Here is a 72089-nt window from a genome sequence, read left to right on the forward strand (position 1 = left end):
ATCCATCTATGTTTCCAAACACTCTCCTCGGGCTGAATCGTCCAGTGGATAGACTGTACCTTGACAACACCTACAACAGTCCCAATAATGACTTTCCAGGGGAAGATGATTGCAAGGTAAAGATCATGGAAGTTTTAGCTGAGTACCCCTACACAAATGTTGTACTTGGTATGCACCAGCTTGGAAAAGAAGACCTCTTGGTCGATATTGCAGAGTTCTATGGGGAGAAGATTCAAGTGACCCCTGAACGAATGTCAGTTATTAAACTACTGGACTGCAAAGATGTGTTCACAACATGTGAGGAAAGGATCAGGGTGGTACCAGTACACACTATAACCATTAGTAGGGTAGAGCAGTGGAATAATGAGTTTCCAACTATAGTTATCATTCCATCAGCTATCTTTAGAACTCAACGGAAAAGTTGCATTGCAAATCATCCCAGTGTATTCATCATTCCATATTCTAGCCATTCTTCATACAATGAGCTTATCCAGTTTGTGAGATGTGTGAGACCCAAGAAGGTAATTCCCATTGTACAACCACCACCATCTAAAGCATCTGAAGCAGTTATTGCTAACATGGGTAACTTCAATCAATATCTAGATCTAAACCCACCCACTCCAGTCAGTATCCCATCATCTGTACAAACATACATGAACTCCCACCTTTCAGAAGTGGGAAGACCCATTCTTAGAAAAAGACGGTCAGTAACTGACATGAAGTGTGCTTCAAAGATTGCCAAAGGTGTTGTCTTTGAAGATACAAGCGATGATGAGAGTGAATGTAAAGAAAACACAAATGGAAATGGCATACATGAAAGTACTTCTGACAGCGATCTTGTGGAATTAGATTTTGATGAAGCTCCAGAAAACAACGAGGATGACTCCACCGAGTCTATTTGGGATATGAAACCTAATAGTAAAACTGCATATGGATTTGAAAAGCTTGATAGATTGAAGGACAAGCTATCTACATGTACACAGGCTACAGAGGCTTTTCAGAACAAGGATCAGGGATCTGATCAGGACATCCAGGATAATGAACCAAAAGAACCACCTAGAATGTTGCAGGTTTGTACTGGAACATTCTACAGCAAACCTAAGTGGATAAAGCAATCTTCTAGGAAAAAGACTTTACACCATGTTTGCAAACATTCTCAGTCTGGAAAGTCTTGTCTTTGCAAGTATCTAGTTTTCAAAGAATCAAATCAGATCTCCAAAAAGAGCCTGGATAAATCACCCAGCAACAGTAACTCCAAGTGTACGACAAATAGATCAATTTGTGACCCTTGCAAAAGTGCAAGAACTAACTTTGGTATTGTAGCAGATGAACCATGTGCATCCACACATGCAGAAACTGTCAGTCTTCATGAAGATCAGCAAGCACCAAGTATTATGCCAGTCGACCGCAGATCTAGAAAAGATGTAAAATGTTATTCTGCTATTCAAAATTTTTACAAGAGGGTGAAGTCAGGTAGCATTACATCTTCATGTACATCTAGATGATTAGAATAAACAATGTATTTCTTTGTGAAATGGTGACCAGACTTGGCCTGAGAATGCTATTTTTATATTATTTTTAGTTATTCAAAACCCCCCCCAAAAAATAAAAAATAAAAAAAAACTAAAAAAATACACATAATTCTCTTTCCTGTGTTGGAATATGATCCAGAGTGAATAGAGATATTGATGGAACATGTACATGTAATCAGTCATTAAATTTGGTATTCAGAATTTCATAAAGTAAATCATTTGAGAATAGTGCAATACCTTAATGCAAATTTTCTCTTCTAATATGAGGCTTTTTTTGGCAGCAGTCCTTGGGTCTACTTTATCATTTTACATTAGAATTCACATACATGTACATGTAAAGCAGATTCAATAGGTAGGTATTGCTACATGTACATGTAAACTGAGCCCATTTAACAAAATCAAAAAGCCATGGATGTTCCCAACAACATTGAGTTCTGAATCTTGATCAATGATATTGAAAGTTGGTAATATTAGCATGTGATTTTCTTTCTAAGTCAGTAATGTTAGATACATGTATATTCTTTAAAGTACATGTAGCTGGCAGACTGCCATAATATGCTGAAACTACTTCTTTTAATGTGGACTTGTCTACTGTCGATTGTTTCAACTACAGAATGGGGAAACCATAACTGGATTGTGATCGGATTGGACAGATACTGTGTTCCAGAAATTCTGATTCAGGCCTATTAAGAACATTCAAATAACTGATTTATTCAAATGCCTTTTCACTACAAATTTCAGTAGTTGGTATTGGTTACCATGCCAGACTCTACTCCTGTGTAAAGTGTTGTAATTATGGTTGTAGGGATAAGGTTTCATGTTGGTAGAGGTTTTAGGAAGAAGGCTTTTTTTATGTTAAAGGGAAATGAAACCTTTGGAACAAGTAGGCTTGTGTCAAAACAGAAAAATCAAAGAATACAAACAAAGAAAGTTTGAAAAAATCGGACAAATAATGAGAAAGTTATGAGCATATGAATATTGCAATCTCTAATGCTATGGAGATCCTCCCATTGGCAACATGGCAAGGATGTGTGATGTCACACATGAACAACTTTCCCTTTGATGGACTATGAAATACCCTGAAAATGTGTCTTTTTGCTTTTTCATGTTGGTAGAGGTTTTAGGAAGAAGGCTTTTTTTATGTTAAAGGGAAATGAAACCTTTGGAACAAGTAGGCTTGTGTCAAAACAGAAAAATCAAAGAATACAAACAAAGAAAGTTTGAAAAAATCGGACAAATAATGAGAAAGTTATGAGCATATGAATATTGCAATCTCTAATGCTATGGAGATCCTCCCATTGGCAACATGGCAAGGATGTGTGATGTCACACATGAACAACTTTCCCTTTGATGGACTATGAAATACCCTGAAAATGTGTCTTTTTGCTTTTTCGTATGGTGATACAAACACTTTATCCATGAATCCATGATGTATTCTTTAAAAATTTGTATTACATGCCCTCCTATAGAAAGAATACATGTTCTACTGAGAGATGCAATAAAAGAAGCAATTTAAGTGAAATATATACTAAAGCAATGGGGAGAGTTGTTCAAGAGTGACATCACACATCTTTGTCGCATTGCCAATGTGGGGATCTCCATGGCATTAGTGATCGCAATATTCAAAAGCTCATAACTTTCTCATTATTTGTCCGATTTTTCTCAAACTTTCATTGATCTGTTTCTTTGATTTTTCTGTTTTCACACAAGCTATCTTGGTCCAAAGGTTTTATTCTCCTTTAAGCTTTTTAATGTGCACCTTTTTTCCCCTCTCCATGGCAGCTTTTGTTGCCAGAGCAAATTTCATTCTTTTAGGAAAAAAATTATACATTTATGTCAACTTTTTTTTACATTGAAATGCATTTTTAATTGACTGTTTGAAAATCTTGATACATGTACATGCATCAGAGGAACAGCCATTGTATACCTATACCGTCTAAACGGAAACATTGTGGCCTGAATTCACAAAGGTGGTTTTGAAAACTCACGGTTGAGTCCATGATTTATGCAGATTTCCTGTATAAATTACGCTTATTTTACTGTGTATATTAAAGAATGTCCAATGCTGATGCGCGCTTTTGTCACAGTGCGCCAAATTGACGCGTGTTGCCGTGGTTATCCATGCTATTGTATTCATGACTCCACTCTTCAAACAGTGGTAATAGTGTATCCAACCATGGTAAAATGCGCCAATTTGGTGAACTGTGACAAAAGTGCCCATCAGCATTGGACATTTTTTACACATGCGCCAGATACGCGCTCAATTAAGCACAATTTATACAGGAAATCTGCATAAACCATGGATTCAATGTTTTCAAAACCACCTTTATGAATTCGGGCCTTTTAGTCTAACAGCACTAATAGTAAGTCCAGTCACACCTTCCTGATTGTGATGTCAAACGTCAATCCAAGATGTGAATAAAAAGGTGTTGTAACATTAGAGGTTGTAATCAGTATCTATTGCTAACATTTCTGTGTGGCCGGTCCTGAAATATGAGTAGTTTTTGCGTTGTGATGCATGACAGATTCAAGAACAGATTTAATGTATGGCATTGTCCATCAAATGAACAGCTGGGAGCTCTTTGTTAAAATTGGGGAACCAGAGCAGCAGTTTGTTTTTTGGACAGATTCCAGGACAAAACTGCCATTTCTAAAATCAACACAAGACTTCTTGGTGGTGTTTATTGGAATTTATAAAGCTGCACTTGTTTACAGAGACAAGAAAAATAAGAAACATGTCATGTACACAGTCACGGTATATTTATTGCATTGATGATACATTTCTTTAATATATTTTCTCAATAAAATTATCTCCTTAGCATATATTGTCACTGGTAATTTTTGATTTTGTATTTAAAATGCCCCTCATATCAACCCTCTTACTACATGTACCAAGTTATTCCTCTTGCATTTGATATGAACCTTAAAAACCGAGGTTTATTGGAAAGAATTTTATATTGTGTATGATAAAAATAGAACTTTCATGTGGTGATTACTTTACTCTTTAATCTTGGTAATATTTTATGTGACTTATACAAGGTCTTGCCCTCACTCCGATATGACATTAACTGTGTACTATGGTTACGATCAGTGATAAGTGCTTTCTCAGTTAATGAATACTAAAGATTTCACTGGAATTACTAATTTGTACCATGCTAATATCCATCATGAAATGGTGCCCAACAGACCCATTAGGTGAATGAGCTTTGAGCTTTAGTTTCTCCAATTTTCTTTACTAGTAATAGCAACACTTGGAATTTCTTCCTGTCACCATATAAATATTTGTCAAAAAGAACAATACAAATATCTACATGTAGATGTGTAAACTGAATAAGTTTTAGAAGTCAATTATCATACACATTTTGTTTATCAGAATTATTCGAAGCATGTGAACTCTCCTAGATCTCCTTGGTACCTGAATACTTACATATAACATGGTTGTTGGTTTAGGCAAGTATTGTAGTGCTAATTAACATGTACACATAATTATTTCCAACAGTACATGGACATGTCATATTGATCTTGCAACTGAAATGATCGGTCTTTATCATAATTTTGACTTAAATTCAAGCCTAAGGCTGTGCACTAATCTTGCCTCTTGAGTTAGAAATGGACAAACGCCCTTAACCCCCCCCCCCCCCAATGATCTGCGCAAAATTTTTTGAAAAATTGCTCAAAAACATGATTTTGTGTACAAAGTCAATGCAAATTGTGTTTTCAACCAAAATCATACATGTATGATTTTTAGTTATGCTTGTCTAAATGTATTTATTTTATACTTTTTATGATCTCAGAAAAGTCCCCAACAAATTTCAATAAAAAACAAATACATAAGAAATTGCAAAAACAAGAAAATGATTTGATATTCCAATTTCACCTGCTACATATAAGGTCTCCAACATTCTACAATGTATACCAAAACTTGGAACATTTGGAGCTTTATTTAGGGAGTTAGAGGAACAAGTATGATTTCACATGAAATAAATGGGGACATCCCGATGGACCGCGGGCCCGATAGACCGCGGGTCCGATAGTCCGCGGGTCCGATAGACCGCATGCAGTGTGTGTAAAATTATGATCAGATATTTCAAATGTCATCGAGAGGTCCAAAGGTCAAATGATGTGAGACCATGGGGTTCTATCAGGTGCAGATCCATGGGGGGCGAGGGGGAACTGCCTCACCCCCATCTCAAAAAAAGAGGGGGAGAGGGGAAAAGGGAGAGAACAAGAAGAGAGAGGAAGATGGGAAAAGAAGAGAATAGAAAAGAGAGTAAGAGGGAGAAAGCAAGAGAAGGAAAAAAAGAAAAGAAAAAAAGGGAAAGGGAAGAAAAAGAAAAAGGAATAAGAAAAGGGGGAAAGAAGAGAAAAAAGAGAGGAGGGAAAAGGAAGAGAAGAAAAGAAAGGAGAAAGGAAAAACGAGGAAAAGGAAGAAGAAAACAAGGAAGGAAGAGAAAAATATTTAAATAGAGAGGAAGATGGGAAGAAAGATAAGAAAAAAGAGAGATAGAGAGGCAAAAAGAAGAGAAGAAAAAGAGAGGGAGTGGAAGGGGGGAGAGAAGAAGAGAAGAAAAAAAGATTAAAAGAGAAAAAAGGGGGAAGGAGAGAAAAAGAAAAAGGGAAAAGAAAAGGGGGAAAGAGAAAAAAGGGGAAGAGGGAAAAGAAAGAAAGAAAGAAAGAAAGGAGAAAGGAAAAGGAGGAAAAGAAGAAAAAAAGAGGAAGGAAGAGAATAATATTTAAAAAGAGAGGAAGATGGGAAGAAAGATAAGAGAGGAGAGAGAGGGGAAAAGAGAAGAAAGCGAAAGTAAGAAGGGAAAGGAAGAGAAGAAAAACGAGAAATTAGAGAGGAAAAGAGAGAAAGAAAAGACTGGGAAAAAAAGAGAAGAAAAGGGGGAAGAAAAGATGGGAAAAAAAGAAAAGGGGTGAAAGGAAGACAATAAAAAAGAGAAGAAAGTGTAAATATATAGAGAAGAAAAAAAGAGAGAGAGGAGGAAAGAAAAGAAGAGAAGAAGAAAAGGAAAGAGAAAATGGGGGAAAGAAGGAGAGAAAGAAAGAGAAAGGAAGGGGAATTAGACCCGGACGTCGATGTGATGTTCGAATTAGGCGGCGCCAAAATGACGTTCGAACTATGTGGCGCCGAATTGATGTTTGAACTGGAAGGGGCGCCAAATTGATGTTCGAACTATGGGAGCGCCGAATTGATGTTCGAACTAGGGGAGTGCTAATTTGAATTTTGACCATAATGCGACAAATACATTTTTCAGAGGGGGGGGGGGGGCAAAGTTATATTTCACATAGGGGCGCCACGTTTATGTTCAACCGAGGGCGCCAAATTGATCTTGAACTTAGGGGGCTTCATGCAAATTCATTTTCGACAGGAGGCGCAACATTGCTCGTATGGCCTGTTTATAGTGAAATATATGTCCTGCCCAAAAGCTTAAATTAAAGGTCAAGTCCACCCCAGAAAAATGTTGATTTGAATCAATAGAGAAAAATCAAACAAGCACAATGCTGAAAATTTCATCAAAATCGGATGTAAAATAAGAAAGTTATGAAATTTCAAAGTTTCGCTTATTTTCAACAAAATAGTTATATGAACGAGCCAGCTACATCCAAATGAGAGAGTCGATGATGTCACTCACTATTTCTTTTGTTTCTTATTGTTTGAATTATACAATATTTCAATTTTTACAAATTTGACGATTAGGACCTCCTTGCCTGAAGCACAAAATGTTAAAATAATGGAATTCCATGTGTTCAGGGAGGAATGAAACTTCATTCCACATGACAATGACGAGAAAATGAAAATATTTCATATTTCATATAATAAATTACAAAAGAAATAGTGAGTGAGTGATGTCATCAACTCTCTCATTTATATGTAACTGGCTTGTTCATATAACTATTTTGTTGAAAATAAGCGGAACTTTAAAATGCCATAACTTTCTTATTTTACATCCGATTTTGATGAAATTTTCAGTGTTATGCTTGTTGATTTTTTCTCTTTTTATTCAAATCAACTTTTAGTTGGGGTGGACTTGTCCTTTAATGCGGCTGAATTGAAATATTCCGTTTTTACGATAATAGACAAACACAATGTTTTCGAGTTTCAAGTCTGTTTATAGCGAGATAGGTATTCTGTTCAGGGTCACAGAAATGGTTAATAAAAAATTCAGCTCGCGCTAGGCGCTCGCAATATTTGATTAATGAGGTATGCATCCTCTGCATCAATCCCACATGTAAGTGTTTTTCAAGTCAACATACATAGGCTGATCCAAGGGGCAAAGATTTTGCCCTCCCCATGGTGGCGCAAAAAAGGGATAAGAAACAGAAAAAGGGAAGAGAAAAAGGACAAGCAATTAGAATAGGAATTATACCTTAAAATAGTAATTCTTAAGTCAGTATATAAAAAAAATTTAACTCGCGCATCGCGCTGGCATCAATGAATTGTTTAGTTATATTCGCATCATATCCCGACCTCACATTTTTTTTATGCGAACGAGAAGCACAAGCTGAAAATATTTGATATTCTAACCTGACAACTGAAAATTTATTTTTCATTTCATCAATATAAAAGTTTTCAACTAGCGCTTCGTGCTCGCATTCATTTCTCAATAGATATGCATCGTGTTCATCATAACAACTACTAACATAGGCGGAGCAAATAAATTGGGAAAAACGGGGGAGGTAGAAAAGGGGGAAAAAGAAGACGAAACATAAAAGGAGGAAGACGAGTGAATAAAATAAGGTCAGGAGAAGACTTGGAAAACTATTTTTGAAAATAATTAATGTCACTATATTAAAGTTTCGCTCGCGCATCGCGCTCGCATTGCCTGTTCGATGAGATACATATCTTGGTAAATAGGCTGATATTTAATTTAAAATATCAAGTTTTTATATCAATATACAAAACATCATTCAGCTCGGACATCGATCTTTCATTATTGTGTTTGATTTACTAATTTATGTTTTTTTAAGTGCTCTGGAAAATTTCCGTTTTGTGGTGTGTATCAACATTTGCAACATTTTATGCGCTAGCACTATTAGCCAAGTAGGCCTACCTATTGTCTTTTCATATTTCAGATTATGTAAATATCCCTTTTCAGGTGTCTCGATTGTAAAAAAATAATAAAGGCCTATGAGCGCAGCACTGTGCGCTCGCATTTGATTGGTGAGTTATGTATACCTAATTCTCTAACAAACTACTTAAATTCCCCCATTAAAAATTCCGGATCGCGATTTGCGCTCGCATTATTTGCTAAAAATATATCAACCAATGAATCCTATTCATGATTACAAATATACTTAAAATATCCAGTTTTCAGGCCTCGTGCACTGTCAACAAATTTCACACACTCATTAGGCTTAATAGATTAATAAATATGACATAAGATTTGAATGAATTCATAATAACTAAATTGTCCCTTTTTCAAAAAATAAATATCGACAAGTTTTAGGAAAATAAATAGAAGATTGTCATCATTCTTATATGATGACAAAATGTCTTTAGGCCTAAAATGTCTCGATCCTAGGTTAAAATAATAACAAACGTCATCTCGCGCTTCGCGCTCGCATTATTTATATAGTGCTATTAAATTTCCCTATATACACAGTGCTGAAAACAGTGCTTAATTTGTCCCTTTTCATATCGGAATTTCAAATATTATTTTCAGCTCGGGCTCTGCGCTCGCATTATTGATTTTTATGATGAAAAACGAAATGTATACTCAGAATGCCAGGATTCTGTCTAACACTAAAACACGCGCACGCATGTTTTTTTTAGATACAAAGCTTGATCTTATTAAAAACGTGCTAAAATTATCCAGTTTCAGATCAGAATATCAAAAAATTTCTGCTCAAACTTTGCGCTCGCATTATTATTGTAGGAAGATACCAAAATTACCCATTTTTTCATGATTGACAAACATGAATCAGATGTCCCATTGGGGGATTTGAAATCTCATCTTTTTTAGGATGGGATATCAAAAATGTTCAGCTCGCGCTTCGCGCTCGCATTATTTAATCGTTGAAATATGCATCGTCTTAATGGCTAACTGCAAAACATCCTTAACAGGTCCCTTTCGACCAGGTCAGAACGAATATTTTACATTTATGCTCGCGCTTCGCGCTCGTGGTAATTATCTAGTTACATACGCGTCCTCTTCAGGTTCAAAAACATTGCCCATGATGTTAAATTTTCAGGACAAAATACATGAATTTTTTATTTTGGCTTGCATAGGGCTTATGAGATCATTACACATTTATGTTGCTTAAAAGGTAAATCTACGAAATGACTGTCAGGACATGGGCGTTTTGCTCCCCCCCTCCCCCCCCCCAAAAAAAAGGAGAGAATCGAGACTAAGAAAAAATAGAGAGAAAAGCAAAGGAATTAGGATGAAATATAATATTGTTTTCCAAATATTATATCAAAATCTATCACAACCTTGTATTTTTGTAATAAAAATGTCAACATATTTGCTTGCTCGCTTCCCTCACTGCCAACTTCTTATTAATTTTATGCGAGTAGTAGGGCCTACTCTGGTGAGAAGTTGAAACAAATTGAAACCCCCAAAATTGCTCGTGCTTCGCGCTCCCATTAATATTACATTATATATTCATGGATTTTCGTTTTCAAGAACACATTAGAAAGTGGTCTTTATTTGTTTTAAATGTGATTATAAGATAATTCAAAATCCATTTAAGGCACTTTAGTTACCCTGGCCGGGAGGGAGTGGGCGCCATTTTTCGAAAATTACACATGGGCGCCAAACATCAGGTCAAATTTACCCCCCTCCCCCTCCTCCCCACGAAATCCTGGATCCGCGCCTGGGTCTTTTTTGATTTTATTTTATTGTTTACTTCTGCAATTACATCATTCATATATAATACATTCTCCATAACATAACAAACATAGTATATTGAGAACTTTTTTGGCATGAATCATAACTATTTTTTTTTTTCTTTTTTTTTCACCTCATTGATTGGAGTGCACCTTGGAGGTTGCTCATAACACAGCTCTCTGCGAATTGCTGGATTTTACCTGGATTTTTATATATTGTGATTTTTATATTGCAAACATTGTTTTATTAGAACTTCTAGCATCTTGTGGACAAACTTTGAGGAGTTGTTTTGCTGGGTTTGTGCGGGAAATTTGAAAACGAATATGCTGACTATGGATGCTGAAGAACCTGATACAGGTCTACATGCACACCATATTGCCAATACTACATGCAGTCAGTGTCAGGACTTTTCCATGGTGATGGTTTACATATGGTATCTATGGAAAGTTTTCTTTTCAGTAACTTGATGCAAATGACATTAACAGCTGTACTTACATCATGGTATTGAAATGGATCATTGGTGTTTTTCTTTTATTAACCCTGCTTGGATGTGAATGGAATACATTTCACTGTGGTGTCACTAACTCTACATCTGCTAAGTATTCACACTTTACTCAACCCTCATTGATGAAAAGAAAACTGAAGTTGAAATATTTGGGCAACCACATTCAATATTATTCAAACTCAACTGCAACATTCCAGATTTCCCTTACTATTTGTGGAGATATAGAACTCAACCCAGGACCATTTACATGTAACAACAATGAACATCTGGAACGACAAGAACCTCGCAGACTAAATGTCAATAGTTTTGAAGTGTTAAATACAACTGCTTACCCACTGAAAGGAACTTATTACCACTCAGTTGTTATTTACCATTCGAGTCAACCAGTAAATTTGAACTATGATGTTTGGAAGCGAATCCACGAACTTGGTATTTCGCGAAAGCGCAAAACACATCGCGGATCCAAAGGAAGACGGAAAACGATTAATTCAGATATAAATAACATACCTGTCTTGATAAGAGAACGGAAAGAACAGAAAAGGAAATATCATATACAGGCAAATAATCTAAACACTGTTACATTGTTAAAAGAAAATAATTTTGATTTACCCTGTATGCTTTTGAGTAATGTTCGCTCTGTAAATAACAAAACTGATGAAGTGAAGTTTGTTGCTAGGAATGAGAAAGTAGATTTAATCGCATTGACAGAAACATGGACAGATGCGAATGTACCTCCCGATCACTTATCCATAGACGGTTATCAGTTATTTTTACAATCTAGAATCGGAAGAAGGGGAGGAGGAGTAGCTTTGTACGCAAATAATCATTTTCACCCATGTACGTTTCCTTGTAATATACCTGATGAAGTTGAAGCGATTTGGGTCACTTTGAGACCAAGATCACTGCCACGTGAAATCTCATGTATTGTTACTTGTGTCATGTACTTTCCACCTCGCTGTCAATATCAAAATGAATATATCAGACATATTACTTCAACTATTGATATTATACTTCTACAACATCCAAATGCTGGTATATTTATAGTAGGTGATATGAATGACCTAGATGTTCAGAGTATTATCAATCTTGAAAATTTTAATCAAATTGTAAATGTGCCTACGAGAGAGGGTAATATACTAGATAAAATTATTACAAATTGTGAAAAGTTTTTCTTGCCAGTGACAACACTATCACCCCTTGGTAGAAGTGATCATAATTGTATTTTATTATCCCCTTTGCCATCTATAACACGCTCAACAAGGAAAGTTAAAAAGAGAATTGTACGTCCTATTCCTGATAGTAGATTACGATTATTTGGTCAGTGGGTCACACAAAATTCTTGGAGTGATGTGTTACAACCATCAGACCCTTCTGATAAATGTTCTTTGTTTTCCAATTCGGTATTATCTAAATTGAATGAATTTCTACCTACCAAAGAAGTAGAACTAAATGACAATGATAAGGAATGGATGACTCCACAAATAAAAGATATGTTTATTCAAAGGGAAAGGGCTTTTCAAACAAAAAATAAAACGCTATATCGACGTTTACGAAATAAGATAAGTAGAATGATAAGTTATAGAAAAAAATACTATTATAATACTCGTATATCACATCTCAAAACTACAAACCCAGGTGCTTGGTATAAACAAATAAAGATAATAACTAAAGGACAGGTAAACACCCCTGTTATAAGTGTAGAAGGTATTTCAGATAATGACCCTAAATGTTTTCTAAAAATAGCTGATGCTATCAATGAACAATTTATATCGGTAGCCAGTGGCGTACCGTGGGTCACGGCATTGGGGGGGCACCAGCAAAAATTTTGAGTCACTTCGTGAGCGCGCGAAGCGCGCCCGGTTGCCATGTATACTAACTTAACAGAGACATTTTAAGGACAGTGCCATTAAACGGATATGTATCTCACTGGTCAAATAATGCGAGCGCGAAGCGCGAGCTTAAAATTTTTGATATTCAGACCTAAATAGGGACATTATATTCAGTCTTTTGTAATTATGATACGTACCTGTCTCGCTAAATAATGCGAGCGCGAAGCGCGAGCTGAAATTTTGTTAATATTGACTCTCCAAACAGGAAGATTTTAAGGACTATATTTTAGGAATCCATTAAGAGTATACACATCTCACCATAGTCATCTAATGCGAGTGCCCATAAGCGCTTGCTTATTTTGTTAGAATTACATCTAAACATGCACATAAAGCACTTGTAATCATGATTAACACACCCATCTCACTAATCAAATCTTGCGAGCGCGAAGCGCGAGCTGAAAATTTGAGAAATTCAGACCTGAAGGGGGGCATTTTAAGGCATATTTGTAGGAATTCACGAAGACCATACGTAGTTCACTAACCAAATGATGCGAGTGCGAAGCGCGAGCTGAAAATTTTTGATATTCAGATCAGAAAAAGGGACATTTTAAGGACTGATTCTAGGAATTCATGGAGAGCAGACATATTTCACAAAGCCACTACTGCGAAAGTAAGCACGGACAGGAAATGTTTTATATTAAGACCCTAAATGGGGCCATCACTTTTAAGTAGTCATGAAAAAGAAGCATACTATTGTACATAAATCAATAATAACTCGAAGTGCGAGGAAATACATTTGGCAGTTTGGTGTATATTGACTTGAAAACGGGAGGTTTTATAGTATATAACAGGATTATATTTCTCGGTAAACAGACAATGCGAGCACCAGGAACAATGAAGACATAGGCCCTATGCAAATTTATGAAAAAAATGTTTCTTATGTAGTATAACATAACATAATTATGATATAATATAACATTATAATGAACAATAATGTCTTCTTTTCCACTACGTTTCTCTTCCTTTCTTCCTCTTTTTCTCCTTTTCCCCGTTTTTTTTTTTTTTTTTTTGGTCAGCTGATTGGGGGGGGCACGTGCCCCCCATGCCCCCCCGTAGTTACGCCACTGTCGGTAGCTAAGGATCTAGAACCTCTTAACAAGAACAGATTGCCTGCATACTTGCCTTCAAACTATAAATGTCCAGGAGTTCAACAATATGAAGTATATAATGCACTTCGAAAGATAAAGATCAATAAAGCATGTTTGAAGGAAGACCTTCCACCTCGCATTTTACGTGAATTTGCATATGAATTTAGTAAACCTGTTACTGATATCTTAAATGCATCTTTTAATTTAGGTATTGTACCATGGCAGTGGAAGAAGAGTCAGATTGTTCCTCTCCCAAAGTCACAACCCCCTACTATTACTCAACTCCGCCCAATTGCTTTAACAAGCCGTCTATCTAAAATAGCTGAATCCTTTATTGTTAAATGGCTTTTGGAAGATGTTTCTCAATGTATTGATTTAAACCAATATGGCAACATTCCTGGATTATCAACATCGCATTATCTCATCAAATTATTGCACAGTATTTTAGAAAATTGTGAGAAACCCAAATCTATATCAACTATTATTTGTACTGATTTTTCCAAAGCGTTTGACAAGTTGGACCATAATATTTTAATTAGAAAATTAATTGATTTTAGAGTTAGACCATTTATTATTAATTGGATCATTAGTTTTTTAGAACAAAGATCTCAGTGCGTGAAATATCAGAATCATTTTTCAGAATATGTAACCACCCACGCGGGAGTGCCTCAAGGCACAAAATTAGGACCCATTTTATTTTTGATTATGTTTAATGATGCTTGTCAAGAACAATCTTTGCCTTATTTCAAATACGTTGATGATCTTACACTACTAGAAAACAGAAACTTACATAAACTATCAATATTACAAAATATATTAGATGATTTATTAGAATGGACAAACAGTAATCATATGACACTAAATCCTAGTAAGTGCATGGCAATGAACATAACATTTATGAAAAATGCACCCTTTTGTGAGTCTTTGCATATCGGGGAATCAGAACTGCCTTATGTTGATACTTTAAAGATTTTAGGAGTTTATATTCAACATAATTTAAAATGGGATTTCCATATAAATGAAATGTTAAAAAAGTGCAATAAAAAACTTTATATGTTTAGATTAGTGAAAAAATATAAATTACCAATTTCTGACTTAATACAAATATACATCGGATACATCCGCCCTGTTTTAGAATATTGTGTACCTGTCTTTAATGGAAGTTTGACTTTAGACCATGTACAGAAACTAGAAAGAATTCAGAAAAGAGTTTGTAAAATCATCTTAGGTCAAAGTTATTCAACTTATAAAGATGCTTTAAAACGATGCAAACTGGATACACTTAAAGATAGACGTCAACAATTATGCACTGATTTTGCAGTTTCTATAAGCAAAAATCAACATTGTAAAAAATTGTTTCCGGAAAGGAACGTTGTTGGCATGAATTTACGCAATAAACAAAAGTATATGCAATACAAATGCAGGACCTCCCGTTTTAAACAAAGTGCAATACCATATTTCATTAACCTCCTTAATAACTCATAAAGTGTATATTTTCATTGTAATTTCATTGTATACTGTATTTTTTTAATGTACTATTTTATCATTATTACACTATTGTTTTATGCTATACATGTTCAATTGTAATTCCTTTGTAAATACATACATTTCAGCTTTTTTAGCTGCAGTATGTGTATGATTGTTTTACTGGAAATAAACCATGAAATGAATGAATGAATGTGTACTAAAATTATCATTAAAAACAAAACTGATCTCATACCAAATTAGTTAACAATTACAATTTGCAGGAGAAGGATTGTCATAAGCAGATTGCTTGAAAAAAAATGACAACCCCAGGTTAAAACTCATTGATAAATATAATACATTAATACAGCAGAATCGATATACAGTACATTTCATGACATTTCATTGTTCTATAACAATAACCCAATTGGGGCAATCATCCCCTGACATCTACTTCAAGGAAAATATTATCCCCATATTTTTACCACCGGGGACTGTTACCCCCCCCCCCCGGAAATTTACCCTCCAGACAATTACCCCAGATATTTACCCCTCGTAAGGAGCTGTGAAAATGCCATCAACGTGTTGTCTTACCATGTCTGAATTAATCATTGGCGGCGGAAGGCAAAACATTTAGGGGGATCCACCTGAAATTTTGGGATGGACACAGGTAGAAATTTGACGAGCAAATCAACCAAAATGTTAGGAGGGACCACCAAATTTTTTTGACAAGGAAAAAAAAGGTTATGAACTAAAATTAGGGGGGAGGAACAAAAATATTTTAGGGGGGTCTACCTCAATTTAGGGGAGACGTAGAAAACAAATTGACGAGCAAAAAAACAAAGGTTCTCAACTAAAAATTTAGGGAGGACCGTCCCCCCACCTCAAATTTAGGAGGGAAAGGCCCCCCCCCCTCCGCTTCCGCCGCCTAAGTAATTAATAAGTTTATTATTTCGACATAGCGATATATTCTATCTTGTCAAGTCGATATGTCCGCATGGAGAGATATGAAATGTGCGAGTCCCGGCAAGAATTCCGATATATCGCCATGTTGACATGTAACTTATTCAAGTCGACATGGCAAGATAAAGTATCTCGCCATGTCGTCAAGTCGATGGCATTTTCGAGGCCCCGTATGGCGTCTAGAGGGTAAATTTAAGGGGGGGGGGGTTAACAGTCCCCGACGATAAAAATATGGGGATAATATTTTCATTGAAGTAGATGTCAGGGGGCGATTGTCCGGGTCATCTTTATAGAACCCCATGAACTCGTATCATTGACCTTTTGACCTCTTGATGACATTGGATTTCACTATATCCTGATCATAATTTTACACACACCGCGGACTATCGGGCCCGCGGTCTATCGGGCCCGCGGTCTATCGGGCCCGCGGTCTATCGGACCCGCGGTCTAACGGACCCGCGGTCTATCGGGCTGTAACCAAATAAATTACTATACAATTTTGAAGATATCTCCCAGACAACCCGCATGCCAATTTTCGGCGCAATCACACAGGCCAGGCCCCCCCCCTGAACTCCCAAAATACCCTGGCCTAGATAGGGTTAAACAAGGAGTACTTGGATGATTTGTCCATTTTCAAAATAAAGGCACTACATGTATCTAACAAAGCATTGCAAGAAATCAACATCGTGGAAATTAATGACAAAAATGCTTTGCCAAGGATTGTTCAGATTACATGCCTATAATTGTCAGTTTGAGTATTGCTCTTTAAAACAAGGCACATAATATTATGCTAGGTTTTTGTGTACATGTACAGCTGTCTTAAAAAAAAGAATAGGTTTACAAACCATATTGTTTTCTCTGAATGTAATATATTTCATGTATTTCAGCTTGCATTAACACCAACATCAAACCCTCAACTCACTGCAAAATATTTATTTAATCCCAAATTAAGTGGTTTCGAAACTGTCAAGAAGTCACTGTTAAATACCAGGGTATGACTCTCTTGGCACACTACTTTTGATTTTCTGAAAATTATAATTCAAATCAGAATGCACAATGATGCTCCTTGCAGAGGCACGTGAATGCTCTGATCAGACAAGGGATTAGAGTACATCAGAAAGTTCAAGCTTACTCTTTCCTTTCACATCAACAAGCTCAGTATGAATTTGTGAAATTAAATATCCACATTAATACAATACTATCATGGAATAATACCAAGCAATATCAATGGAAGTGATTTAAGCTTTGCCATTTTAGTATTAAACATCCTATCTTTAAAACTACTATATCTGTATCTCTGTAATTCAATCATGTATAAGGAATTGTACCAAAATTGTCAATTTGATGATTTTGTAATCCTTGGTTCCACTTGTTCTTTCAATAGGGGACGCATATTCGCCTTGTGTAAGTTTCACATACATGTAATTTCAATGAATCACTTAACGAAACACCATTTTGTCACTAAACGTACATCACAAATTAAGTTCCTAATAATTTAAACATGTCCAAAGTTATAAGAATTAGCACCATCTTTCAATGTCTAAAAAACAAACCAGCTAGAGAACAAATTTTCAAAGAGTCAAAAACATTCAACTCGACCATTTTGCAGGTTTTGGTTGAATCTTATATCCAGATGGATGGGGGGCAAGCCCCCCAAACAAACATTCCCCCCCCCAAAAAAAAAAAGTTAGTTTCATGACCTTGTAAGAAAAAGGGAAACAGTATTGAAATATACTATTTTATGAATACAATGTCAAAACCAAAGTTATATATTTTGCCTGATTCACATATTTATAAAACTTGCTTTATCCGCCATATCTGGTTCCCTCAGAATTTTGTGTTCATTATGCCACTGTATGGAATGTTACACTTTGCCCCATGATTATGATCAGGGGATGCATGTTGGCATCTAGTCATTAATTTAAGTTACAACTAAAAGTGAAACATCCACTAGAGGGAAATGATATGTCCAATATCTGGGTTTACTACTAACTCTACTTTTAGAATACACATGACCTTGCACAATTGTTTCTGAATCATCAGCTATAAATGCAATATTTACTTAATAAAATTGTAAGGCACATGATTTATATATAAACTTTCTACCTCTCACCAATATACTTCATAGCATCACTTATTTATATATAACGTTACAATATCAATGATAAAATAACAACTCACATGTAATCACATTTAAAATGAATACAGAGAAATCCTGTAATCAAGCAGCAAATTATTAAGTAGAGTACCCTGTTGCACTGAGAGTAAAGGATTCTTCATTCAAAGGCAATTTTATCTCAGGAATTCACAGCAGCTTTCCCATTATCTTGTCTATGATGAAAAAAATGAGGAATGAATAGCTGCTTGCTGGATTCCTGCTCAAAAGACCAGACTCTGGCTATTGACAAAGTGCCTCATAATAAAGCCTTGTTCAGATACATGTATGGCACAACAAAGCTCAGCAACATTTCCATAAAGATATGGTATTTTTTGGCTCCACACAGCTTCAACAAATTATCCAAAGTTGTACAGTTATGACAAAGGAAAATATTGGCATTATTAAGTCATGACAAATTCTAGTGAAGGACTAATTTTGTTTAGCTCTGTACCATGGATTTGTACACAAAAATTTTGCTGAGTTTTGTTGTATAGCTTCTTGTATCATGTCTAACAGAGTGTATGGTCTTATAGATTATTTTGCTCAAGTCTATCCCCCTCTCTCACCCCATAGAACTCAATTCTAACTAATCAATATTAAATGATCAAAATCCTTAAAATAAACAATTGACAAAATGAAAGGCATCATCATCAAGTAATAAATTATGTAAAAGTAAATACTGTAAAAAAATAATCATCTGATGCTGCTATTTCATAATTATCTGAGGACACATCTGCTTCTCTATTGACTTTGTGCATGGATTAAGAGTTGGCCACTCAGTGATGTAACACATTACTATTAAATGTTCTTGAAGTGGCAATCTTACTGGCAATGAGATTCAGCTATATTCCGACCATGTGATCAATCTGATCCAGATACGAGATGTCAAGGGGCAGTGAATGCTTTGATACACCGATGCACTGACAGGATGAAGGGGAAAGAGAGAATAAACAATGGTAAGTGGTACAGTGGAGGTCCAAGGTAATTTTAATTTCTGTTTCTTTCTAAAAATATCTTTCACTACATTGAGGTAACAACTATCACTCCAGAGGAAAAGTGAGAAACTGTCTTCATGGACAAGTTTCCTTTGGAACTTTAATAAGAGCCCTTCTATGAAGTCACTACATTGGCAAGTGTTGACTTATGCAAGTTCGAATATGTCACTTTATCTCAAGTGAGTATTTTTCTACTTCACAACATTCAGTATAGTCTTAAAACTGAATTTTCAATACGGGTCCTACAGTGAACCTTTATTTCATATTTCCTAATTGAAGTGGGGTGAATTGATTGAGAAATTTACAGGTTACAAAATTAATCTTTGTTTCCTTCTCAATCACATTCTACATGCAAAATTACTACTTCCTGAAAATGAGTATACCTGGCATCTATAATCAAACTCTCAAATCAATATCTAATGACAATACTCAAAACTTCTCATATTTGATGATCGGGTATCATGGATCTCAAAACTCAAATATGGAAGCCTTCAGAATCTTACCTCTGTATTATTTTGATCCTTTCCTTTATCACATGACTTGTTGAATAAACAGCTATCAGTGTTATATTGCCACCAATCCTTAGATCTATACTGGCTCTTGATAGGAAGCACATGACCTTCAGTGTTGAATATATACCTAGAAGCTGCTCGGTTGATGTAGTTATCTCTATCAAACAACTAGAGAGAAAGATAAGTGTGATGAGATAAAGTATTATACTTTGGAAACAATAGAAAAGATCACTGATCATACAATGAATTTTTCTATTTCAAATACTCTCCACATAATACTGAGTGATAATCATACTTGCTAATGTAGCATCTCGCACTTACACTAACAAGATGTCATCTGTATAGGGTAATAAATACTAATGCTAGCTTTTTAATTAAAACAACTATTACCCCCTCTTCTTTTCAAACAATAAATTTCTCTTGTTAGATGAATCATGCCCCCTCCATGGAAAATTAGAATCAGAATCTCAACACCACAGGGTTTCCATTGTACAGTCAAATAAATTAGCAGGCATTAATTAAATTCAATGTTAAGATGATTAAAAATACAGGTATTGAGGTTTCAAAAAAATATTTCACAAGAATTTTATATGATTCTCTCATGCACAATATTAACAGTAAACAAATTTAATCATTGATCCATTAGGTAAATAGACATGTGCAGATAAAACATGAGATTCCAAGCTATCAGTCATGCACTGATATGAGAGATGTAATGTACATACCAGGTAAAGGTACTTGCATGTTTCACTAAGGAAGAAACTCTCCATTCTGTCTTCTTTTGTCTTGGTGATAACATTATGAAGAGTTGCATATCCACATCTGAGGAAAAAGAAGCAATGGACTTTGCAAAAATAGTATGTTGAGTATACTGATGATATACCTCCAGTGATGCAGGAGGTCTATGTAGATAATTAATTAGATTGGAACGCCACTGACGTTCCACTATGGCTTGCTCCTCCAATCTACTATCTGCTCAGATCTTTTCTGCACCACTGCTAATCTATCTAATATTAGTGTGATATTTATAATACTTTATGTCTTACAACAAATATTTGGTCATTAAGAAATTAGAAAATTTACAACAAAAGTCATTTTTTCATTGTTGCTTGATTAAATTGTAAATGACTTCAACAGAACTTTCTGATACCGGGGAAAGATTAGATATAATTTCCTTTTAGCTTCATTGTTCTTGAGCAAAACTTTCAACTGAGCTAACACACATGCCTGTGATGGTAAATAACACTGAAATAAAACTCAGCTAAATTACCACCATGACGCATGATACTTACTTGGCCTTTGTGTATGTCTCAATGCTATCCATTATATCGCTCCCAACAAAGAGGTAGAACGGATGGCCAGTTGCCTGAAGAATATGAGGAAAATAGAGTTTTTTGTTTTGTACCATTATTTTCAGTTACTAGTGAGCATAAAATCATTGCCAGTGTGATTATCATGAAGGGTAAGATGAAAACATGTCACTGTGACCTTTACCTTTGGACCTCAAAATTAATGGGCTTCCTGGGATTCATGATAGTATCATAAACACCAAATTATATGAGCCTAGGTTAAGTTAAACTGAAGTTATTGCGTTTACAAAGACTCAGAAGGGCAAAATGAAAACTTATGTCACTGTGACCTTGACCTTATGACCTCAAAATCAATAGGCTTCCTGGGATCCATAATAGCATCATACACACCAAATTATATGAGCTTAGGTTAAGTTAAACTGAACAAGGAAAATATAGCAGACGGACGGACACTAAAGCGCGATACCATAATATGTCCCGTCTTGGATGGACGGGTGTATAAAAACTTAAAAACCACCAACTTACAAAAATCAATATAATTTTCTTCACAACATCACCAACACCAGGACCACATTAAACCAGTTGACTAATTAGTAATTAAAAATTCCAAATTGGAGCTTGATGCCAGCAAACCCAAAACATTGATCGAGGGATTTCGTATCAAACCTGTACAGCACTTTTATTTTGAAATAATCAAAATCAAACAGACCAATGTTTTGGGGAAAAGTACATCTGTTTTTTAATGGAAAAAAAACATTTTGCAACCCTTGCAATACATCAATTTTATATCTTACCTGATATAGAAGATAAGTAGATTCTACAAGCTCTGGACGCAGAGGGTAAAAGAGTACATTAGCATTCTTACGGGACCAATCAAACCTCTCCGGGAGGGCACTAAACTTGCGCCAGATGGCATAGTAGTAAGCATGTGTACATATAGCTTCATCCAAATCGCCAGCCAGTACCTTTGAATACAATGAAGGTCAATAATAACAACAAATTATATTGAGTTTCTTAAAGTAAAATAAAAACATTACCATAAAATTATCCCAAGTATTCAAATTTTCACAAACCCCTAAAAAAGCTTATTGGTTATTAAGCTCGTGTTGTATAGGCTTTAAAATTATATGGGCATCAGCTACAATAGGGATTAGATGATTTGATGACCAAAGACTTTGTAAGAAGCATTAAAAAAGTAATAGACTTCTTAGGGGAAAGCACACCCGATGAACCAGCGAGAAATTCTTTGGCCAAGCTTGGCTTAGCCTTGGGCAACTGTGAGGCCAGGAAAGTGAGATAATGAATTTACCACAAGCCAATTTTAAGTGGTACTACATAATGTCTGCTTGTCATAAATATCTTCCATACTTACTCTGTGTGATTTTAAACAGTTTCAAATTCCATGACTTTATGTTCAAATTTTAAAGCTTGGTATTATGTGCAGCAGGAGCAAATGTCATAGAATCCACACTTCTTTATATTTCAACCAGGTGAAAAATGGGTAGGAAAAAATGCCCATGGGATGGTAGATATTCATACCAATATGGAACTATGGAAACTTTGCAGGAAGAAGACCCAATGTTATAAAAGTAAAATAAAACAGCCTTCAAGTGGACTCCCACAAGGGTCATCAAAGAGGAAATAGCACTTTGAAAACTTCTGTTGCCGCCTTTTGCTTCAAAAGTAACTGGGTGTAACTTTAAGTTCTGTAATGATTATAAGCGAGAAAAAAAAAAGATAAATTATTCATAGCTTACAGTAAAATCCCTCAATATACTGTCTTTCCACAAATCAATTAATAATTGAAATAATATTTACCTGGATTCCAGGAAACGCTGCCTGTAATGAATCGACCCAATTGTTCATAAGGTTTCCTGTGTTCATGTTCACATTCACGTATAAGGGACTATCGCCAACACCAGATCTGCAGAGTTTACGTCTGTACAAGAGATACAAAACAAACAATAAAAAGAAATAATCAAGTAGGTCTCAAAAACTTAAAGCTTAGAGAAGTGATCTTCTGATTGTACAGTTGTAATTCCCCAGAGGCCAAGTCGGTACATCACAAATAGGTAAAATCAACATTGGAAAGACAACTAGATAGATTCCACCTCCACTAGTGCCAAATCAAGAATGTCTTCTAAAAGTGTGAAATAAAGATCTCTGTAATCTATGACTTATGACTTTGAACCAAATGACTTTGAACCAATTCTCATTGGAACATTGTTACTCATACATACAAGATTCCATTCAGTCAAGTTTGAAGTTGAACCCTAAAAAGGGTTCAGTTACAGTCAGCAGTAAAATCAGTTAAATCAGCTATTTAAAATTGATCCCTAAGACTGACTGTATTTATTACGAGAACAAGATATTTTGATGAAAATTACCTCAATGTTGACATTTGATGATCCAAACATCTAATCATACCAATGTCACTCTTACATGAGCTAAGTTTGAAGTTGCACCTTCAAATAGATCTTTAGTTAATGCGATAACAATATTTTAGGTATATAATGAACTATGTCACCTTTGATCCTAGGACCATGTCTGAAGCTAATCCAAAAAGTATTATCAGTCAAATGAAAATGGTACGGACGACAAAAAAACATTATGCCTCCCAGCAGACAGTTTGCACTTAGTTTCAATATCATTCCTCTTAGTAACGGTAATGCCTTCATAAGTTGATTACTAAACCTTGGGATCAATACTAGTATAAGAATTCCTATTACAGCAAAGAACAATGTGGATCACTTTGCCACATTGTCTCTGAACCCACCCAGTGTGCAAATGAGATTATGGAAGTATGTACATCGCCATCTGACCCTATGAAATGGTCCTAGTGCTTTTATAGAGAACCTCTTTATCATTAGTCTAGTTAATAATTGCTTGTTTTATGCCACTTAGCGATATTGATAACCTTAATATCTGTCGATAATACCCGCTATTATGTAGGGACATGACAGTGATTTTCCGCAAGTGTTGAAACAGAAAATCACTGAAATCATATTTTTCCTCAAAAGCCACAAAATTACTCCAAAATCTCAACAAAGACGTTCAAAGATGTACAGCACGATATCAAAATGGAGGATAGGCGAAAGACGTTGACTGCTCAGAACGATGTCCAAAAAGCCTCAAAATTATCGATAAAACTTCATCCAACCCTAAAATAATGCTAATAACGTGAAAGGTGAGGATCATGTATGTATGCTAAATATGTTTGTTAAAAGATGTTATGTAATCGTTTCCGATGAACGTGGATTTTAATGCATTCTTGGTACAGTGGCAGATACAAATTTTGACCAACATGAGTATTGTGACATCATTATAGAGCATACAAAATACGTATTGATTAGGCCTATGTTCTTTTATCGATATCGGTATGATAGTTTTCGCAACATGTCGACAGAGAATTTTCTTACCTATAACAGCACTAAAGGACTCTGACAATTAAATCCAAAATTCCTAAGAATATTTATTCAATAGGAATATGAAACTTGAATAACTTACATATGCACTCTAAATTGGTGGACAGCAATATGCAATCAAAATTGGAACCATTATTGAAATTAAGTTGATCAGCCCCAAAAGCTGTTTTTTAAAGATATTGCTCCAACTTTGAAAGAGAATCCCCCCCTCATAATTATAATTTCTTTTTTTATATCGCTGAGACCTTTGACCTTGGCCATGTGACATGAAACACATGCTCCAAAACTGACCATAAATCATAGTCTAATTAAATTTGTAAATGGAAGAAAACCATGATCAAACAAAAATTTAAAAAAACAACTAGAGCCTATATGTATCTCAACACTGGACTCTTTGACAAAGATCTAATTAGCATAAATTACTTTTGAGTTGAAAACGCAGCCCACTAGCATCACCTATTCATGCCAGCCAAAAAAAAGGCTGACATAAATAGATAATAAACAAGGCCAGTATACAGCATAAAGGTGTGATATATGCAGATGCACTTTGATTATGACGTCATTGTAACCTTGAAGCATGATACCGAAGTAAATGTATGAACCGAAAATCACCGCATAACGCCGTAGTTCTGTTGGTAGTCCTGACGAATGAACTGTAATGTATGATTGAGTTATGAGACATGACACTGGCGACGAGGACGGGATCGTCTAGGATTACGAACTGGCAACGTTAAGGCAATTTTTCAGAGATAAACGACACGACGAACCGTGGATCTTCTGTGAGGGCAATAACGTGTTGTCCCACGTACTTAGTTTTCTGTGGTGTTTTCGAAAACGTCTGTTCAACGCAATCACGGGTACGTCGCCCGCACGGATACGGTGAACTTTCTTTGACTCTACAAGTTAAGTGAAATAACTAGCAATGGCTTCGGCACCATCGCGTTTATTGTTTGAAGAGTTTGACAAGGACGGAGATATTGAAGCATATCTAGACAGGCTTGATCAATATTTTATCGCTTTGGATATCACAACGGAGACCAGACATGAGGGTAAGCGTAAAGCTATTCTTCTCAGTAGTATTGGTAGTGACACGTACAAAACGGTGAAAGATTTGGCATTTCCAAGCAAACCAAGTGAGAAAACGTATGATGAACTCAGTGGAATTTTGAGGGGACATTTCCGTCCTAAGCGCTTGGTTGTATCAGAAAGGTTCAAGTTTCATAATGCTAAGCAATCACCAGGTCAAACAATCTCAGGCTTTGTCTCCTACCTGAAAAAGCTTGCTTCTTCATGTGAATTCACAGGGGGAGCATTAGAGGAAGCTCTACGAGACCGCTTCATTGCAGGCTTGTACTCAAGTTCCATTCAGAAGAAACTTTTGTCCAAGAACTATAGATTCCAGGAAGCTGTGGAATTAGCATTAGCAGAGGAGGCAGCATCATGTAACATCAAGGACATGTCCAATACTAAAGTAGATGATGGGAAGGTGAATAAGGTGTCATATTCACACAACAGACGTAAAGATGCTACCCAGGTCAAGCAGGGTCAATCTAGTACAAGTAAGCGACCTAAATGTTATCGCTGTGGACTGTCAAACCATTCCGCGCAGCAGTGCAAACACAAAGACGCAGTGTGTTTCAAGTGTCAAAAAAAGGGGCATTTGAAGTCGGAATGTAAGTCAGGTGGGAACCAAAGAGGAAAAACAAATTTTCCACGTCAAGATAATGGTCGCAGGTCAGTGAAACAGGTCAAGGAAGATGATGATGATGGAGCGTATGATGGTAAGAACAACGTAGACTTCCTAGACTCTGTTTTTCATGTGAACAACGTGACATCTCAGCCTCCATATATCGTACCAGTAACAATTGAAGGGGTTGAACTGCAGATGGAATTAGACACGGGAGCTGCAGTGTCTATCCTCACCTATGACGATTACTTGAAACATTTCAAGCATGTACAATTGCAAGCGATCAGACGTCCGCTGCGCGTATATGGAGGTGCAAGGCTAGACTTAGCAGGAGAGATTGATGTGGAGGTCAAGTACCAGTACATGAACCAAGCTATGACTCTTACCTTGGTAGTCGTCAAGACTTCTCAACACGCTCCACCTCTCTTTGGACGATCTTGGCTGAGGAAACTGAAGCTAGACTGGAAATCATTGATCTCGGATCCTCAGTATTCAATCAGTGTTGATACAGATGTGGGAACGGTTCTGCAGCAGGAGTTTGCGGATGTATTTAAGGAAGGACTTGGGAAAGCTAAAGGCCCACCAGCGTCATTGCATCTGAAGGAAGGTGCTCGACCAAAGTTCTGCAAGGCACGCAACGTTCCTTTTGCTCTACGTCCTGCTGTTGAGAAGGAACTGGAACGTATGCAGGAAGATGACATCATATACCCTGTAGATTACAGTGAATGGGCAACCCCATTGGTATGCATACCGAAGGCCGATGGACGGGTACGCCTATGTGGAGATTACAAGGTGACTGTGAATCAGCAGATTCATTGTGACCAGTACCCCATTCCTACTACAGAACAAGTCTTTTCAAACTTGGTGGGAGGAAAGAAGTTCTCTAAGATTGATCTTAAATGTGCATACCAACAAATGATGTTGGATGAAGCTTCGCAGGAACTGGTGACGATCAACACCCACCGAGGTCTCTTCCGCTACACCAGGCTGCCATTTGGTATATCATCTAGCCCAGCTATTTGGCAGAAATTCATAGAGCAGGTCATATCTGGACTGGATTGTACTTGCGCCATCATGGACGATGTGCTCGTGACAGGAAACACAGACCAAGAGCACATGAGAAATCTGAAGCAGGTATTCCAGCGTTTCCAGAAGTTCGGACTTAGGGTGAAGAAGGAGAAGTGTTCCTTCATGAAAGACAGTGTGGTCTACTTTGGGCGGAAGCTATCATCCAAGGGAATTCAACCAACGAGTGATAAGGTTGAGGCAGTTCGCCATGCCCCAACCCCAAAGAATGTGTCGGAGTTGCGCTCCTGGTTAGGAATGGTTAACTATCACGCGCAGTTCATTCCTAATCTTTCTACAATGGTCCATTCCTTGAATGAACTACTTGGATCAAAGCCGTGGTCTTGGGACAAGGACTGTGATAATGCCTTCCAAGCTGTAAAGAAGGCGATTTCTACAGAGAGATTGCTTACACACTATGATCCAGAGCAGGAGCTAGAACTGAGTGTAGATGCTTCACCCTATGGAGTGGGTGCAGTTATCTCCCATGTGAATAACAACGGCAACAGGAAGCCAGTAGCATATGCCTCAAGGAGCTTGAATCAGCATGAGAAGGGATATGCACAGTTGGAAAAGGAAGCACTGGCCATTATGTTCGGTCTTCAGCGTTTTCGCACGTACCTGTATGGAAGGAAGTTTGTGATACGTACAGATCACAAGCCCCTGGAACGGATTCTAGGTCCAAAGACTGCAATACCTACCTTGGCTGCCCAGAGGTTGCAACGATGGGCAATCATCCTGTCAGCTTTTGATTATGAGCTGAAGTATATTCCAGGCAACCAGAATCTTGTGGCAGATGCTTTGTCACGACTTCCCTTACCGGAAACTGTGCAAGGAGATGACGACATCTATAACATTGCAGCCTATCACATTGAGAGCCTTCCTATCACTAGCAAAGAAATACAGAACAAGACAAGAACAGATCCTGTGCTTTCTAGGATTCTTCACATGGTGAAAACAGGAACATGGGTGGAGGACAAACAAGATGAAAGACTCAAACCATTCATCAGAAGGAAGGATGAATTAAGCATGGAACAGGATTGCCTCTTGTGGGGTTATCGAGTAATTGTGCCTCCTAGTCTACAAAGAGACATTCTACAAGAGTTGCATACAGCGCATCCTGGCATGGTGCGTATGAAGGAAATTGCTCGCAGTCATGTTTGGTGGCCCAGGATTGACTATGACATAGAGCAGATGATGAAGTCATGCCAGACTTGCCAGCAGACGCGGAACCTTCCAACAGTGGCACCACTTATGCCATGGGTATGGCCACAGTCACCATGGACACGTATACACATAGATTATGCCCAGAAGGACAAGAAGGACTATCTAGTCGTCACAGATGCATATTCCAAGTGGCCAGAGGTCATTATGATGTCAAGTACAACGTCAGCTGCAACTATTTCAGCATTGAGGGACTTGTTCAGCAAGTATGGAATCCCTCTGCAATTGGTTAGCGACAACGGCCCACAATTTGTGAGTGAGGAATTCGAGGATTTTCTCAGGAGAAATGGTGTGAAGCATGTCAAGGTCGCACCATATCATGCCGCAAGTAACGGTGCAGCTGAAAGGATGGTACAATCCTTTAAAAGATCATTGAGTGCCAGCAAGGCTCAAGGTCGCAGTCTTCAGCAGTGCTTAGATAGTTTCCTACTTACATATCGCTCAACTAAGCATGCGACAACTGGACAGACCCCAGCAAGTTTGTTTCTGGGACGGGAGCTTCGCACACGTCTCAGCTTAGTCAGACCTAGTACCGAGGACAAGGTCATTAACAAGCAGAGTGACCAAAAGCTTCATCATGACAAACAACATGGTCTGCGTGAATTCTTCCCTGGAGATCGCGTGTTAGTCAAAGACTTTCGTCAAGATGAAACTTGGTGGTCAGGAACAATCGCTGAGCGACGAGCGCCAAAGTCCTATGTAGTCATCCTGGAGGATGGCAGAGTCTGGAAAAGACATGTGGATCAGTTGCGTTCAGAATGCAAGGTGTCGATGGACGATACCACTCGTACACGGGTGCCAACACCATCAGCGCCTGTGAATCCAACAGAGACTTTAGAAACTGAAAGACATTTGTCTGCCCCAGAAAGTCTGGAGGGTAATCACTCTCCCATTCAGGCGAAATCACAGATCGAAGATGATCCAGAAACTATGCCTTCCAATCTTGGCGAGGCACTCCCTCTTCGACGTTCTAAGCGTGTAAGGAAGACGCCGGATCGACTCATCGAGTCCATGTAACAGATGAAGGATGAAGTTTGTAAATATAGTTTAAGCTTTATAGTGTTAAATTTTGATGATATTTTGATGTTATTTCTTTTCTACAAGATTTGAGTGGTGTTGTTTGCACGATACGACAGTTGAAGCAATTATGTTCTTCTAAACAACTCAAACACTTGAAACCGATTATTTTCATTTAGCATACTATACTGGAAATAGTAAATTTTAAAGAAATTGTTGTTCAAGTACAAAAAAAAAACAGTTTTCAAATGCCATTTATTGGGAAAACCTCACATTAATGTTTGTCATTGATAACATGGCGGTACAACAAACCGGTGCAAAATTTGTACATTTCAAAATCAACAACACAACTCAGATTTTGTTTGTAAATATGTTTCTTCTTTGTTGCTCAAAAAAAAAAAATAAATAAATAAATAAAATTGGGATTTTAGCATGCCAATTTTTGCATGGACATAAATGCCATTGCTGAGACAAAATTGGGCAAAGATCATCATTATTGCTTTCATGACATTTATTTCTTTTCCAAAAGAAGTATTGATCAATGGGATGAAAATTGATATTTTCATGGCTTGATTTTCTTTAAAAAAGAATGGTTCAGAAAAAAAAGGAGGAATTTTTCAGGCTTGTGCCAATTTTTGATGTTGTCTATACTGCAAAAGGAAAGAAAAAAATTATGTTCGTTTTTGCATAGAGAAAAAAAAGCACATTGGATTTTAGTTGAAGTTTTGGAGGAATAAGCTAAGGAGGGAGGAGTGTGATATATGCAGATGCACTTTGATTATGACGTCATTGTAACCTTGAAGCATGATACCGAAGTAAAATGTATGAACCGAAAATCACCGCATAACGCCGTAGTTCTGTTGGTAGTCCTGACGAATGAACTGTAATGTATGATTGAGTTATGAGACATGACAAAAGGTTTAATAGTTGGGGTTATAGTATGTTGTAGAATCTTGTGTTGTTTAGTGTTATGTTAATGTGGTCACATAATCACGTAATGAAAAGTGATGTATTCTGTTACATGTGTCACTGTACACTGGCCTTGCTTGCTCACTGCCTCCAGCTGGTGAGCAAGCAAAACCATTCTTATACCTCAGCAAATGATAGGCAAACTTTTTGATGGTTAGTGAAGAAAGCATCACGCCATGGTTAAACTTCCCAAATCTCATGCATAAAAATGATGTTTGACAAGAGACAATAGTGCTATCATCCAATAGACAGAGAGGAGGCGAGAAACTTTTATCTTTCATGAATACTAATAGGGCAATAAAGGCATTGATCACATAAATCTCTCTTCACATAGGCTTTAGATCATAATGAGTAGTTCACAAAGGTATTCAAATGTAAAGTCTTCAATTGATAAAATATCTCTGGTTCATTGAATTTCAATGGTTGATATTCTTCCTCTACTAAAAGCACAGAGAGAATAATGAATAAGTGCATCACATTCAGGAATTTGCCTAACAATGGTGGAATACCTTGATGCTTATTGAAAGGTCAGACAATGGCCAGTTGATTTGATAATTCCATCCACATGTGATGCATACCTTTGAAACAACTATAAATGCATGGCTCTTGACAGTTGCTAGGCAAATGCTACTACATGTAGGTTTGGTTCAGATATTTATAGACTAGCAATTAATCCCATTGAGCCGAATGTCCAATAAAACTTAAACATGCTTTGGTTCATACATGTAGAAAATGTGTATCATACTCATTGGGGCTACACCACAGGGGCAGCAGGGGGAAGTGACAGCCCCCCTAAAGAAACTTTGGAAAATGATGGTAGATATCTGCTGTAAACTTGGGACACATTTGTTTTAATCTTATTTGTTTCCAAGCAAAGTGTATTCAATTTCTTAATGAAGCATTATTACAATAGTCAATATACCTTTTTTAATTCTTGCAAACACAGCTCAAATTGCATGCTGTTGATACTTACATTATACTGATATAATAGAAGTAACTAACCCTTTTCTCATGTACTTCTTGACGTTGCTGTATAGTTCATTGAATGCATGAAGGTACTGTTGATCCCCAAACATGATGAAACTCTGAATATCAAGAAAAATATTAACATGAATTATATGTTTGGAAATAGAGGTCAACATGCATGATGATGGCAGCATCTTTTTTGTTGAAAAAAATCCATAACTTGATCAACATAAAAACATTACATATGTACAAGGAATCACCTTTCAGTACCTAAAGATAACATGTGTTAATATTGAAAAAGGGTGTCCCAATATACACATGTATGTACATATTTCTTTCTTACTAGAAAGGAAAAGTCGATCACCAATGTTTTCAATTGTAAGGCCTAGATTCATTCTGTTCATAAACCAAGTCACCACATAAAGCAAAACATACAAAAAGGTCCAATCACGAAAATACATGTTGACCAAAAACAAGACATTTTATCAAATATATGCCCACAAACCTCCACCTGTAGAATGAATGTGCCTAAGCCAGTGATTCTATTTAGGAGGAACAATTTTAACATAGGTATACACAAAGTAGAAGTGTGAAACAAAGAATGGTTGCAAGAGCTCATGCCCTGACAATATTTATCACAGGAGATGCATTAGTTTAAACAATATGTTCTTTACTTTGCTTGATACAAGTGATACATTTGGTATTGCAATACTAATGGCAACTTTATGGTTGAGAATAATGCTCTCATTCTAACAAAGCTTTGATAAAACACTGTTGGTACAAATAAACATTTAGGTTATCAACTCAACGCTTAAATTGAATCTAATTTGATAAATAAGAAGGTGACGAAATAGGCATACATTCATATTAGATCACAGGCAATAAGTAACAGGTTTAAACCAATCCTGTCGATTATCAGATTTATAATGGATCAATCAGGCTTTAATAGAAAGCATTCATATCATCTCTTTACATATATTTATTTTTAAAAAAAATTCTTCAGTATTGTGCATATTTTTTTCAGCATGCCATAATAAAATCATCTAACCTGCAGCATGATATGAACCCTAGCAGGACAGTCAATGTGAATCTTACCTTCAATAGGTACTCATAGAAGGAATCTTGCCCCGCTCCTAGACCACTTTGAACTCCAACCCATTGGCCTGTCTGAATATTCATCACATTACCTATACCACCATGAACAAAGAATGAAGGTGGCAGTTACATATTGAAGAAAACAACCATGAGAAAATTTACAAGGTTTTCTCTAAAAACAAGAAAAGTTATTTAGATGGTTAACAAGCCGCGGGAATTTACCCAATACATAAAACTAATAAGAGTTAGAATATTTCAACATTTTAAATCGTATACGACTATATGTCTTCCTTTCATTAATAAAAATTTTACATTGATAAAACAAAAAAATATATAGAAATCACTTAGAATGAGCCCTTTTGTACATACAAAAACTTGTTTTCTATATCCGAAAACATCTTGAAAAAAATGCATAGATTTCTATTTTTGTCTCAAAATAGACTTCCCTTCATTTCCGTAATAAAAGGATCATGAAATATTTTACAATGCTATTAAATCTTCTTACCAAGCAAGCCAGTTTGATTTGACTTTCTCTCAAGCAATGAAGTCATTGCCTTCCTGGCAAGGCTTTCAAAGACAGGATCCTCAACCAGGGTACTAAGGAGCCCAAACTCCAGGAGCAAGGACCCAGCTCCAGCAGTGCATGTTTCCTGGACCCCTCCTTCAGGGACACCTGTGCATAAATTCACCTGGAGAACAAGTAGATATTCAGTTTATGAAAACAATAGATTTCCTTTAGTGTCAGAAAAAAAGCAAACAAATCATCTTAGTTTAATCTTTTTGCATTGGACTGTACAATATATATTTCTAACTAAAAAGATATGAAAATTTGTTGACTAGTTACCATTCACAGTCTGAAACTGAATAATTTCAATAAATACAGCAAATTCAGTCATTGAAGAAGCATGGCGTAAGGCAATTTGTATTGATATTGTTTGAAATCATGTTTTCAAAGAAATTCTTGCTTTTAAAACTTACCCTATATATAACATAACTTCAACAGCACTAACCCTGACATTATGAATTTGTTTTTGCAAAATGTCTGAGAATTTTTGAAGAAAAAAAACATGAAACTTCATGACTACTTTTATGACTTTATGAAAAGTCAGGCACATATCTTGTCTTTTCAGAAAAATAAAAATCGATATAGGCTAAATAAACACCCCAAGAATTCTTTTAGAGAAAGGGTCCAAATAAAATTGTAAATATTTGACTCACTCTTGGATGGGGAAGCCCTGTTGTAGAGTTTTCAAAAGCTGGAAGAAGTCTTGTGGCAAGATCATGTGCGAGATGAAGTAGGTTGTCATCATAGTCTGGAGGCGCTAGATCCCCTAATGGTTTGTTGGGATCTAATATAAGCAGGTGGGCTGATAATAATCCTCCAATTATTCTAAATTAATAAAAGACAATTTTAATCTGGTGACAAAAGAAAGGCTTCCATTCATTAGACAAAAATAGACATAAACATAACCAATAGCATACAGTGCTATGAAGGACATCCATAGTTACAATAATCAAAACAAATATGTTTATAAAATAATGGCTCGATTCTAGATATTTTAAAAATACCAATCTTTTTATTTTCTTTATTCTCACAACTACCTGCTTTAGATCAATGCCTAGAGTATATTGCCCCTTTTACATTACTTTATGATAAACAAATAAACCTGTCTAAAGTAGTGCAACATACTTCACTCAAAGTGAAGTTGTTTAGCATAAACGAAGAGATATCATAAGATACGCTGAACAATGATGGAACAAAAATGTGGTTAGCAGAGGGCTTTATATCAACTGGTCTAATGCCAATTCATCTCTTTACCAACTCGTCTACTACCTATCATCAATTCGTCCACTATCTGTCATGGTCTAATTGCCAATTCATCCACTCACCATTTTGTCTAATAACCAGTTGGTCCAACAGCCATTTAGTTCTTAAACCATTTGGTCTAATTGGATAAGTGTTAATTGGACGATATGAATGAAAAGGAAATTGGTATTAGACCAACTGGTTATTAGACAAAATGGTCATAGACGAACTGGAGATTAGACAAAGTGATTACTGGACCAGATGCTTGTTACACAAAAACAGAATGACATTAGTCAGAAAGTAACCATGTGATGAGTGGATGGGTTAGTGGTGATGAAAGCAATAATAATGACAAATATGATGATGAGAAAGAAAATGGCAATAATGATGATGATGATGATGACAATGATGATGGTGGTGGCAGTGATGCTGATATTGGTGATGATGATGTTGGTGACGATGAGAATGATTATGATGATAACTGATGAAAATGATAACAAATTTTGACACCTAGATAGATCATTGTTATTTGATTGGTTGTCATCAATCATTTGGCCGATTTTACAATGGCGTCATCATTTGTGCGATTTTGGATCCATACATTGTGCAATTTTAGATCCATACAATTTTATCCACTGCACGTTCATTGAAATCACCGTTGGCACACAGAATAACACGGTGTGTGTGTGTTGTATGTATGCAACAAACAACAGACCAGGCTCATACTGAAGGCACATTTACATTCAAATTTATGTCAAATGACAAGGATCTATTTTTAGGTGTCATATAAAACAAACGATACATGCATGTTTCATTTGCGCAATAGTCAGAATACTTCATTTGGTAAAAGATGATACTGCATGAATGATCCATTCAACGGGGCATAGCCAAGTTGAATGGATAATTTCTTCTTTAACTTAATGAAGTATTCTGTCCATTGCACTCATAAACATTCATTATTTATATATCATGTGTCAAGTAAAAGAAAATATAGTAAACTACTATAAGAACAAGACAATTTTGGGGAGAAAGATTTTGAATACACTCATTCATGGAGCTTGAACTCATTTCATCTTCATTAGAGGAATTACTGCAGTTTCTATCTAAAAAGCTGAAACTTCCATAACATACCTTATTGTTGATTCAAATACTTGGACGGTGGAATTTCTCTCAAATGAAACTGTATCTGAAACAAGCTGCACAGCTTTCTGGAATTCACTAGCATTCCCAATTATCTACAAGAAAAAAAAAACCAATAAAACAGATTTCAGTTTACATGATTAAACGACATGTAAATATATAAAGGTTTAAGACATTTAGAAAAAAAAATTCACTCCATTACTGCCTTAACCCTAAAAGGACTGGGCTATTTGAGATGTATTGAGGACTGGAGGCTGGGGGTCCATCAAGGCCCCCCTTCTCATTTCGGCCGCTTTTCGCACGATCGCGCAGAAATTTGGCATGCCCATTATTTAACACATAAATTACAAGCTAGTATAAAAAAAAATCTGAAAAAAATTATTTTTTATCATTATGAATAAAATATGCAAATTTCTTTATGAATTAAAAAAATTTCATTTGTCTCACCCAAATGAAAAAAAAAAGATACATGTATATCATTTTAACATTATTTTGCATTTTGATGTGTTGTCATTCTTTCTTAGAATTTTGGACAATCTGGTTCAATAGTGAAAGGTTAAAACTGTCTCAACAACAAAAAACAACCAATTACTGTTTGCATAGAACCTGTCTACATGTAGTTATAAAATATAAAGTATCATTATCATTATACTTACTGCAAGAGTATCTAGGCTGTCTATTAATGTCAATGAATAGTCTCCAAGAACATCATTAATATTTAAATTTCCCCTGTAAATAAAACAAAAATTATATTTTTATATTATAAACAGAAAAAGGAATAAAATGTGAAATCAACAATACTGTAGTAAAATATTAACACTCATTAAGAAAACAAAGTAGAAGATAATAAAAAACAAATATATAAATCAAATTAATCAATAAACACTCACCCTATACCCTAACATCTAACAAATATATGTAGATCTTCCACAAATTTGTTCTTTTTCATTCAAGGCTTTATTTTTTTTATCGATTACACTGTATGGTGGCTAGGGAAATTTAAGGGGAAAGAGAGTTGAAAAAATATGCTGATGCATTATCCCATATATTTTTTTCAAGATGATTGAGATGCATGTAGTCACAATGAGAGTATTTGCACAATGGAAGAAAGCAAGCTCAATTTAACTGGAAATTGACCGTTGACAGAATATGAAAATCAAAGTCAAAATATTTCTATTCAACTTACAACTATACATGAAGTAATCTCTGAATTACTCATAACTGGGCTGTTCTTCCAAATTTCATAAAACTGTTAAAGGGCATGTCCACCCCAACAAAAAGTTGATTTGAATAAAAAGAGAAAAATTGAACAAGCATAACACTGAAAATTTCATCAAAATTGGATGGAAAATAAAAAAATTAAATGTTACAGTTTCGCTTATTTTCACAAAACAGTTACATTCACATCCTGGTTGGTATGCAGATGAAGGGACTGATGACATCACTCACTATTTCTTTTGTATTTCATTATAAGAAATATGAAATATTCAAATTTTCTCCCCCTTGTCATGTGAAATCGAGTTTCATTCCTCCTTTAAAATGTGGAATTAATATTGTTTAACATTATGTGGTTCAGTCTTTACATTATTGTCGATTCTGTAAAATTGAAATATTGCATAATTCAAACAATAAAATAATACAAGAAATAATGAGTGATGGATATCATTGACTCTCTCATTTGCATTTAACTCTTTTGAGAAAAATAAGTGAAACTTTAAAATGTCATAACTTTCTATTTTTACATCCGATTTTGATGAAATTTTCAGTGTTATGCTTGTAAGATTTTTCTCTATTGATTCAAATCAACATTTTTCTGGGGTGGACTTGACCTTTAAATTCACAATTAATTCCATCATTTCAAGACACGGCTATTAAGAAGCCAGCTTGTATTTGTAAAAGGCCTACATATTGCGAGCTCCTTTCTACAGTTTAGGAGTGACATAGCTACAGTTACATGCAAACTAATGCAAATTGGAACTACATGTAAGACTGAAATTCACTTGTAGTAGAAAAAGGCCCCACACTAAGAAAATATAACTAATTTCTGACCTTCAATTTTACTGATGACTACACACCTAAAGGGGGTAGTAGTCTCGATCATGTCTGATTCCATGATCATGAAGGATAAAGTGACCATGCATTTGGATACAAATGATAAATGTTTATGTGCACAATGGACAAAATACTTCATGAAATAATCCTTTCAACTTGAATAAATCATTCATTTAATCTTTCAGCATATGTAGTATTCTGTCATTTGCACAAATGAAAAATATTCATAATCTGGTTTACATGTATGATACCTAACTATAGATCCCCGTCATTTGAAATTTGTGACCTTTGATGCAAAATATGCTCATTGTCACGTACATACAACACGTGCCTTGCAAACACTTCAGTGTGCGCTAACCCAGAGAACTACAGCCTGCTTCGGCGGGCCAGAGCCAAGAAGGTAAACATAGGCCGCCACAGGTAACAAATACTAACATGGGTGCCTTTGGGTATGCGTCTTGTAGTGTCTTGAGGGCGGCAACATCATGAGCGGTGCTAGATAAAAAATTTCTTTCTTTGTTTCTTTCAAAGAATGAAGGAAACCATTCTTTCCTTCATTATTTCTTTCTTCCTTCTTTTTTGCTTCATTTTTCCTCTGTCTACCTTTTATCACACATTCATTCATCTTCCGGCCCTTCCTTTCTTTTTCTTTCCTTTTTCTTTATTCATTTCAAAGATTGGCAGAACCTTTTTTCTTTCTTTTATTCTTTCTATCATCCGATCTTTTATTTGAACTTTTTCTTTTTGTTCTTTTCCTTCATTTTCTTTACATGTACTTCATTTCCCCCTTCATTACAGTGTCTTTCCTCTCTATTCATCTCTTTTCTTTCCTCTTTTTCTAACATAATGTAGCCCTCTTTGTTGATTTCTCGGTCGATCTGGCTTTGTTGATCCGCTCGTGCTTTGTCCCGAATTTAATTTTGTGAAATCTAGTCACCCTGCTTCTGGGCCGGGGGGGGGGGGGGCACTCGGTATATAATGCAGTGGGTATGTGCCGCGGAGGGGACCCCCATTTTTACACTCAAATTTCCGTTCCAAGGCATAGCATTTTTTGTCTTATTGAGAAAAAGAACAAAGAAAGCCGCTCCAAGGCATAGCATTTTCTTCTTATCCAGAAAAGAGAAGAAAGAAATCCGCTCCAAAGCTTCGCATATTTTTCATTACGCCATTCCGATCGCATTGATCTGCTACAGTGAGCTGTAATTTCGGTGAAAAGCAGCCACAGAGCTCACCCGGATTTCGCGGCGGAGGCCGCGCTCGCTGCATCATGCACGCATGACCGTTCCATAGGCATAGGGATGCATACGCGCTCACACGCTGGCGATCCGTTCCAAGGACCCCCGTTTTCACAAACATTTGTAGTTCCGAAGCCCGTTCTGAGGACCCTCCTTTTCACAATAAGCCCACTCCAAGGCCCCCGTTTTTGTCTCGCCTGCGGCACACCCCCACCATTTTTTTGGTCGAGTGCCCCCCCCCTCGGGCTTCTGGGCTCGCTTTGCGGGCAAGAGCTCTCTGAGTCAAGTGTGTGCATCCAAAAAAATGGACAAAATCATATGGATCCAAAAGGCAAAATTGCTCGATGAATGGATCTAAACTTCCAGGATGACGATGTCATTGTTAAAAAAAAATGGGTTGAATGAACAGCCAATTAAATGACAAGCAGACAAGGATCTAGAATCTAACAATCTATCCTGTTGGTACATACCTGCACTTATTCCCACCATTGTTTCAATGAACTGTCTGAATTGAGACTAACGATTCAAAAGTGCTTTCTTCTTATATTTTGCCCAACATCAATAACAACAGACGGGACCGAGCACAAATCACTCTAAATACTCACGGATTTTCTCGATCTGGGCCCCGACCGGTACAATGTATAGGATCTAATTCATCTAAAGGAAATGCATATTTCATATAATTATCGTAGCCAAATTGAAACATTCGTTTAACGTCCTCAATTCGTCGCAATCTTTCTGATTCAGGAAAATGGTAATATTTATGGTCGTGCCATATTGACATTCGCTTTCGCACAAATAACGAGTTCGAAAACCACGACGAAACATAACTCTGTCCTTGCGAAGTAAACACGACCAAAATGTACAAAAACCATCCAAGAAACGAACAAAAACTGAAAAATGTCATAGCTACATTGGACTGGACCATTGTCAGCACTTCATGACTCCTGATGTTGTTAATATTTTCCTTGGTTATTCTCAGAAAAATGCCAAGTGTCACGGAACTACTGGATTGTTGTGATTACGTCACATATAGTAGGAGGTCTCATGTTTAGTCTGTAATTACAGACTTAATTTGTTGGGAAAGTGAAGTTGACCGAGTTGATATTTTTTCCAGTGCAGATTCTGAAGAGAAAAAGGCACAAAACTTTTGTCTCATTTCTTCTGTTAAATGTCCTGATACCAATGTCAAATATTTCATTCCCAATGTGAATTTTCTTGAAAAGAAATATTTATTCGAATTTAAAGCGATTCGCATGTTCTGTGCCCCGAATCATCGAAAACCCAGGAGGTACTAGCCTACTAGGATGTTTTATACAAGAATGCACGAGTAAATCTTAAAAATCAAGCATACAATCAATCACTAAACTTTGTGTCACGGGACCATGATTATCTTTAGATCTATTCACTATTCTGGAAGAGTATCAATTTCTTCAGTGGCGTTAGGAGCCAAAAATTTTGAGAGGGGCAAATATGGCTTATCAGGCAAAATTCATTATTTTTTAAATTGTGAGTGAGGAAAGCAAGCGAACAAAAATTTCGACATTTTTTACTTTACAGATTCAATTTTGTGATAGATTCTAACATTATATTCAGAAAATAATACCATATTTCACCCACGTCTCTCTTTCCTTTACACTTATCTCTTTATTTTTTTTTTAATTTGGGGGACAAGTGCCCTGCACATTTTATTATGACCAACTGAAGAAAAATGCCCAAGATCCCCCCCCCAATGTGTATGCCCTGCATTTCCGGGATCAATTTCAGCTGATTCGTGGTCATTACTTTAGAAAATGTTCTGTTTTCCAGTACACTGGTGCACTCCGGGGGCCTAAACAACAAATGTTGATGGCAATGCTTATAACAAGCTATATTTTTAGTCTCAGAATAGAACAGCAAAAATAGATAATGTACAATCAATGCAATAAAATACAAAAGAAATACAGTGAGTGAGAGTAATCAACTCTCTCATTCGCATAGTGTGCATGTATAGGCTTATGAAAATTTCCAGCGACGACGAAAATTTCCAACGTCGTGCTTATATTAGTTGATTTTTCTCTTTTTTTTTATTCAAATCCACTTTTGTTGGGGTGGGGACCATGGTGGGGACTCGGCCTTTAATATCTATCATTTTGACATTTTCATCATTCCAGTCAGCAAGTCTTAAAGAAATTGGCAAGCACACTTTCTCACCCCTTTTTAAAATTAAATTCTGCAACTACCCTTGGTGACGGGATCTCGGAAAAGGGTGAAGGACAGGCGGCGACACTGTATGTGTATTCTAAAATAAAATTGAACATCGCCCCCTTACTGTCAGAATTGATTCTAAGAATCTGGTTCGGCACAAATCATTGAAATATTTATATCATCTCGATTTCATTTCCATGTACTCATGCAATAGTGGCGTAAGGGGCTAACAAAAAAGAAATTCACGACCAAGAAGGAAAAGAAGAGGAAAGAGAGAACGGGTAAAATATGATATTATTTTCTAAATGTTATGTCAAACTCTATCACTAAATTGGTTTCTCGTAGTCAAAATATCAAAATTTCTGCTCACTCTCTTCGCTCGCTTGTAACTTTTTAGTATTTTTACGCATTACGCCATATCCCGCCCCCTCGAAATTGTTGGCTCATTATTTACGCCATTGCATTTGAAGTTGTATTAATGATGATGATATAGCAATGATGCTTTTCTCGATGCCAATTCCAATACACACCAATTTAAATTGATATGCAAATACAAAGAAAAAGTGACCGTTTGGGTAAATTATCAGCATCGCAAGCGAATAATATGCTGCAGAAGTTGACTAACAAAAAGAGATAAATGGATTTCCATTGATTCTTAAAATGCCTCCTAAATGTATATAAGAAGACTAGAATGAATAGCAGTGTCTAATCTAGGGAAGTGGTCCGGTCCCTTCCCTTCGAAAACGGACCTCTAATAAAACTGTAAGGCACTGGACCCCAGTACAATCAACGATGATAATTACTATTTTTTTGTTTCCTGTTAGATTTTCAGCATGTTCAGGGGTACTCCATACTGAAAGTTATGTGATTTTTTTTTAACATAGGCAGATCGTGTAAACAAAACAAAATAAAAATTAACAATTTATTAAACTTGGACAAGGAATTAAAGCAAAGTTATGACAATTCAAATGTCTGCATTATTTATTTGAAACACGTCATTCGTTTGCTGTTTTTTATATTTGATGTTAATTCAAATTTTGTGCTCCAAGTATGCAACAATTGGATTAAATACTGACTTTATCAGATTATCATTGTCTTAGCTAAATTTGTTGCATACGATACATATTTTACACACAATGTATATTTGAAAATAAAGAAAATGATTTGATTTAATGCAATATCTTTTTATAATAAAACAAAGGGAAAGTTGGGACATGAAATCATCGAAACGTTTATAGCATATTCATAACGCCATGTAAAAAACAAGTTCCCAAAATTTTGACAAAATCCATATTTTTTCTATATTTTTATTTGATTCTTTGTTTTCATGAATGTCATTAAGCTTTAATCATTTTGTAATGGGAATAGTATCAGTCATATCTAGACCATGCCATGAAATAATGAACATGTATAATGACTTAAAAAAAAAAAGAAATTGAGAGGACTGTAAACGATTTCCATCATTTTGATTATTTACAAACACGGTTGAAAACTTTACGTCTTATGTTGTTTGGTGACCTTGTGTAATATTTCTTAATTTTATGTTAGGGATATTTCCAACTTTCCCATCATAATTTTCTATCAGACTCGAATCTAAAATTAGATGAAACATCATTAATAATCTTAAAATTTTGCTTTAATTATCAATATTACATTTACAAAAATCATCGTCAACTGTTTTATTTTTTCATTTTTGTTTATTATTATTCAGCTGTATCTATTATGATTATATAGCTGGGTGTTGTAACGTGCGCCTGTAATCCAAGCTGTGGGGAAGTTACAAATTAATGCAGAGGTTCGAGGTTCGAGTCCTGGTCACGTCTTTCGGATGGTGACGTTAAAGGTGGGACCCAGACGTAAATAATCATATCTGATTGGTACACGTCTGACAAAACTCAAATACACACACACACACACACACACACACACGCATTATATAGCAGTTAAAAGGGGTATGTAGGCACTTGTTAGATGGGGACAAAATTCTTTTTTTTTAATTGTAATGGGTATTAAGTTTGGAAGAACAATAATAAAGGTCAATTGGTCAGTATTATAATAAAGTTTTAAAAAGTGGATATCTATTATCTGTGAAACTAACTTGAATGAAAACAGTTAAGGGATGGTAAACGAAAAGAGGCAAACAGCCCTTGTCTACCATTTTCTCAAGAAAAGTGGCACTGATGTCTGAGTTTTGGATCTTTGAGCACTTAACCATGGTAATGAGTGATAACAGAAAGGGAAAGGGGGTGTCTTAGCAGCCGGTAGGTCAAGGATTTCGTGTAAAAGTAGGCTCTACTGTTGAAACATCACCCATTTGATCTGTCTTCGTATATACAGTCACTTCTTAGGTATGTCAGGTGAATGCTTATTTGAGTAGTTGATCTCATTCAAGAAGCAAGATGTGATATCTTTGTACCATGAATAAGGGTTGATTGCAAGTAGAAAATGTTATGATTTTTGTCTTTGTTTAATATCGCTTCCGTATATCGCCCCAATTCCTTTGCCACGCATTTCAATACTTTCCAAACCAACTATGTCTATAAAAAAAACCGGACATATATATATCAACATGATTAAGGAAGGACCTGTTGTTTCACAATTTGTTGTAACAAATAATAAGATAGCACATTTTTAGTAGAGTAATGATCTCGTAATCCGATGATCAGGATTTGATACCAAGCCGATGTCTTTGTGCCCTTTATTAATGTACTTTATCCTTATCATTTCCTTCGGGAATGACTTTAAGCCGTTTGTTATAATATATTTACCATTATTATCAGTCCTCCTTGCAACCGAACATGTGGATGCTTAACATTCAAGCTTTCTTAGCAATCAGTTCGATGTTTCATAAAGCTGTAAGAAAGTTGCGCACGACTGGAATAAGTTCATAGGTGATAAGTCAGCAATACAGGAATACAGCAATACAGGAATATATCAAACAGCACTAACCCACACACACACGCACACGCACACACATTCACACACGCATTGGTTGTTGTTTTTTTCTTCATCGAATAAGCAGGCAAAGGTCAGGATCAGAACAATAAATTATAGTATATTTAGAGTGAGCCTACCCGCCCCAAGCCACACCCAAAAAGTATTGAGATAAAAGTTTCAATTATTGTGGTAATTAAAATGAGAACTTATGAGACCGTCATCAATTTTAAGCTTAACCGCTCAGATCACGATGGCGGTCTCCTGCGTTCATTAATTTTTTTTTATTATTATCAAAAATGAAGTTTATGCTCACATTGATATTTTGTATTCATTATGATTATATTGTTTATATTATGGATTAGTTTGTATATTGCATATGTGAACACATTTGATATTGTATCTTTTAACGCATCAAACAAACTTCCTGAAGAACTCGCATTCAATTCGTTGCAAAATGAGAAAAATGAAAATTAATTACGATCAAACCAAAATGTTATTAGAATAATACCAAAGAAATGAAAACTGCATTAATGAACACAATTAATTACGATATAAAATATGATTGATTGATTGATTGATTTTTTTACAGGTTGGTACCCCCCAAAATAGCACAAGATTTATTTTCGACACGAGGTTGATAATCCCCCAAAGTAGCATGCGATAGATTTTCACTTTAGATTACGAAATATTTTTCAAATTTTCAAATATTTATGGACAAAATGAATTCAGGAGTAGACCCCCCCACACACACACACACACTCACCCTCAAACACATACACACGTTTTATCTTTGAATACCAAATGAAGAAATAAGCGATTAAGTTCATGCAGGGCGGGGAAAGAGATGAGGAGAGAAAAGGGAACTGGGGTAAGAAGTGAAAAGCAAACGCTGACGGCGGTGACTTCTAAAATATTGTTGAACAAGGCAAGGGTGACGGTCACATATTTGTCTTATAAGATCTCTTCGTTTCAACATGTCACGGATGGCGTTTCGAAAATAAATTCAGCAAATATCACTTGGGGCTGTGTGAAGAGGAGGGACACGAAAAATATGAGACAGATTATCACCATGGTTTTAACCTTGACATACTTATATTTTGGCATAAGACAGATGCAGAAGAGATTATTGCATATGGTACTGAAATCATATATATCTTTTAGGAAGGTGTACGTCCCAAATACATACAAGAAAACGACATTTGTGATGTTTTGTAAAGAATTCTAACGAACTTTCAATGTTACCTAAAGAATATTTCAAACAAAGCTTTACATTCACTGATAAGATGATTTCATTGCAATCCACAACACAACCAATAAGATATACACATTTATTGATTGTGTCATGCATAGGACAGGAAAAGATAAAATGTAATCTCAGACAACCTCTGTTTAACTTAAAAATTACGATTATTGTGAAAATCATGAAGAGCATTCCAGTCACATTCTCTCTGTTAGATTTTAGTACATTTCAGTATCAAACCATTCAAATCTATTCTCATACAAGTTTAAAACTAAAAAAATACCTACTGGTTGTACATTACTGTGATATTCGAAATCAATACAGCTATTGGGGAATGGCGCCGGGGTCCTTTTACGAGAGGAACAAGATGACATAAAGGTGACACTATTTTTCTAAATAAGAAAAAAAAATCAACATGATTTAGAGTTCTTTCACTCAGCCCATCTCTTTTCCTTTTCCCTTCTCTTTCTCCTCTTCTTGTTCATTTATTGCATGGTCCTCTGTAAAATCGTTACCCCCCCCCCCCCTCCCCGGTGACGCCGAATGACTTTTCAAAAATCTGTGAAGTTGCATGCAGTTATACCGCGATGGCAGACGATGAACTGGTTTTCCGTGAAGCCTTGAGGTTTTGTAATTGATATTTATTGTCTTGATTACCAACGACAAATGGGATACTGAGTTTATTACAACCCCCCCCCCCCCCCACTGGTTCCGACCCACATACTTTCACAACATCATAGCTTACCGCATCCGCGTAAAAGAATTTTTCGGATAAGGGGACCATTTCCGACAATTCGGTATTTTTCCTTCCATCTCCAATTTTGACAGGAGGGGGGTATTTTGACATTTCTTTCTAACATACTTCGAAATGAAGATAACTTTGATTCTTCAGTTCTTAAACCTCATTCGTAAAATGGCAAGTAGAAATACTGGGGCAATAGTTATAAGAAACTTAATCTACAAAAATGTTGAAAATAGCATTGAAAACGATTTGATCACTCTTTTAAAAAAATGATTTGTATCGTAGGAAAAATTATCCAGACGCTTTTATTAACAATTTTGTTGTTCATAACTTGGTCCACCAGCGACAAGTTCAAAATTTCTTGATGCTCTGTAAGAAATCAAAATGTGGTCACGTATACTTTGTAAGCTTATCTCGGGATCATTAAATGCGTTGGCGCCGCAAATGAAGGTTTTACCTGTATTACCTACGGCTGCAAAAGGTGTGGGTATAAATGAACAATATAGTTATCAAACTCCATTAGATGCAGAACTCCCTTTGGCCCTGCACACCTACATGTATAATACTAGTTGCCAACGGCAAGGTATTCAAGGGCCTGTCACATACAGCTGTCTAGCGATACTATCTGTCTCTGTCTACCATTTTTCATCAGACTTTGTCACACGGCCCAAACTTAAATTTGGACAGGTAAGGTGCAGAGTCGAGTAGGGGCTATGATACCAGTCCAAGAACGAATTAAAAGTCAAGTTAATGTTTGCACTGGTTCTTGAGATGGTATCATAAGATGGCAGTAACTATGTAACAGGCACTTACACCATCTTTAATTTCGTCATGATTTCCTGCCCACTTGTTTCAAAGTTTCACATTTTATATATTTCTCGGCGATTCATTCGTGGGCGATTGTTTTCGGAGAATGGTAGGAGGTCCATATTAGCCTTCTTGCCCTCATCTTTTGAGCAACCATAATTTTATTTGCCATTCTTGTTCTATTTAACGTCTTTTCTTTTTTATTCGTTTTACTTCTTCTTCTTCTCCTCCTTCTTCTTCTTCTTATTCTTCTTCTTCTTATTCTTCTTCTTCTTCTTTTTCTTCTTATCATCTTTACGCAAGTAATCTTTACAAGAAGCTACTTTCAAAAGTGAAAACACATCAGCCAAATAAATAGCGACGTTTTCATGAAGCGTATTTCCAGTTGTTGCAACGTGTGTATTATGTAGATATATGGCTTTATCGTGTTTATAAGAAACATATCCCTTTTTTGGTAGATTCAATTTCGGTATATCATCGTCACCGTTGATCATTTATCTCAGCATGTTAGTGGAACTTTTATCAAATGAACTTTATATTCTGGGTGTGGTTGAATGTAACATCGACATCTCAATCGCGTTCATCATTAACATCACCATCGTCATCTCCATCACCTTCCTCGTCACCATTATCATTGTCATTCAAACCACCTTCATCGTCAACATCACCATCTCCATCGCCTTCATCTTTACCATTTACCATCTTCATCTATATCGCCTTCATCGTCACCATTATCATCGTCATCTCTACCACCTTCATAATAATAATCACAATAATAATGGTGGCTACTTATATAGCGCACAGGTCCACCTTTTGGTGCTCAGAGAAAAATAATAACAACACACAACAACAATAGAAAACGAAAAAGAATTCTCCTGAATAAACACACTATCAAACTGTTAATAGGATATCAAATAAGTTTTCAACTGGGACTTGAATGCTTCTGTTGATGAAATTTGGCATAATTCATCGTCACCATTTACAATCGTCATCCCCATCACCTTCATCGTCACCATTGCCATTAACACCCCATCGCCTTCATCATCATCTCTGTAGCCTTCACTGTCACCATTACCATCGGCATCCCCATCGCCTTCATCGTCACCATTACCATCGTTATCTCTATAGCCTTCATTGTCACCATTACCATCTTCATCTCAATCGCCTTCATCATTGCCATCACCATCGTCATTCCAAATGCCTTCATCCTCACAATGTCACTGTCTCTATCACCATCCCCATGGCCTTCATCGTCACCGTTACCATTTTCATTTCCATGGCCTTAATCGTCACCATTTATCATCGTCATCACCATTGCCTTCATCGTCACCATTTACCATCGTCATCTTCATCGCCTTTCATCGTAACCATTACCATCATCATCTACATAACCTTGATCGTCACCATTACTATCGTCATTACTATTACCATCATCTTCATCACCTTCATCGTCACCATTACCATCGTCATCTTCATCGCCTTCAACTTTCCCTTTACCATCATCAATCGAATCGCCTTTATCGTCACCATTTACCATCTTCATCTCTATCAACTTCATCGTTACCATTGCCATCGTCATCTCCATCGCATTCATCGTCACCATTACCATCGTAATCTCCATCGCCTTCATTATCAAAACTTACTATCTTTATCCCCATCGCCTTCATCGTCACCATTTAAAATCGTTATCTCTATAGCCTTCATCTTCACCATTACCATCGTCATCTCAATCGACTTCATCGTCACCATTTACCATCTTCATCTCCATCGACTTCATCGTCACCATTTAAAATCGTCATCTCCATCGCCTTCATCGTCACCATTTACCATTTTCATCTCCATCGCCTTCATCGTCACCATTTACCATTTTCATCTCCATCGCCTTCATCGTCACCATTCAAAATCGTTATCTCTATAGCCTTCATCGCCACCATTTACCATCATCATCTCCATCGCCTTCATCGTCACCATTACCATCGTCATCTCCATCGCCTTCATTATCAAAACTTACTATCTTTATCCCCATCGCCTTCATCGTCACCATTTAAAATCGTTATCTCTATAGCCTTCATCGTCACCATTACCATTGTCATCCCCGTCGACATTGTTTTTTTTTTCATTTGCAACATAAATTACAAATGCTTCGAATTGAGAAACCTACGGATAACTCTTCGTGTTGTTGACTCACCAAGGATATGTAACAAGCTGTTATTGTGGAACCGTTAACACTCTCCTGATTAAACCATTATCTTAACAAGTTTTAAAAAATAAGGAGAAGCTGTGCTGTTATCATATAATAATCGAATGTCATACCTTTGCCTCAACATTTCCCCTTTATTCTAATATTATAACTCAAATTTCCCTCTTGATAGATGAACTTATTCGACTTTCATTAGCAAATCGTCGTCTTCATAGACATTTGCCGTTATTACATTGATTTCGTTGATACATTTCTGTATGGAAATGCTGGAATAAAACTTTGACCTAGACTTGCCCCAAACTTCAGGATAACTTTACTTCCCCATGGTTATCCATTCTGGGATGCGTTCCAATATCGATCATCGCGATGTTAAACATATTTGCCAAACTAGCACTGCCATGCATGAGAATCTTTCAATGTTCATCACAGTTTTAAGTTTCCCTTCCCCCTCTCTCCTAGCCATCCTGCCTGTTTATCTGCCTCCTGTCTCTTACGTTCTCCGTCGTTTTAATATTTTTTTTTCTTACCATCTCTTCCACTCTCTACGTTCATCATTCTCTCCTCTTTCCATTTCATCTTATCTTGACAAATGTCTTGCAAATTCTTCTTCCGTTTTTCTCTCCCCCTAATTGAATACCATAACATCATTTTTTTTTCTAATTTTCCCCTTTGTACATGTAGTTCAGATCTTATACGTAAATCAAATCTGGGCTAAGACACTCTTTTACATCGCCCCCAAATAAAAAAAAACATTTACAAAAATAGAAGTAATATAAACCTTTGTAAGCGCGTGCATGACATTGATTGAAACAATCAGAAAAATTAGAACCAGTCACTCGGTTTTCATCTAGCGCAAGGCATCCCTTTTGGTGCCTCCACTCACCGGTTGTCCTTTTACAAACTCCATTGTCCTTCTTAACCAATCCATGCAATATATCTCACCCAGGTTAATCACCCTTTTCATCTTCTCTCTCCTCACCTCCTCTTCATCTGGGTTATCGCTCTCTTCATCAACAAGCAAAGCAACATCATCATCTCATCACCATGGTTACCTAATCTCGTTTTTTTTTCTGGATCAGAGGACTTGCAAAATGATATGCTGAACACAAAAGTTAATCCTTACCCTCATATTAAAAATATCCACCATTGATACCTCTTCACCAATCCTCTTTACCTCTCCCCCCCCTCCCTCCCTCTCTCTTTCTCACTCTTTCTCTTGTTCCCCCCCCCCCCATCTGACTCTGTCTGTCGATCTGTCTCTCCTACTCTGTCTTTGGTCTTCCCTCTTGTTCTTGTATATTCGTCTTATTCTTTTCACTGCAACTTCAAAGGTCTCACGGAGCAAAGAGAAAAAAAAGATTCCCAATGATGAAGCCTTGTGTGTTTTGATAGATTTCATTAAATTGATTATTATACAAGGCTTATTTAAAAAGGAAATAAAGAACACTACTTGATCAATAGCTTAAACTGGATAGTTGATTTATTCTCGACGCAACAAGACATCTTTCTACAATAAATTTTAAAGGAAAAAAGGAATGAAATTGATAGCAATCAAGGCGTAACAAAAAGAACAAATTGATTCGATGAATGCAGTAAGAAATGTTTCAACCTTTAAACAAAAACGAGAATATCTTGGCTTGGCAAACCATGCAGTTGGAACTGAGTCAGAGACATCTTAAAGAGAACCGATAGTTGACGAGTAATTGGAGGGAAATCTGATCTATATCAAATAGTGTATTGACTGATTGCCCTCCCTTAAAGCCCAATAAAAATATAATAATGGAAAGATAATGGATTCAACGCTTGGCGGTGGATACAAAAAGTTGATTGAATCCAATTGGAAAATACCTACAGTTCGTGGACTCCCCCCATGCTATGTATTTATTTCATTAATTCTCGCCCAATAAGAACGCGAGAAACATAACTCTTAATATTGGCGAATCACAATCTTGCGTTTGCCCTCGACCAATGGGGGCGGGCATAACAAGCCGACACAATCTCAACTTGCCAGGTGCATGATCTGATGTGACCAAGGGGAAACTTACCACGATTTTATGATATGCGTACCAAAGTCTTATTTTTTCTTCATCTTTACAACACTTTTGTGGACGTAGTAGCCCTAATATGATCATGCCGAGTGCCTATTCACCAAGATACATACCGCGTGCCTCTAAGTCTTTTGATCTCATTGGTCCATTGTTAACGTTGACGCGATATTATTTTTCTTTCTCTTAAAAAAACGTGGAACTGGAGAAGCGATAATTTTTTTAACTTACATGAACGAATAATTTTGGAGGAGTAAAGTGGTGATCAACATCCTCTAAACCAGACATGGTTGTTAGGATTCTAATCGGATTCTTACGTTTGCTTCTAGCTTTTTTGTTAATGAACTCGTGCTTTGGGTGAGTGGAATCGTTCTCTTTTACCATTTTCCCATCTCTCATCCATCAACAATAACATTTACTATTCATCTCTTTGTGTAATCTTACTTATTGATGTTAGGTTTGATCTCAGCGGTCACATTTTTTGTACATCTACAAAGACCAAAATAATGTAAGATAGGTGAAAAGATCAGTTTTCAAGATATTTAAATGTAATAAGCATTGGGTAATAGTCGAAACTGGTGGATGGTATTGGGGTTATTCTTTGAGAGGGTTGCGTGTAAGTGTGTGGGGGAAGAAAAAAGTGTAAAAAAGGACACAGAGAGGCAGAGAGAGAGAGAGAGAGAGACAATAGACAAACAGAGAATGGAAAATGCGCTTGTATATCAAAATTTAATGATTAGTCTGGACAATGTTATTTAATGTAATTTATGCTTCACCCTTTCGATGTCAATCTTCGTATCCCATGTTGCGTCCTGTTGTAAGTTTGATTCGTTCTTAACAAGAGCTCTTCAATCATTACTTCATTGATTACTTGGGTAAACACACTAATAAAATGAACAAATAAGCAAACAAATCGTTGTCTTTAACAGATGATAAATCTTCCTGTATAGCAAGACTCTTGAGGAGTAATGATACAATAATTTGAAACGGTTAAAAACTAGCAGTAGACACCTATTGACTTGGAAATGACAATTATAAAAAGCAAGTCCACTCAAACACCAAGTTAATTTGAGTGAATTAAGGCAAATACACATGCATAAAACTAACAGTTTGATCAATAACGGGGTTTAAAATAGGAAATTATGACATTTTAAGTTCTTATTTAATTTACAACAAATATAAACAGAGATGGTATTCAAATGAGGGAACAGATTGCATCATCAAATTAATATATATATTTTAAATTTCTATATAGGAAACATAAATATTTCTTTTATTTCCTTTATTTCAATGTAAACATGTTTTTTATTCTTCCTTGAATGCATGAGGTCGTTATCATTGTGACTTATTGTGATTCAATCAAGAGATTCCATAAGGTGTCAAATTCTATTATACCCCAAAAATGAAAAAAAATTGTTTCATTGTTTGTAATGCATATAATACATGTATATTGAGTGTGACATCATCATTCTCTAATTGCATCTCACACATGTAACGCGCGTAAATTCTGTTTTGTAAATATAATTGAATGGCATTACTTCGTTATTTCAAACCTGATATTTGAAGAAATGTTCAGTGTTGAACTTGTTCTATTTTCTGTATTATTCAAATGAACTTGATGCTAGGATAGATTTGATCTTTAATCACAGTTCAATAAATTTGGAATGACCAACTACTCGTATTGGGAACTTAAAACCGTAAAGTATTAACGGCTACAATGTCACACAAAATAATTACAATATTCCAATTGCTCCATCTGAAAATAATCATCAAATTCCTTCTACGAATACGGAAACTAAATCCTTACTAGTGTCTTTATTTGTAATCTGAAAAATACATCAAGGACGATACATTTTATTCATTCTAAACTCAATCCAGATAGAGAAACAAAACACGAAAGAAGAATCATCAATCTCAAAGTCTACTACACGCAAATGTACGCATAGATATTCAACGTATCAGCGTTTAACATTATACACCTTAAGGCAAAATATGATACATCCGACCACGCCCAATTTGGGCGCGTAACTGTGGCGGAACTAGATTCTATTTGAAATATTTTCCACGTGTTACATATCTGGTAAATTAAGAGGGAGTGACGATAAAAGAAACTAAAAGTTTCCGAAACACACAGTAGCGAAAGTTCCTTAAGCTTACAAACTGTTGTTTAATCTATTTACTAAGCCACACCTTCATCGGATATTGGTCCATTAAGAGGTTAAGATCGAATCGTTATCAATCCAGTCTGCGATATGGGAAAACTTTTTATTGGACTACAATTTTCTGGCCCATTACACTCCTCTCTAGGGAGAAAATAGCGAAATAACTTTCAGAATGACTCATGATTAATGAATGATTCATGGTTCTATTATCCGTGCTCGCGATTACCAACTAAAAATATATGTAATTGGACTTGATATGACGTAGTTTATCGAAAGTCTATCGACTTTACTTCAAAGCATTTTAGTTTTTTAACAAAATGTAAGGAAACGAAACCTCAAAAGTTTTTATGTTAGTCTATTTTCATTCAGGAAATATTAATTACGTATTTTCAAGGAGACATGTTTGAGAGGAAAATGCAATGAAATTATCTTTTAGTGAAAAAAAAAAGAATGGTTGCATCATAATTGGTGTAACATTCCACAAGTATGTTAAAGATCGCTTAACCTGACATAAAATGTTCATTGTAAAATTTCGTCAAATCGCTGTAATTTATTTCTTTATTAAACACTTCCAATTATATACTTTTTAAGAGTGAGTAAACGTATATCACGCATTATTCACGTCTCCTTAATTTTCTTGATAACTTACATGTGTCTTTCTTTTATATGTGACGAATAAACGGTCCATTCTAACACCCATTCGTCATTTCAAATTGTATGCACTTCTTACAATCTTTCTAAATAGAGGCGACAGATAAGTATCATTTGCAATCGTAATTGGTATGAGTAATTTCAAAAGACCTTGCACGGGAGATCAGTTGTAAGGGTTCCTGCCTCCTAAAACCCTTCATTATTCGATTAACACAACAATATTTGAACAACATATACACGCCTCTTTACAGACCACACAAATATGCTGCAGTTTGATAAAAGCCAATACGATTAATGGTTTTGTGAGGTACCTGGGACGAGACTTTGATGGTAGGAAAATAATACATTTTTAACATGAATTGGAAACAGAACGTTCCAGGTATGATGGCATACGAGATGGATAAACTGCCTATTGAGAAGGCATCTATCCTCGTTAGCCTGCAAAAGTCTTCACCTGCATCCGCCTTTATCATGATTAACCTACCTAAGGGGTTCATTATTTTGGTTTCTGGATTGTACATTTCACTATCATAATTATAGAAAATAAAGGAACCCCCAATTTTAGGCTGATTTATTTCACTCTCTCCTTATTTTGTACTTAACGTTTTGTATTTGTTACCTCTTCTTTTTTTGAAAATAGATTGAAGTAACTATTTCAAGCATATTGTTAAATTCAACATTACTCAGCTATTTGATTGTTTGATTCAATTCATTTGAGGACAGGCGTAGGTTTCAGGATATGCTAAACAGAATCAATGAACAGCAATTATGTAACATAACATTAATATATGTCTCATTGTTTATAATTATTCTAATGATATTAAAATCATTTAAAGATTTGGGATTTACTAATCAATTGTTGCAACTCTTTCGATCTCTAACAGCATGTATCGTTCAGAATAGTCCTGTTTGTCGGGTATAAATGTCAATTTTTCAGAGGCCTCTGTCGTTAACATGGTTAGGGATGAAGGTCAATGAAGCAGAAGAAGCCCAATACGCAGAAACAAGGGATAACCACATTTCAATTTTAGAAGCAAGCAATCAGCACTAGCATGGCTTTCAGTCACTACTCCTCTCTCTGACTTCACGGTTGCGACGTATTTTTAGATCTGGAGGATGGGGTTAAGGAAAGACATTTCTCAAATTAAGACAACCTATCAGAAAAAGAGGAGCATGATAATTGGACTTAGGAATAGCAATGGAGGAACACTACTAAAAATTAATCACAGCCCCACTGTTCCTTGGCCCATGGTTCTAGATACCACACATAAAGTCGAGGTTTTTTTAACCCTTGGAGATGGCGATGGGGGCTCCACTTTCATCACCCCCCCCCCCCGGCTTAGACGTTGCTTTTCCATCAATCTCATTTTCAATGGCGTTATTTGTTATCCCACCGCTGCCACAAAAAATGAAACGCGAAACATCCAATTACGTATCAATGCCACCATCGACCCATGTGGGTAATTTACACAATCAGATCGTACCTAAAGTAGAATTTAATAAACTTCCTGTACAATGTACCCGAACAATAAATCTGTTACATCTTCCCTTGTGTTTTAATCTTTGCTTGTAGTATAATCGACGCTCAAAAACGACAGGAAAACATCAGCCAAAGACGTTTAAAGTCAATATTTTGCTTTGATATTTCATGAGTACCAGGGTACAACTTTCAGTAGTTTTATGCATCTATGTCCTATCTTCATTTGTTTTCGAAGAAATACAGCAATTTTCTGCCAAAATAAATCAACTTCAGTGCGGAGCATACTCCAATTTGGTGGAACATGGATGTAAATATCCTAAGAATCAAAATCATTTGCAGTCATAATTTTTAGAACAGCTCGCAACAAAGCTCTTGTAAAAAGTTGTTAAAATATGATTTACCCACTATTCACTACTAGTTAATTTCAAGTTAATTTTAAGATTGTGTCAGCTCCTTTAAGACAAGGATGGGGTAGCGCCAATCGACTCATCGTCTGCACGCTCCAGCCATCCCCAGGTAAAAGCTTGAAACCATGACGGGATGGCATCCAATGCTGCTTCATAGACCTTCAATGAGCACCAGCTGGGTGAGGGAGACATGGATAAGGGCGCATAGTTTCCAAAGATGCGATCTCCTCCTGCCTAGCTAGAAATTGGCGCAGAGTGAAACTTGGTCCCAAGATAGAAGGTTCGATCTTGAATTCAACATCATCGTGTGTGAGTGGAAGGAAGGATTTCCGCCAAACGGCAATCCTTTGAAATGATCTCACATAACATTACCAACATCTGTGATTTATCCGTGTCTGTGCCTTTTGTCTTCATGAAAATTAATTGGAGATACCTACGTTTCCTTTTTTTGGGGGGAGGACCATTTGTGCATCTTACCTTCATTTCAACTCATATCTCGTATTGTCTATATGAATTGCATCTTATTCTTAAAGTGGAAAGACATTCCTGGTTTCTGTTCGATATATTTACTTTACCTAACAAGATCTATAATCAGGGATTTAGGTAGTTATCTGAAATTTTGTTTACAAAAAATAATGATATTCCAAACTTGGATTTAAATATCTATTATCCAGAGCGTCAGAACTTTCTTCTACAAAAGTTTGTCGTTGTGTGTGTGGGTTTATGTGCGCTATCGTGAAGGATATAGATGAACCTAAAGTTTCAACAAATCTGTAATTCTTCTGACCAAGAAACATTGTGTTCATATTCTAAACCTTTTTTTCATTTCATCAGAAAAAAAATATTCGCTTCATACCCGACAATGAATAAATCTTTACTGAGCCTTTTTTTTAAAGAGCGTGGAAATGTGGACAGTCGGAACGGAGCTGTAGGGTGAGTGACTGAATGTCGTCGGACGTCGGAGGGTTAAAAAGGCGGATGGGGATGACTGTATTATGAAAGAAGGTCGTGTTTATTTGTCTCGCATTTATAAGGAGGGAGGTTGATGATCAACACGTTCACAGAGGAGTGTCGTCCCAACACCAGTGGGGTCGGACTGATGCGATCCGCGTGAGAGGACAAGTCGACAGATGCCCGCAATACAGATTCATGATGACAGCCTAGCTGTATACCATTGCTTGGGCAAAAAAATGAGTAGTTAGTATTTTCATGTGCAGGAGAAGGTATAGAAAAATAGACATAAAAAATTGCGCAGATAGATCCACAATGAAAAAAAGAATTGAAATTAAAAGTCAAGCACTGTGACAGAGGCAGATTGGTGTTTGGTGAGATATATGAAAATGTTTTGTTGGCATATGAATTTGGTAATACTTGTACATTGAAACTAATAAGAGAATGAAATCCCCAAGTGCATCAAAATCTGTGCATTAATTGTAAATTAGACTTAATAACAATCATGCCAACTATCAACTTTAATATTGTGCACATGGGCATGTGTGGAACGTTTGATCTGGAAATGGGAGTATCAACACACATACACAAACCCACCCATCGCTTACATGCACACACAGCCCTATGTGATTTCGTTGTGTGTTCACTTATCACAATTTTTGTATTAATTGGATGATTCAAAGAATAAAACTTTGCATTTAATCACCACATACCACTTACACCAAGGCAACTTTTACAAAATAACACCGTTCAACATGAATGTAATCTATACATCCTAATAATAAAAATAAATGAACGCTCATAACCCATTTCTGGTAAATTCAGATTTTTATTTGAAACCACCCAGGTTTGTCAACCCCCTGACAATAGAAACGTTTAGAATGTTTGGTCTTTTTATAAATGATAGAGCAATTATATTTTAACACCCTATAAAGGGCAGTAAAAGGCTCCGTGTACGCATCTGTTATCATTGTTCGCGAGAGCTATCAGTGATACAATAAGTTGTAAACGTGAATTTATTAGCTATAAAAGGAATACGAAATAAGGTCGATGGTCGTCGCTAATTGGTTTGCTTTATATCATGAGAGCAGGTGTGTACTATTTGAACGGAACAAACTAAATCATAACGTGCTTACATTCTAATCGATAACATAGATATATCAATTATTGTAGTCCACTTTTATTGGTGAATTAGCATAACTGGTCGCAAGCGAGTTGCACAATTACATCCAATTTCTCAACAGACCCCCGTGCTTACATTCTAATCGATAACATAGATATATCAATTATTGTAGTCCACTTTTATTGGTGAATTAGCATAACTGGTCGCAAGCGAGTTGCACAATTACATCCAATTTCTCAACAGACTCTTTTATGGCAGAATTGAATCTTGAATATTTAGAGATAATTATTGTATATTTCATTGTATGATATAGCCATCGTACGACCATTAAAACGGATGATTCAATTTTCATATTTATCTGCTTCTGTTTATGATGACGTAATGTCATAAGGGGTAACAAGAGGCCATGTACATGGTTTAAGATCTATGACTTGGGCTAGGAACCTGGGCCTTTTAAAATTTGAATTGCTTTTACAATAACCGATTATGGACAACCTTTTCCATACACACTAGACGAGTACTCTCCCCCCCCCCCCCTCTCTCACACTCACTCTCTCTCTTTCTCATTCCCATGTCTCTCGTACACACACCCACACACCTTTACACACCCACATCCACCCTCACACGCAGATCCCTTCTCACATCCACACTCCGAGAACAGTCCTGACACACAACCTCATCCACACAACACACACACCCTCACACACAATGCCCCAACCTAAACTCCCATCGAATATGCCAACAGACATACATAAAATATTATATTCCATCTTCCCCCTTCTGTCTTCATCCAGCACCACTTCGTTTTCGCTGAACTTTAAAAGATTGAGTCCACCCAAATTTCAAATTGATTTGAATTAATTGGGAAAAATAAAACAAATATAACTTTGAAAAAAATCGTCTAAGAAAGATATTTTTATAGCACTTTAAATTGTAGGTTTGGTTTAAATTTCAAAACTATCAAATGCACAACAGAAGCATTATGAAAATCAAGGTCCTGTTAATATATTTTTTCCTCTGACGATATAATGGGTTGAGTTTACCTTCAATATGTAGGATTGCTTGCATGGCAACTGTTATGATTGAGATTAATAACCTCATCAAATTTTATCGAAAATTTCAGTGTTGTGGGGTTGTGGCTTAAGTGACTTGCTCTACTCATCAAAATACTTATGATCTTTATAAAAAATAAAATACGTTAAGAAATGTATACTGTTGTTAGCAGGGTTAGAATGGACTCGACCATTACTGGATTTGTATTTCATTTTCAGTAATGATAATCCCGTGTCTCTCTCTTCTACTTCACAAGACTCCCTTGATACCAAAGGACTGTTACAGTGTCAAGCCTGGGTCATTGGATTTGAATGCATTCGTTCTGCCACTTTTCGCCTTTCTGCGTGCTGAGAGACATCTACATTACGTCTTCGTGGTTCGTACTATACCCCTGAAAAAGCACAGATTAACAAATATTTGAAAATGGAACCCTTTTTCGTTACTTTAGATTTGAAAAAGAAATTGGTATTTTGTCTTCTCGATGCGTGTGGCTCTTTTTACAGTTCAACCACCTTGCATTATAGGAAAGCAATCATTTGATATATACGTAGACCTAATGTATATGATACTTCCGTTACTTATCATGCTTATTATTAGATAACACGTCTCCCAAATCACATGCAAGGCGATAACCTATCATCTTTGAAAATATATGGAAAAGAAATTTCTACAAAAAAAGGAAAGAAACATAGTGGCAAAGATCTTCACAAGGAATCATCAGAATAACATACTTTATTGCCTTCTTTCAACCGAAATATTGCAGATAAACGATACTTTCAAATAACATAACAATCAGAGACAAATATATCCAATTTCAAATCGGGGGATACTAAACGGGCTTACAATTATGAATTGTAAATGACGGGTTATCCTGCACCAAAGAGTCTAATAATCATGATTTTTTTGCGGAAAAAAATTATATGTAAGAAGTCTCCCTCCCCTTGTTTCATGTATCTTAATAAACCTCTGTATACATATATACTTTCGAAACTTTAGGTCATGATGAAACAATTCTTCACCTACTTCGTACATGGGTAACAATTTTCACACATCCGTCTATGTTCCAGCGTCATCTCTTCATCTAATCTCAATTCCCTGGTTCACAAACCGGCCTTGTCGAATGGTTTCCCGTGTTCAAAGCATCTGCAGTCATTTTAGGTCATGTCAAGACTTATTTCATTCAACGTTTAAGAATTATGCCAAGAACAAATCAAAAAAGGAGAGCACCTTGATAATTTTCAGCACGTGTCGAGGAAATAAATTCCAGCTCGACAACTCATTTTTCATTTCGGAAGGACCATTCTGTTTTTAAGAATCATGATACAAATAGCATGAAAATTTTGTGTCACTTCCATAAAATAAACTTTTTATGGTTACAATCTGATAACCTATATGACGTTATGGAAAATTTCCTTTAAATCATCTTTATGGATGAAGAATTTGTCTGACGTATACAATTTTTTGTTGTGAAGTATATAATACATGTATAGATTAGTGCAGTGTAACAAGGACCTTATAGTCGCATGGTCTATGAGAATATTTACCATTTCAGATTTACCCCCACCCTCCTCCGTTTAAACAAGTAGACGAATTATGTTTTTTTTATATCAACCTATACAACCTAACATTTTTTTCACAGGTAGCAAAAGAACCAGGTTCTAAGGCAAATGAAAACACTTTGTCAGTATTTCTTCTTTATTTGTGTTATTCTTTAATTGTATTCTAAGTGATGGGTGTCCAGATATATGCTTAAAATCAAATGTATTTAATAGTGAAAAGGTAATATAAAGTTAAAGAATGAGAGAAACAAATGAATGAAGTTTCTACGAAATTCGAATAGTGGGATGTAATGTGATTTTTTGTTTGTTTCATAATACCATTTGCGAGGTGCTGTGTCTTTCACTTGCCTACATATGAAACTTATAAAGAAATAATTTTTCATATTTCCTTTGTCCTTTGCTCGAAATGTATATCTCAAAAACATTATTCATAAATGATTCTAAAAAGAAAATTGTTCACCACATAAACCACTATTTTGATTGAAATGACTTCGTATAGTTGTAAACCAAAGCAAAAACGTCTTTATAAAAAAAAATGATTCCGGTAATTATATCCCAATAAAGCTCGACTAAATGCCGGCTCCTTCGCCGTGATATTGAACATGTCAAACGATGTCATGTATTAAAGAATTTACTATTAAAGTAAAACATTACAATGGAGCGAAGTAATAGGACAATGATTCATCTTGGAAATTAGATGGAAGACTTATATAGTCACGTCCTCTCTTCGTTTTCTGCGATAAAACCTCCCTGTTAATCCTCTGTCTGATATGAGTAAATAGTTTCAATTTGAAAAGGAAATCAACGTTATTTCCCAATAGGGATAAGCACGGGGTTAGTAAGGCCTTCCTGAAGCAGTTGAAAGGGGTGATCATTTAAAGAGTTCTAGAACATAACATTTTAGCAGATTTATCCTTAATAGTAATAATTATGCTGTGCATACTCCAAGAATTGGTCATCGTTTTGAGAACAGATAACATGGACTTGATTATCGTGTCTTTGTAAAGAGTCTTGGAAAGTAACATTTTTGTTCTTTAGATTTATCACTTTGTCTGATTTTATTACAAACGGGGGGAAAACAGCGACATCACGAGATGCTTAATATGTACTTTTCTTAACCAGGCAAAAGAATGTATCAAACTCAGGAGGTATTTGGGGAGTGTTTTCAAAGGAACTGGTCATCTGACATTACCAAATTTTACCAAAGGAGATAAATTAAAAAAAGGAATAATACTAACTTATCTAAACAAACTATTCTATCGTTTCTAGCATCGCTAAATCCATCTACAAAAAGTATACCTTTCTTAACTTATTTCATTCAACAAAAAAGTATTTGTTTTCGTGCATAAGAGAATGGTAGACTTAGCTTTTCAGACAATCAGACAATAGATATACGATAGTACGAATAATATACATATGAAGTGCAGGATGATACATCACATTCATTCATCTCAGTATCAGTGCCTTTCGATCACTTGCAAACACACTAAAGAGGAGGATTTGAATTATGACAATTGTATTAGATTTACCTAACCATTTACGCTCATCTGTAATCTGTTTATCCTGCGTACTCCTCCCTATTATCCACTCAGGAAGTTATTGATTTACTCTCCGAATTAAGATCTCACTCGTCGCGTCTTGACCAAGCAAACACCCTCATTCCAATATAACCTGCTACTCCCACCATCTATCGTGCCCACTTAAAAAAAATCATGTCCGGCAGTGTTTAATAAAGATCATTAACCCTAGATTTGACCCTAACTAGATCTTGTTTCGGATCAATGTCGGGTATATTTGAATCCTTTGGCAAGGCATTGTCGGTCTTGCCGCTCTCAAACTCATTTCAAAGGTAATGGGATAACTTTACATAGAGTACCTGTGAGCCATATCAAGCATGTCAGGTGTATAAGTTTGAGCAGATATGTATGGGGCAATTCAGTCCTATATATCTGTTCGAAAAGAGTGTTAAATATCAATATCGATACAGTTTAAATAAATGCCTGGAACGTTGTGTTTTGCATTCTATGACTTTTCATTTAAAAAATGAATTATACGTATTTTAGTTAAATGACAATTATTGTTACTCTTTTAATGATCGTGATTACCTTCCTCATCATTATGGAATGTCATTAATCGGCTCTTTATAGATACCTATTATTATTCTGTTATCATCATCATTGATATTATATTTTTAGCATCATCATTATTATTACAATAAAAATAGACGGTGTAAAGATAGAATAGAAGAGTAACGGCAGACGTAATCAAGAAAGAGAAACTAGTTTAATTTGGTGGCTTGAAATAATTGTGTCGCGTTCCAGAACATGCCAAAGTAATGATATCGATTTTTTCCTCTCTCTCTTCAAACGTAATTCTAAATATTTAGTGCAAACATTTTGTAACACTTACAGCTTTCTCACTCTTTAAACATGATAAATAAACTACTCATGGGATCAAATTCCCACTTTCTACTACCCTACAGAATGTTTACATTAATTGTAGGCTATTCAAATGAAGAAAGTGGTGATGACGTAATTATTACATGTTGAAATAGTCTTTAATCTTGTCCACGTTTGATGAAAAAGCAAATATAATGATGACGTCAAATTACAGCACCCGCCATCGTCAAACTATCATTTTTACAATAACGTCAATCGTTTACTGCATTCCTGTAACCTACTTTTAAATTCACTTACATGGCCTTTCGTTTTGGGTGGAGGGTTTACGTTATTATTTATATTTCAAAGCTAAACGAAATTATTTGCAGTAAACACTCATTTCATGAGGAAGTCTGTAAAACCAAGGCAGATTGTCATCATCATAGATCTAGATAATATGGTCAGTTATATAAACTGAAATCTGTGAAATCATGAAATTTAAGCAGAAAATGATCAAAGTGAAGATCGCCAACACAGATAAGCACATGTGTGACCGTGTATTATTATTGCTGGGAAATAGACCCAGCAATTTGGAAAATACCGTGCTTATTTTGCTTATTTCTCAACAATTATTTAGTTCAGAATTCTTTGACACATACATTCTTTTTATTCATACAAAAGGATACTTTGGTGGTAATTTAAATTGACACGAATTTATTTTGAATTCGCTACTACAACTTGTATTTGTCTTTAACATGTTTAAAGTATTTTTTCTAGAATTGCAAATAATTAAGCAATGACAGCAAGCTTATATAATCTTTGTTTCAACGGGAATCATTGTTTGGTTTAAGAAGTTACTATTGATTTATATTTATTCCTATTTATATTTATTTATCAAGTTATTTTGGTTTAATTAATGTTTCCAGTGATTAATGGTTATGGATAATTATGGATGCAAGTTTTTTTTAGACGTTGAGTGATGTATAATACAAACAATTACTTTTATGATGCGTGATATAAAGGTCTTACTTGTTTTTAGATTAATTTTTATGTATTGTAACAAAACTTTTTAATTAAAACGAATAGAGTCAGAAACAAATATAAAATAAAATGCAAAAGATACAATAAAGAAAATACAATTGTACATCATAAGTTTGGTAAAGGGAACTTAGAATAACATTAACAGAAATCTCAGTACTTTACATTTTGAATACAATTGCGGCTTTTGGTTTTCCTTAACTTTTAAGACATGAAAAACAATATTTACAGGTTTTTATCCAGTTTCCTCTCAAAGCAAATGGTACTATTCATCGCCAAAATATTTATTTCGTATTTATTTGGCAGAGCATCAGGCAAGCTATCTGAATCAAATTTCAAAACTATCATGGAAGAAGCAAACAGAGAAAGGCATCACAAGCAATGACGCTCTGCTTGACAAATTGGATGATTACTTTGACTCAAGAAATCTCAAAGTATTTTTTGTACACTTGATACATTTTCTTATTTTGACAGCCATAATCGAATTTTACCCAGGGAGGGTCAGATCATAGTTTGACGTAAGATATTTCATCATTTTTTCTGATTTGTGTCTCGGATAAAGTGTTTGTTGGCCCAAGTATTTTGTACGATTTCGGGGGGGGGGGTTCCTTCCTGAAGAAAGGATGTGGGTCAGACTATGCAATGTAGTTGTCATTTCAAGACAAAACCAAGCTTCAAGTTGGCAAACCTATTGGGTTTTCTATAACTCTAGGAGAAAATGTGTAATTCTAAAATATTTAGTAAACTAAGCAGTATCTAGCTAATAAATATTTTGCTTCTTATAAAAAAGATGAATACATTTTTTTGATGGGTAAATGAATCATATATTTCATCTTCACTTTCAACATCCAAACAAATATTGGTGGTTTTATAAAAAATAATGTATATACAGTTTTCCCCAAAGTTAGTGAACCCCATCACTATATACACTCTTTCATGCTGGGTGTTGAATGTAGACAACAACATTACAATATTTGGCGAGCCCAGAGAAACAAAGTGTATTGGATGTAATATTTTATAACCTTATTTCCCAATTAAATAAAACATGACAGAACTTAAAATAAGTTCATTTTCTGGTGGTGTTCACTATATAATACACATAATTATCTAGAACCAAATTTAAAAACCTTTTAAATGAATTGGCAAATCAAACAATTGGTGACATCATTGTTTTCTCAGTAAAAATACTATTAAATTTGGCATATCAAGATTAAAACTGATTTTTTTTATCGTGGTTGATTACTGTTTGTTTTGTTAACTGTTTTAAAATTTCATTATAACTTGTGGGCCAAGAGCATTAGGCCAATATAAGTCTAAAAGGGACATTTCAGGTAACGAGCTAATTATTTCAGGATAGGTCTAGAATTACATACTAAAAGTCCTCATACATCCTCCTTGAGAGCTTCCCGTATTCCAAGATGGCGTCCAAAATAGCCGCCATTCATAGAAAATGGACATAAATCACTCATTATCCACAATAGACATCCAATTTTGTGTATATTTCATGGCTTAACGGGTAAAAGTGGCTATTATTACAGGTAAGAATGAACGTAGACAGACCAGGGTACCTAAAATCCAAGATGGCGTCCAAAATGGCGACTAAAGCCTAAAAATCCCCAATTCATCTATTACTTACTTTAATGTCTATAATTTTGTTTCTATATTCAATGGTTTTAAGAGTCAACAGTCAGTGGTCAAGTATCCCGTCAAGTAGGTCCAAAAATGCAAGATGGCTTCCAAAAATGAAGTCTAAAATAACTGCTTTTACTTACAAATGGACGTACTATATCTGCCTATGATATATGATTTGGTGTCTAAACCATGGGTTGAAGGGTCAAATAATACATAAGGACAAGTAAAAGGGACAGTCAGTGGTCCACGGCCCACTATGTCCAAAAATCGAAGACGGCTTCGAAAAATTGAGCATAAAATGGATACTGTTACATACAAGTTGATACAGCTTGTTCAATATCTGCCTGGGAGATAAGGTTTAGGTGTATAAACCATGGTTTAAAGGGTCAATATATAGGACAAGATAAAAGGAAAGTCAGTGGTCCGGTATGTCCAAAAACCCAAGATGGCATCCAGAAATAGAGTCTAAAGTGGCTGCTATTGTTATACACAAGGACATGTAAAAAGGACATTCAGTAGTATGTCCAAAAATTCAAGATGGTTTCCAAAAATGGAGTCTAAAATCGCTGCTGTTCCTTACAAAATATCATTTGATAATAACAATAGTAACAGTTGATTTATGTCCGCCTGAGAGATATTATTTTGATGTCTACAATATAGTTTCAAGGGTCAAATAACACTTTGGGACTGCTCACAATGATATGCTATTATCCATTTTGCATGAAAATCCGAGAGGGCTTCCAAAATGGCGTGCAACTTTCATCACTCAAAAATGGTCATGCTTTGTATGCACCTGTGAGAAATGACTTTGGCAAATATAAGACAAGGATGTTCAATTTTCCATTCTGTGCAAAAATCCAAGGTGGTTCTAAAATTGCGCAAAATTTCTGCTGTTTCCTACTCCTGAAACCACGGGTTCACTTTTCCCAATGTATTTAAGCGTTGACACCACAATTATTCCTAACAGGTGGATATTGTATGAATTAAGACTAGTTTCAAAGGATGGGAGTTATTTAGACCCCATTTTGGAAGCCATCTTGGATTTTCAGGCAAAATGGACAACTGCCTAATTATCATTGTTAACAATCCCAAAAATACTATTTGACCCTTGAAAACATAGTGAAGACATCACAATCATAATCTCTCAGGTGGATTTTAAATGAACATGTCATTTTTTTCAGTAACAGCAGTCAATTAAGACCTCATTTTTTTAAAACCATCTGTCAATTTTGGGTATACTATACCACTGACTCTCCTTGAAACTTGTTTCAGTGTATTATTATTCATACTGCCAGGCAGATATTGAGTGAACTATGTCCATTTGTAGGTAATAGCATCCATTTTAGACTCCATTTTAGAAGCCGTCTTCAACTTTTGGACATACTGAACCACTGACTGTCCTTTTTACTTGTCCAAATATATTATTTGACAATTTACACCATAGTTTAGACACCACAATCTTATCTTTCAGGCGGATTTTGAATGAATTATGTCTCTTTTTCAGTAACAGCCGTCAATAAGACTCCATTTTTAGAAGCCATCTTGGATATTTGGACATACAGGACCACTGACTGCTCTTTTAACTTTCCTAATCTATTATTTGACCCTTTAGACCCTGGTTTAGACACCAAAATCATATATCCCAGGCAGAAATCAAATGAACTATGTCCATTTGTACGTAGTAGCAGCCATTTTATACTTCATTTTTGGAAGCCATCTTTGATTTTTGGACATACTTGACCACTGACTGTCCTTGAAACTTGTCCCAATGTACTACTTTACCCTTATAAAACCACTGAATAAATAACAAAATTAAAAACACTAAACTAAGCAATAGATGCATTATGGCTTTTGAGGCTTTGGCAGCCATTTTAGACGCCATCTTGAATTTTTAAGTACACTGGTCTGCTTATGTTCAGTCTAACCCGTATCAATAGCCCTTTTGAACCATGAAATATGCATCAAAATCGGATGTCTATGGTGGATAATGAGTGAGTTATATCAATTTTCTGTGAATGGCGACCATTTTGGACGCCACCTTGAATTACGAAAAACCCTCAAGGAGGATATTTGAGGACTTTTAGTGTGTTATTCTAGACTTATTCCTGGACATATCGTGAAAAAAAAATCAGCTTGTTATCAGAAGTTTTCATGTTAAGCCTCATTCCCTTGGCCTATTGCCATAGTAACAATATTCGAAGTTCATCGAAAATAGTGATATCTGCCTCAAAATGTCATTTATAAACGTCATTAGAAGTTCTTTCATTGGTGTCAATTGTTTAGGGGTCATCTTTATATTGGAAGGTCAATAAGAAGTGTTCTTCTTTTAATAAAAATAACGAACATCTTGAATATATCTATACTAATCATCTGTTCTATTACTATTTATACAAATATTCAATTTGAATCTTACTTTGACAAGACGTTATTTTTTCTCACTCAATTAATAGGTATACTTTGTGAAAGTGTAGGTCAATGTTCTTGGAAACTATTCATTTTTTCATTGTTTTTTCTTCTTGCTAAAAACGTATTCTCAATAAGCAGTGAATGGTTAATATTCAGTGCCGTGGATGACGGATGAAGAAAATTCAAGGCAGCGTCAGTGTGCTAACCGCATTCCTTGCCCTACGCCTTGGGCGGTAGACTGGAAGAGAAGAGCGCTAAACCCGCCTCCCAGGATGGGGCTAATTCCACCTCGAAAGGAGGTCGGAACCAAAGAACCTGGTAAGCGCCCGGGTTAGCCTGTATTCTTATTAAAAAAGAAAACATAATATCATTCTTTTATATTTTAATGACAATGAGAGAGGCACTTAATATGAAAGTTCGTTTTCTAGGATTTTTTTCGAATACTATAGTATTATGTTTTAAGCTCGCCTTCCTTCAACTTTAACTATTATTCATTATCCTAGGTCATGTTCTTTATACGCTCTTAAAAATGTTAGGCAACATGCTGTCCACACAACAATAATTATCGGTTGAAACTTCATCCAGTTCTGGGTAGTTTAAAGACAATAATGTGTGCTTTGGGTGAACACTACACAGTGTTGTTTGAAAACTACCCAGAGTTTGATATTTTTACCAATTGTCGTGTGGACAATATGTTGCCCAACATTTTAAGAGTGTATACCTTGACTTAAAGTCATAATACATACAGAATGCACTCAAATTCACATCCCAATCATTATTATCAATTCGATAGTGTTAATCATTTCCTTCACCTCATGAGGCATCATATATACATTTCCCACGGATATGAAGATCAATGGGAGTATGTCATCATCTTGATAAGATTTTGAAAATGTAGCTTTAATACATCCTGTAAATAGGGGCTCATAATGTATAACGCAAAAGTATGAGTTTTAAGTAAAATGTATACTATAACAGTTACCAGAAGTTGTGTCCAATTTACATTATATGGAGATATTGCTGAAAAAAGGCATATCCATCAATTTTCCAGATAAGAAAACACATTGTGTTTAATTTTGACATATTTCCATCTCTGTTTTTCAAACTTGTATTGAGAGTATTAAATGGAATGAGATTACCAAACTGTACAATAATAGTGTCAATGGGCAATGGAATAACAACCTGAATTACTATTTCAACTAATTTAGATATATGTAAGTTTCCATTTTTTATTCGAAAAAATAGGTAACACACTTGTTCAATTTTTTTAAGGCAGGTGTGCTTATTATTTGCCCAATGACATCGACTAATATATAATATGACCTAGAATGAAGTGTTGGGCCAATAACACACTACATGTTAAGAAAGGCACCACATCAGGGCTGGGCGGATCCAGGATTTTTACAAAGGGGGGGGGGCAAATTTTTCCGAGGAAAAAAATGACAAGCAATAAACAAAACTACGGTTTTCAACCAAAAAATTAAGGATATTTCGGCCCCCCAAAAAATGACAAGCAAAAAAAAAGTCTTCACTTTCAACTTCTATTTCAACGGCATTTTTACACTACAAATTTAGATTTGGTTTCTCAAAGGGGAGGGGGCACGGCAAGGCAGACTGTGCCCCCTCCCCCCTGGATCCGCCAGTGCATCAGTGCTGTGTTTCATAAATACTTTCATGTATATGGTAACATAACCATTTTTGTAAGATACATAAAAACCTTGATTTTAATTGGCTGTTACCCCATTGGCACAGTTTTAAGTCACTTATGAAACGGACAGGTTAATAAAATATCAACATATTAAGGGAATGTGGAAATTATTTACTTAATATGTTACAGAAGTTGATTAATATAGGCAGGATGAGGTTATTTGAATGAGCTTTGTTGTTCTTTTTCATGAGAGTGTAGTTTAGTTGTGGAAAGTTTAAAAAGTTAAGATTAAATTAAAGTTAAAATAGTAGAATAAGTTCTGTTATGATAAGAGAAACTTAATTGTTTTAAACAAAGGACCTATTTGTATAGCAGACAACAGTAGTCCATCATAATCTTCTTTGTCATGTTAGTTTACGAAGGTCTTGATTATTTCAAATCTCTTTATAAACCATAAAGCAGACGATATCTGTGTCCTTGAAATGTCTTAGAGTGACCATTGAGCGACTGAAGACGAACGAAAGGTTGATATAATTACCTTTTCAATTTGTGTCCTACTGTTCTGAGGAAATTTTCTATGCCAGAGCTAAACGAAATTTCACCTCATAACGAGATCTGTGCTAGGAGGGTGAAGCATTTGATAACAATACAAATATATCAGCGGTGGGTCCACGAATACGAATCATGACACCATACCTGTTCACACCTAGCCAAAGAGACGCCATCACCTCCGGCAGGCTTAGCCCGCTTTATCCCGCTTAGCTTTCACCTCAAATACTCCTCAAGTGGGGCCATATAGAATTGCTTGGTATCCCAATGGCCTTATGTTTCCTTTGTTTGCCACCTCTTCCTACCCTCTTTGCGTCTCAACATTCCCAATACAGACAAACTATAGCTTCTCCCTAAAGACAACTCCAACTTAGAAGTATAGACGTACTTAATAAAATGCTTTATCAAAGTCTTCTTTATGTTGATCACAATGTAAGCTAGTAAACTCATCAATATGCTACGAGCTGTTAATCAAATGAATATTTCAAATTTAATTTGGCCCTGTTCCATATCTGTCTGTGAGGTATAGTTTATTGAGAAATCCCCTACTGTCTCGGCGCGCTGTTATGAGTGTTGTGTTGTCGTTACGATCGCGACTGGTTGGGATTTACTCTCTACAGCATGCTTAGGTCATCACCCATCGACTACCCATGTGTATGTGCGACACAGTCACACACTGATACACACCCACACACCATGCACACCCACCCGCACATACTTAAACACCCCTCACGCACACATTTATGACGTCGTTTGAAACTTTTAAGTAGGAAAATACAGGCATCCGCTAGCACATCCAAGGAGGGACACGTGCTCCATCCGCGTAATACTACTTAACTTTTAATTGCAACACATGCAAAGAAAGTGATGAACAATATTATTTATTCGGCCGAATAGAGAAATCCCTTCGTATTTTGGAAGAGCAATGCAACCTAAAAAAGTTGTTAATGGATTACAAGCGGTATTTCTTATTGTTTTACGAACAAATCTTCTCTTTCAATGAATACTCTTCTTTCTTCTTTCATCCTCTAAAACTCAAATTAAAGATGTTTAGTTCCACAATTATAGATCAATCTCACTTTTGAGTTTGAATGAAATCTATAACATTGATTTTAGGAGGGGCTCTGAATTTTACTTGGAGAAACTCTTTCTAGATATGCTTTTTTTTACTATCACTGACTATGAAATTTATCAAATTTGATTTATATTCAAGATCATACTATGTTGATGCTCCAAGAATATTGGTAGAATCTCTTCAGTTACCAAGAAGATTAGTATGAAATAGATGAAAAAAAAAATCTTTGAATACCACAATTATTCCGTATTCTAAATTTTACAAAGTCAGTGGATACGTTATTTATGATTTACATGAACTAAAATATCAAATAGTTCAAAAAGAAAATATGATTTGGGGGCATTAATCGTAAGAGGTCTGTAATGAAGCATATTATATTGTTCTCTTGCAATTCATGATTTCCGCAGATCATGAACAAGAAGGTATTAAGAGCTAAAAATTGTGTAAGAGCACGATTCCATGAACGCTTTAGATCTCGATCCCTCTAATTCATGAGGGGAAAATTACTTCTTTTTCATACAAGGAATGGTCTAAATTTTTGACATTTCAATCGTTCAATGATTGAGTATTTTGGAAGTGCTATGATGAACATACCACCAACAATGCGTGGGTGAAAACAGCGATTAGGAGGATATCCCCTAAAAAGAAATAGTTGGTCCGAACCTTCAAACCACTGCACCTGTTGTAGTGGAATTGACATTGTAATATGGGCAGCAATTGCTCTCTTTTTTTATTTCGGTTGGGAGAGAAAGGGAGATGATGAGGAGATATGGAGAAACGGAGACGAGAAACGACCGGGCTACATCGCTAGACAGGCAGCCGGGCGAGGCAAGACGGAGGCTTGAGATGGTGTACCCGCTGGGAAAACCGCTGCGCCAGAAATT

General features: G+C 35.9%; 3 protein-coding genes across 6 annotated transcripts in view; 1 reads left to right on the top strand and 2 right to left on the bottom strand.

Moving 5' to 3' along the window:
- Positions 1–2735, top strand: part of LOC121410983 (5' exonuclease Apollo-like) — a 15727-nt gene extending 12992 nt beyond the window's left edge. The window contains exons 2-3 of one of the 3 annotated variants that reach the window (XR_005969407.1): positions 1–2361; positions 2650–2735. The exon at positions 1–2361 is cut by the window's left edge and continues 372 nt beyond it. Coding sequence is in view for 2 of the 3 variants with exons in the window: in XM_041603424.1 (XP_041459358.1) it covers positions 1–1505 (1505 nt within the window). In the remaining variant the exon portion in view is untranslated. Of the gene's footprint in view, positions 2454–2649 lie in introns of those variants that run through there. The other 2 variants (XM_041603424.1, XM_041603425.1) reach the window with 2 other exon arrangements.
- A 14596-nt stretch (positions 2736–17331) lies between these two features.
- LOC121410984 (ER degradation-enhancing alpha-mannosidase-like protein 1) lies at positions 17332–39993 on the bottom strand. 2 transcript variants are annotated; one of them, XM_041603426.1, is made up of 13 exons: positions 39541–39993; positions 36305–36377; positions 35640–35743; positions 33920–34091; positions 33207–33390; positions 32702–32793; positions 31643–31725; positions 23072–23192; positions 22048–22218; positions 21236–21309; positions 20669–20765; positions 19935–20111; positions 17332–19356 (listed from the first exon to the last, which is right to left on the bottom strand). In XM_041603426.1, exons 1-13 carry the CDS (start codon positions 39861–39863, stop codon positions 19279–19281), a joined length of 1749 nt encoding a protein of 582 aa, XP_041459360.1. In that variant the 5' UTR covers positions 39864–39993; the 3' UTR covers positions 17332–19278. The 2 variants fall into 2 exon arrangements, with proteins under 2 accessions (XP_041459360.1, XP_041459361.1); XM_041603427.1 differs by having other exon boundaries at positions 39849–39992.
- An 8203-nt stretch (positions 39994–48196) lies between these two features.
- On the bottom strand, positions 48197–48457 carry LOC121412030 (protein BFR2-like). Its single transcript, XM_041604942.1, has one exon. It carries the CDS (start codon positions 48455–48457, stop codon positions 48197–48199), a length of 261 nt encoding a protein of 86 aa, XP_041460876.1.
- Between the last annotated feature and the right edge of the window lie 23632 nt (positions 48458–72089).

Source organism: Lytechinus variegatus, chromosome 3 (genome assembly GCF_018143015.1).
Source record: "Lytechinus variegatus isolate NC3 chromosome 3, Lvar_3.0, whole genome shotgun sequence".
Taxonomy (NCBI): domain Eukaryota; kingdom Metazoa; phylum Echinodermata; class Echinoidea; order Temnopleuroida; family Toxopneustidae; genus Lytechinus; species Lytechinus variegatus.

Coding starts and splice junctions, on each gene's coding strand:
- LOC121412030 (XM_041604942.1), bottom strand. CDS start 48,457: ATGGTAATGGTGACGATGAATGCGATGGAGATGACGATGGCAATGGTA.
- LOC121410984 (XM_041603426.1), bottom strand. CDS start 39,863: ATGGTCCAGTCCAATGTAGCTATGACATTTTTCAGTTTTTGTTCGTTT. Junction 33,391..33,919: donor CAGGGCTTCCCCATCCAAGA/GTGAGTCAAATA, acceptor CTTGTTCTCCAG/GTGAATTTATGCACAGGTGT. Junction 20,112..20,668: donor CATGCAAGTACCTTTACCTG/GTATGTACATTA, acceptor CTTTCTCTCTAG/TTGTTTGATAGAGATAACTA.